General features: G+C 36.2%; 4 protein-coding genes, 2 long non-coding RNA genes, 1 other non-coding gene and 1 pseudogene across 17 annotated transcripts in view; 5 read left to right on the forward strand and 3 right to left on the reverse strand.

The window, feature by feature from the left end:
• Positions 1-4,377: 4,377 nt before the first annotated feature.
• LOC113313101 lies at positions 4,378-9,970 on the reverse strand (annotated as a pseudogene).
• Positions 9,971-9,973: 3 nt separating this feature from the next.
• LOC113310516 lies at positions 9,974-11,655 on the reverse strand. Its single transcript, XR_003341181.1, has 3 exons — positions 11,219-11,655; positions 11,033-11,112; positions 9,974-10,440 (listed from the first exon to the last, which is right to left on the reverse strand). It is a non-coding gene; the product is annotated as an uncharacterized LOC113310516 (long non-coding RNA).
• A 1,364-nt stretch (positions 11,656-13,019) lies between these two features.
• Positions 13,020-16,071, reverse strand: LOC113310515 (pectinesterase-like). Its single transcript, XM_026559209.1, has 4 exons — positions 16,048-16,071; positions 15,542-15,612; positions 14,922-15,450; positions 13,020-13,840 (listed from the first exon to the last, which is right to left on the reverse strand). The coding sequence occupies exons 3-4, from the start codon at positions 15,283-15,285 to the stop codon at positions 13,146-13,148; spliced, it is 1,059 nt and encodes a 352-aa protein (XP_026414994.1). The 5' UTR covers positions 15,286-15,450; positions 15,542-15,612; positions 16,048-16,071; the 3' UTR covers positions 13,020-13,145.
• Positions 16,072-35,153: 19,082 nt separating this feature from the next.
• LOC113311121 lies at positions 35,154-41,129 on the forward strand. Of its 5 annotated transcripts, XR_003341561.1 has the most exons (7): positions 35,154-35,373; positions 35,792-35,902; positions 38,142-38,193; positions 38,310-38,762; positions 38,851-38,935; positions 40,123-40,257; positions 40,789-41,129. It is a non-coding gene; the product is annotated as an uncharacterized LOC113311121 (long non-coding RNA). The 5 variants fall into 5 exon arrangements; XR_003341560.1 differs by having other exon boundaries at positions 40,123-41,129; XR_003341562.1 differs by having other exon boundaries at positions 38,851-38,898; positions 40,123-41,129.
• A 17,290-nt stretch (positions 41,130-58,419) lies between these two features.
• LOC113310518 lies at positions 58,420-64,421 on the forward strand. 7 transcript variants are annotated; one of them, XM_026559216.1, is made up of 7 exons: positions 58,420-58,667; positions 59,474-59,625; positions 60,478-60,610; positions 60,731-60,935; positions 61,237-62,104; positions 62,414-63,949; positions 64,034-64,349. In XM_026559216.1, exons 6-7 carry the CDS (start codon positions 62,561-62,563, stop codon positions 64,319-64,321), a joined length of 1,677 nt encoding a protein of 558 aa, XP_026415001.1. In that variant the 5' UTR covers positions 58,420-58,667; positions 59,474-59,625; positions 60,478-60,610; positions 60,731-60,935; positions 61,237-62,104; positions 62,414-62,560; the 3' UTR covers positions 64,322-64,349. The 7 variants fall into 7 exon arrangements, with proteins under 7 accessions (XP_026415001.1, XP_026414998.1, XP_026414996.1 ...); XM_026559213.1 differs by adding an exon at positions 60,365-60,422 and having other exon boundaries at positions 58,426-58,667; positions 60,531-60,610; positions 62,414-64,421; XM_026559211.1 differs by having other exon boundaries at positions 58,426-58,671; positions 62,414-64,421.
• On the forward strand, positions 64,322-68,285 carry LOC113310520. Its single transcript, XM_026559217.1, has 5 exons — positions 64,322-65,475; positions 65,584-65,632; positions 65,731-65,978; positions 66,414-66,527; positions 67,463-68,285. The coding sequence occupies exons 1-5, from the start codon at positions 64,805-64,807 to the stop codon at positions 67,668-67,670; spliced, it is 1,290 nt and encodes a 429-aa protein (XP_026415002.1). The 5' UTR covers positions 64,322-64,804; the 3' UTR covers positions 67,671-68,285.
• On the forward strand, positions 68,066-68,139 carry TRNAN-GUU. Its single transcript has one exon. It is a non-coding gene; the product is annotated as a tRNA-Asn (tRNA).
• Positions 68,286-70,305: 2,020 nt separating the features above from the next.
• LOC113314099 (protein BUD31 homolog 2-like) overlaps positions 70,306-72,089 on the forward strand; it is a 2,093-nt gene continuing 309 nt past the window's right edge. The window contains exons 1-4 of the mRNA XM_026562864.1: positions 70,306-70,438; positions 71,282-71,383; positions 71,509-71,659; positions 71,947-72,089. The exon at positions 71,947-72,089 is cut by the window's right edge and continues 309 nt beyond it. Of these exons, the coding sequence (XP_026418649.1) occupies positions 71,290-71,383; positions 71,509-71,659; positions 71,947-72,040 (339 nt within the window). The 5' untranslated portion in view covers positions 70,306-70,438; positions 71,282-71,289 and the 3' untranslated portion in view covers positions 72,041-72,089. The remainder of the gene's footprint in view (positions 70,439-71,281; positions 71,384-71,508; positions 71,660-71,946) is intronic.

Below are 72,089 nucleotides of genomic sequence, written 5' to 3' on the forward strand. Positions count from 1 at the left end.
AGAACAAAAATTCGTTGTACTTTGTTGAATGGATTTGTGATATTCCACCAACAGGGTTAAAAATGGTATCTACGTTCAGAAACTCAACTGCTGACATGGAAGAAGAGTACTGAGGAAGAGAAGGAACCTCAAGAGGAGTGAAGTAAAAGAAGCGGTACAAGTAGTTTAGGAAATTCTTGCTTTCCTTCAGCTCCTTCAGCTCCTTCCTCTACCACCATATGTCCTAGTATCCACTTGATGTTTGTGTCTCACACTGTCTTTCAAGTTCAGACGAGTACTTTTCATAGGGCAGGCGTAGTGGCTTATATACCATTCCGTTGCCAAGAGTCGTTCAAAGTAGTTTAGGAAATTCTTGCTTGTTTCCTTCAGCTCCACCTCCTTCCTCTACCACCATCTGTCCTAGTATCCACTTGATGTTTGTGTCTCACATTGTCTTTCAAGTTCAGACGAGTACAAGAGATACTTCAATTGTCATTACGCCTCCAGTTTTCATAGGGCAGGCGTAGTGGCATATATACCATTCCTAAAACATGTTATTGCAATTCATTTCCCTAATTTTCTTGTGAGATACTGTACATTCCTTATAATTTGCATACATCTTTTTGGTTGTGGATGGTTTATCTTCAGTGAAGTGGTTTATCTTCAATCTTCGAACGGTAATGCAACTGTTGTATTTGTATATATGAAGGTTAATCTGCAGGATTTTAAGCATTCCATTCTCAAGGCTATTAGCTTCTGTGAGGCCGCCTGTTCATGCGTTATCTACTGATCCGAGAATTAAGAAATTTCCAAATAATTCATTCTTGATCTAGATTTGTGGGTTTTGGATTGTTACTCGGACTTCATTTGTACTTGCGGAAAATCCCACAACTACACCCGTTAAGATGACAAGTAATGAGCATGTGCGTTGCATGTCGACGCTGTTATTTTTCTACTTTGCAAATAATTTGGTATTGATTCGACACCATTTTTTTTTTGAAAATTAGTCGTTTTTTTGTACTTAAGAATCAATCAATCATTTGTTTTATTTTTTTTGTTTTCTTTGTCAATTTTTTCTATTTATTTTGAAGTTATGTCTAACTTTAAGATATGTCTAACTTTCAAGGAGAAAACATATAAAAATTTGGAGAAATAAAAAAAAAATTGAAAAACAAAAATTTGATATCATTATTTGCGCTCATTGCGTAGCTGATTTAAAGGGATTTCCAAATCTATATAATTTACAAAAATCCAACGTGTAGTTTAAAAGATATGAGGTTTTTAAATATATAAAAAGTGCATTTACTCTTATGTCCATGTAAATATTCTTTATACCACTTCTTTAAAATCTAACGGTTGATAAGAAAGAGAAAGTCTAATGATCTAAGAAAGAGGAAGTCTAATGGTGTTGGCTCCTTTATCTGATGCACAGGTTCTCCTTCCTTCTCATGGACTTCACTTGGAATTCCTCTGCCTTCAGTCCAAGTGAAGTCCCTAAGAAGGAATTCCAAGTGAGGGCGACTGAAGGCAGAGGAATTCCAAGTAAAGTCCCTGAGAAGGGAGGAGAACATGTGCATCAGATAAAGGAGCCAAAAACACAAGGAGAATCCATGCCAAATTTCACAGCCGAAGAACCTACGAAAGATGTCAATCTGGGAACAGAAGCTGAATCAAAGATGGTAAAGATAGGAACCACGATGGGAGAAGAAGAAGAAAAGAACCTCGTCCAACTACTAAAAGGCTACCATGATATATTTACATGGAGTATGGGAGAATTGCCAGGAATAGATCATTCCCTTGCGTTCCATAGGCTAGCCATCAATCCAACCGCAAAACCGGTATGACATAGGATACGAAAGATAGCGGGAGTATACCATGAACAAATTGAAGTAGAGTTTCAAAAGATGATTGACTCGGGAATCATAAGGCCAGCGAAGTATGCAAAATGGGTCGCAAACATGGTGGTAGTCCTCAAAAAGAATAAGAAGATCCGCATTTGCATCGACTTTACTGATCTAAACAAAGCTTGCCCGAAGTACAGTTATCCACTTTCGAACATCCTTCAAAATGTAGAGTCCGTCACCGGGTGCGAAAGGATATCACTAATGGACGGTTACTCAGGGTACAACCAAATACCCTTAGCAGAGGAGGATCAGAAAAACACGACATTTTTCGCACCCAGAGGTCTATATTGTTACACCAAAATGTCATTCGGATTGCGAACCACTGGGGCCACCTATTAGCGAATAGTGGAAGAAGTATTCAAACCATGGATACCCACCACTTTGGCGGTCTTGTCGACGATATGCTAGTGAAGAGCAAAAACTCCAGTAATCACGCAAAGGACCTAAAAGATATATTCGAGCAAATTCGAAAGATGAAAGTGAAAATACATACAGCGAAGTGTATTTTTGGGTTCGCATCCGGGAAGTTCCTGGGCTACATCGTTTCCAAAGAAGGAATTCAAGTTGATCCTATTAAAGTACAGGCTATACGCGAAATGTCCTCACCAACCATCATCAAAGATGTGCAAATACTAAATGGCATGATCGCGTCACTAGGAAGATTCATATCGCGTTCATCCGACAAATGCAAGAATTTCTTTAACATTCTAAAGAAAGAAAGTAAATTCGTGTGGACGCAGGAGTGCGAGATTGCTCTACAAAACATAAAGGACTACCTGGCTAACTTGTCAATCTTGCAAAAACCAGAGCCAAATGAGAAATTATTAATATACCTCGCCACAAACCCGTATGCTCTCAGCATTTTATTACTGCAATCAGATCAAGGAATGAAAAATCCAATCTATTACAGCGATCAAATCAATGTTCACTCGTAAGACCTCAATAGGGGACAGTAAGTCACTATTTAAAAACCTCTAACTAGGAGGTTGGGACTACGATTGTGGCGTGCTAACTTAGTTCGCGTCGTCGCGTGGTCGTGCGACGACGTTTTAGCACGATCATGTAAGAGGCGACCATAAGCCCTAACGCGCTTCATAATTGGGGAATTTCGGTGAAGTCACTATATGGGCGAAATAAAAGCCTATATCCGCGGAAGGCCACCGAGAACAAACCTCTCAGCGAAAAGTTCTCCGGCAAGGAGTGCAGAAACATAGCCAATGGAGTTAGTAGAAGGCCTGACTTGTTTCCTCATTTGGTCCAAAAAAACCTCACTTAGGGTGTGATCTCGCGCCCTGGGCCACATAGGCCAAAGGAAAGAGGTCACGATAACACTGGTCGTTGAATAATTCGATGGGAGGAGCCCAACTGAAATGGTTAGGGGTGACCTCCCTTAAAGGGCGATTCAGGTGGAATATAAATGGACGACGCCCTCCATTAGGGAGCTTAATAGTACCAAAGACGGCAATATGCTGGGGCTTTCCAACTCACGGGAGTACCTAACAGCTGGTATATTGTCGCATAAGTAACCTGTGGAGGTAAAAATACTAATACATATAAGGCGAGATCGATGGCCAATGACTCGCAAGAGCACGTGAGACTGAGATTTCGTTGCCCAATGTTGAAGACCCTACCCAAGGCGAACATAAGTCCTTTAAGTTCTCTATGTGGGGAGACAATAAGACCTTACTTAGGAGGCAAATAAGACCTATAAGTCTGTGCAAATACAAGGAGCGTAAAGGAGCAGAGGCAATGGGAAAGTCGCGCGGGAACACGAAGGAAACACTACCTTTGCGAGTTAAGTATTTTTCAGACTACGAACTGAGGAATTTACTCATCATAACGCATATAAGATAGATATCATAATGCCACACATAGCATACCTAATTATAATATCATAAAGATTGGCTTCATGCATACATCAAAACCCAAAAAGATGGCATAACCTCGCATGCAACAGCGGTATGATAAGAAACAAACACGATTTAACCTGGCACTATAATGACTTTCGCATGAACCTAGATCGTAACTATTCCTCACCACGACATCATATGGTCAGCACACACAAAAACTCATATTATTACATAGGAAAAATATCTTCATGCGAAGGTGGGAAACAGAGGAAAGTATGGGAATAATGATATTCGCATGCTTCCCACCTCCCCAATCAGATACCCAAAGAAACATTTCGCGTTTAAAATACAAAAGAAAAATAAATAGCATCGATTTCAAATATATGTATATTTCCAAAGTTGAATACAGGAAGGCGTTATAACCGCGAGGTAATGACACACCCCAAAGAAAGAAGACATGGAGGAATTTTAACAGAAAGGGAAAATCACACAAACACATCTATATGAACCGTCATCCAAACTCTCCTACTATGAAGAAGACTCATCATCGACGGCGCACAAGAAGCTAGGACGAGATCCCAAACAGCAAAGTAATCAACATCACCACCAAGTAATCAGCATCATCGCGACAAGGTGACTCCAAACTAAAATGCACGTAACGACAAAGCAGACCCTTCCAATAGGATCGGTGGATAGCCCTTTCCGAAGAGTGACCCGAGGATAAAATTTGGTATCAAACAAGTGAGAGGAAATACCGTCATGCTGAAAACAAACAAGAACAAAAATATACCATTGGAAGGCCCCCAATCATGATGAAAACCCCTTACGGAATTCTTGACTAACCTGTTAGAACAAGATTTAGATCTACAGAAAAACGATAAAGTGAGAAACAAAACAGGACCTAGGAAAACACAAAGACGGAAAAAGTTGAGGCAAGGACACACCGAAAAGACGATGCAACAACAACAGAAAGAAGCCTGCTACAGTCCGCCATGGAAGCTATAAAACTCAAGAAAAGAAAAAGAAACTAGGACATAAGAGAAAGAGAGAGATAAAAAAAAAATTCTCCTCCCCTCGGGGTATTTATTTGAGAAAAAGCAATAAAGACGCACCGCCGGAAAAAGAGGAAACAACAACACGTGTAATAACGTACGGGGAATACGGAAACGAGTTGAACAAGACAAATGAAGAGACAAAGACCAAACATGAAGCACTGACTAAGGATTCTCGAATTATTCCACTTGCAGAAGAACAACGCGACAAGAGGGAAAATATAGGGGCAAAATATCGCACACAGGAAATCCACAACTTCGCCTTAGCTAAGAAAACCACCAACACGAAGAAGAGAAATTTAGGCGAAGAGAAATTATGCGACAACAAGAAAGAAGCGCGAGGACCAGTTACACGATGACCACCACACGACATTCATCGAGAAGAACACGAAGTAGCAGCGTGAGAGACAATGACATCTCCCCAAAGCCTGGCGAATAAGACAAACTGAAATAAGATCAGCCAACATAGATTTTACATGTGATCCTCAATTGTCTTCTACTGATATATTTGCCTATATAAGGATTCAAATGGTAGAGAAAAATAGGAGAATTCAGTCAAGTAAGAGAGCTAAGAAACACTCATAGAGAAAAGAGAGAAGCCATTTAAGTTCACTTCAAGCTTTACTTCTTCCATTTTTGTGTATCAAATACCTTTGTAATCGTTGTGAACATCATACATTCAATACAAAGTGTTTGAGAAAGATCATACTATTGTCAAAGTGGTGTATAATATCATTAATGTTTGAGTTAACTTCCATGACTTGGGCTTTGTGTTATTATCTCTCCCCTTTTAATGGCAACAAGGGGATTACAAAACTCGAATAGATATAACCGTTGGATCTCCAAACTTTAAAATTCCACCGTTAGATCTCACAAATAGAATTCCGTCCGAACTATTGTTATTATCCGTTAGATCATTAGACTTCCTCTTTCTTATCAGCCGTTAGATTTTAAAGAAGTGGTATTTCAGGGAAATAAGAGTAAATGCATTTTTTATATATTTAAAAACCTCATATCTTTTAAACTACGGGTAGAATTTTTGTAAATCTTATAGATTCGGAAAGCCGTTTAAACTAGCTACGCAATGAGCACAAATAATGATATCAAATTTTTATTTTTCAATTTTTTTTATATTTCTCCAAATTTTTATATGTATTCTTCTTGAAAGTTAGACATATCTTAAAATTAGACGTAACTTCAAAATAAATTGAAAAAATTGACAAAAAGAAAATAAAAAACAAACAAATAAATGATTTATTGATTCTTAAGTAGAAATAAACGACTAATTTTGGGGGGGGGGGGGAATGCGGTGTCGAATCACCACCAAATTATTTACAAAGTAGAAAAATAACATCGCCTACGTGCTCACTACTTGTCATCTTAACGGGTGTAGTTGTGGGATTTTCCGCAAGTACAAATAAAGTCCGAGCAACAATCCAAAACCCACAAATCCAGCTCAAGAATGAATTATTTGGAAATTTCTTAATTCTCGGATCAGTAGATAACGCATGAACATGCGGCCTCACAGAAGCGAATAGCCTTGAGAATGGAATGCTTAAAATCTTGTAGATTAACCTTCATATATACAAATACAACAGTTGCATTCCGAGGATTGAAGATAAACCACTTCATTGAAGATAACCCATCCACAACCAAAGAGATGTATGCAAATTATAAGGAATGTACAGTATCTCACAAGAAAATTAGGGAAATGAATTGCAATAACATGTTTTAGGAATGGTATATATGCCACTACGCCTGACCTATGAAAACTGGAGGCGTAATGACAATTGAAGTATCTCTTGCATGCCAAGATACCAGTACTCGTCTGAACTTGAAAGACAACGTGAGACACAAACATCAAGTGGATACTAGGACAGATGGTGGTAGAGGAAGGAGGTGGAGCTGAAGGAAACAAGCAAGAATTTCCTAAACTACTTCGAACGACTCTTGGCAACGGGTATCTCGGCTCTCGCATTGATGAAGAACGTATTGAATTTCCTAAACTACTTGTACCGCTTCTTTTACTTCACTCCTCTCGAGGTTCCTTCTCTTCCTCAATACTCATTCTTCCTTGTCAGCAGTTGTGTCCTGAATGTACAACAAATTTTTGTTCTGAACGTTAATCATCTGTTCACCAACTTCCTTAATGCTCATCTTTCCGCGGAACATAGATGAAGCAGTTAGATACAGACCATGGCGAGGATCAGCAGCACACATTATGTTCTTAGCTTTGTTGAGTAAGTTCAGACACTGTTAGGGTTCTGTACTGCTGCGACCCCAGAGGTAAGAGGTGCAAACCCAACCATAAAGAGATGTAAAGACGAGGGAAGGGAATCGGGTTGACAGCTAGCTTGCGAAGATCAGAGTTAAGTTGACCAGGGAATCGAAGACAGCATGTTACCCCACTCATGGTAGTAGAAATGAATGGTTCAAGTCTCCAACTGATCATATCCAAACCAACCTAAAAAAAAAAATAGCTCATGCATCAGTTCCCAGAGAGCAAAATGTTTATAAAAGTTGTTGCAAAAATCAGGTGGGTAAGCATCCCCAGAAGAACTTCAAGTCATAATCATAGAGTTGAGTACATTTGAATTCACAATTAGGATGTTAAAAGTGGTTTTACAGATACAAGCTGCCCTAGGTCTCAAATGAACATTCTAACCAAAAACAAAAAGTCTCAAATGAACATAACTAAAACCATTACGCAGCAATGAAATGTAAAAAAAAAAATGTTCAGAGGTTGAGAAGTTCATGTCTCATTGTCTCCACAGAAATAAATCGAAAAATGCCGAGTACACTACAATCACAATTATAGGGTTTAGAAGGTATGTGCAAATACAAAGGTGGTTCAAGTTTCAAATAAAGACCAAAACAAAGACTACAAAAGTGATTTGTACAAAAACAATGGTCAAGAGCAGTTACAAGGAGGTTAATATTGTTCAGGAGTCCTAATAATGGAACATGGGTATTGCCAACTTCGATTCTGATAGAACTTAGTTCATTTCAAGTGTAAAATTGATCCCAGAGTACTCCAAGTCATGTGGTATTATACCCCACAACTAGGAGAGGCCCAATGGTAATCGCCAACTTAAAAGTTCCAACACGAAACTTAGTACAATCTCAGTGTGAAAACAAAGTTGGTCAGAACCAAATGATGCAAGTGCGGTATAAGCCAGCTAAAACGATGCAGCAATTCTAGTTATCTCAAACAATGACTACAAACTGTTGGTTAAGATGATCATTGATGAACTGCCATCTATGGATCAAAACACGGGTTGAGATGTTTATCCAAGAATATATAGGACCAGTTAAAGCTAAAACTAGTTGTAGCGAAAACATATTGGGTGAAATAGGTGGGTCAATAATTTCACACTGATTATCTGCCTAAAATTTAAATTCAGGTAGTTGTTTAGTTCTTTATATAGTAAATTCAGTTGTAGATCACATTTGGTTCTCAGGTTTGCATACTATGTCTATCACTAGAATGCACATTCCAATATCAGCGTCCTGAATATCTGTTAAAGATGGATTCTAATATCATAACCAGATACAAAAAGCATAATTAGGTTGGACCCAAGAGAGGACACATTTATCAAAAGACAAAATTGCAATAGGCAATTGCGGGTAAAAGATTACTATATTTGAAGAGGAAAGTAATTGAGGCAAAAAGTACAGTATAATTAGGTGAGCCCGTGAAAGAGAAAATAAAGAGAATTCTCAATGAGCAAAGCATTATGTTTCACTATCTTTTAGAAACATACCCTTATCCAGTTGACGAATTAATGGGGATGAGGAGAGTGTGAAAATTCGGTATAGGCTAGATGACTCTAATTTTTTGAGTTAAGGTTGATAGACAGATGCTCTTCCCAAATCAGTGACCACAAGGACATTGCAAAACGACAGCTAGATACCACCTGACCGCCAAAGTGGACCAGGTTCATACTTATACAACTCACAGAAAGGCATTGAACTAGTTATTACTTATTAGCAATTTGGCAAGCATAAAACAGAAGTATTCCACAGCACCCTTGATATCAGTCAGGTTCATACACACATGATCAAGGTCCAATCTAGAAAAAAGGATAATATCTTAAAACTATTAGCTACTGAACTTCTGTCTTTTGCTTAAAGTCTATAAATTAGTGGATTAAACAAATGTTTATTCCTAAAAAAGGCAATAATTTCAGACAAATTTTTGCAAACAATCAATTCCTTGCTAAAACACAAAAAGTACATTCACAACAATCATCTTTCGGAAATCCCCTCGAAATCAATACCACTTAATCCGACAGATTCACAAGCAACTAAAGACTAAAGATCACATATAAGCACCAAATAGTAATACCAACTGATGAAACTAAAGGGCATGCATTAATGTCATTTTCCTAATCTCCATTTCAAAGTGACAGTAATAATGTAAAGCAGCTTTAGCCAAGCAATTTGAAACCACCGTTAGAGAAATGATACTTACAGCTTGTGGTAGTTAGTTTGAGTGTTCTGAGGCAAATATCATAGAAAGCTTCAGTATCTCAAACCATAGACTCAGCTGCATTCTCAACAAGTTGATGAACAGAAAGAGTAGTGTTATATGGTTCCACAACAGTATCTGAAACCTTGGGTTCCGTAAACACCAAGAATGTAAAGCATCATTCTATCTGGATATTCTTCACTAATCTTTGATATAAGTAAAGTTTTCATTCCTGATCCTGTTCCTCCTCTCAAAAAATGACATTTGAAGCCCTACAAAAGTCCAAAAAAAAAATAATCATGAATCAAGATCAGTTTTGAGTATTTCCAATCGATATAAGATGAAAATGAATTATACCTTGTAAGCAATCACAACTCTGAGCCTCTTGACAAACAACATCCAGAACAGAATAGCACCTTCAGTACAATGACCTTCAGCCGTCCCAGTTATCCCAGGTCTAAGATTTTACCATAAGGACCAGATCTAAGTAAATCCATATATAATACCAGGTTCAACATCCATTAACACAGCTCTTGGTACATATCTACCACAACTAGCTTCATCATTATAATAAACATTAAATCTTTCTAATTGAAGATCTGAAACTCCTTGATACCATCTTCATGTTTCATCATCTATACCATGTTCTGCACAATTACTTTCCAGAATTCCAATAAATGTAGATGATATCTACATTCCTTGTGAATTGCTCATTAACTCTACAGAACATCTCTTGGATAGATGTGGAATTCGAATTTCCAATAAATGTAGATGCCATTTTAAACCCTGTTGGTGGAATATCACAAACAGTAGACTTCATATTGTTGGGTGAATCCATTCAACAATGTACAGCGAAATTTTGTTCTGAACATTGTTAATCTGCTTACCAACTTCCTTACTGCTCATCTTTCCGCGGAACATAGCTGAAGCAGTTAGACACCGACCATGGCGAGGATCAGCAGCACACCTTATGTTCTTGGCATCACAGATTTGCTGAGTAAGGTACTGTTGGGGTTCTGCACTGCTGCGACCCCAGAGAGGTAAGAGGTGCAAAAGCAACCATAAAGTAGTAGAGACGAGGGAAGGGAACCAGGTCAACAGTTAGCTTGTGAAGATCAGAGTTAAGTTGATCAGGTATCGAAGACAGCATGTTACTCCACAAATGAGATGGTTCAAGCCTCCAACTGATCACATCCAAACCAACCAAAAAACAGCTCAGGCATCAGTTCCCTGAAAGTAAAATGTTTGTAAAAGTTGTTGAAAAATCAGGTGGTTGAGCAGTTTTTTTCTTCTCAGGTAAAATTCAAGTCATAATCATAGAGTAGAGTACATTCGATTTATAGTTACGATATTAAAAGTGTTTTAAAAGATATAAGGTGGCTTAAGTCTCAAATGGAGATTCCAATCAAACAGAAAAAGTCTCAGATTCACATAACTAAAACCATTACAGCAATGAATTGTACAAGAAAAAGTGTTCAGAGGGTGAGAAGTTCATGTCTCATCGTCTCCACAGAAATAAATCGAACATAATAGCTAGTACATTACAATTCATTGTTATAGTTATAGGGTTTAAACGGTTTGTGCAAATAGAAGGTGGTCCAAGTTTCAAATGACCAAAACAGAGACCATTATATAATTACAACGCTGTTCTGTACAAATAAAATGGTCAAGAGCAGTTACAAGAAGGTTAAAATTGTTAAGAGAATCTTAATAATGGAGCATGGGTATTGCCAACTTTGATTCTGATAGAACTAGTTTTAGGTGCAGAATATGTACCAGAATACTCCAAGTTATGTGGTCATGTGGTATCAATCCTGATCCTGCATCTCCTCCCAACGAATGACAAACTTGAAACCCTACAAAAATCGAAAAAAAATAATCATGAATCAAGCTAATTTTGAGGGTTTCCAATCGGATTCTTGATGAGAGAGATTTCATGCACATGCAGATATTTTTTCTTACAAGATATCTTTCTTCTAGTATAGGTTTGTTCCTTAAAACCATCCTTAGCAGCAACATTATCCAACACCTCTTCACCACCATTCACTTGTCAACTCAATTTGCCAATTTTGCTGGACACATTGCAAGTCAAGAGGATCCTCCACATTCTCATTTGGCGAAGTGTCATTACCACCATTCCTCGACACTTACAGAACTCTCTTGCATAAGAAAATGTCAATTACAACTTCATTACAAAATTTTAAGCTTAAAAAGAAATGAGATACAGCTCAAAGAGCCCTGCTTTCACTCGTCAGTTTTACAGGCAAGGCATCTTGACAGTAGATTGATGGTGTTTACCGTCAGTCAGTCAGGACATATATATTAAAATGTTAAACCCTATATATAATGGTTAACAGCAAATATTATTTGATAGCTGTAAATGAAAAACGAGGTGGAGGAAACTTACTTCCTTAAAAGTGAAATCAACGCATGCATCAATATGCTGGGCCATCAGATACATGCCGAGCGCATGCTTCCTGGGAGGAACAGATAGACCATCATGATATTTTAGTTACTCAAGCTAACCAACCAGAAATTTAATCAAACACGAGGCAGACTATAATTCAAAAAGAGGGTACTAATTCTTCGTACTGATGATTTGTGCCTCCTTACTAGTGATAGAGTACCACCCATCCTTGGCTCAATAGTGCCAAAACGAAAGAAAGGAAGGAGCACCCCCTGCAGACCAAAGTATGAAATCAACTGGCACTCGGAGGAGGTCGACTAATCCAAAAGATCATTCACAACACATCTGATATATAATACACAGTAATTACAAAAGAACATGAAATAAAAAGGCTCTGTAATTCATATCATCAAAGTCAACAAACATAACACAAAAAACCCAACGAATGCCCTTTTGAATCTGTTTTTCCCTTCTGCACCAAATCTGCACACTTTTAATAATTATCGTAGAAGCAAAATATTCCAATTAGTGTTGTTTTCAATAATAAACCAACAGGCGGCTATGTTGGCAATGCGCATATATGCGAAATTCCAGCATAGCAATCATGTTAACGAAGGGGCAATGCATAAATAAACAAAATGAGCTAGAAAAAAGAAACTTGCACAGAACACCATATACATATCAGCACAAAAAGCTAAAACAAGTCACTAAGTCAGCCAATCTGCAGAAGGAGAAACCAACACAGATAGACCAACAACCACCCTGAAATATTGAAAACTGGAACCCAGTATTTCACTTTCCAATTAGCTAGCTACATAGAGTCTTATACTCCTGGGATTATAACACAAAACAAATTGAAAGCAAAAGAAAACAAGATCAGACCTCGAAGCTGCCAACCTCACTGCAACCAAATAATAATCTTACTGGCATACAATGACTTGTGGTGAATCCTGCATATATAGCAAAACCATCTTTATCGCAAAACAGACCTTGCTCGATAATATAGAATAGTTGCCGACCTTCCAGAAACTATACATACATATCCACCATTTAACAAATCCCTAAGTAGAGAAAGTTTTATAATACTTGGGGTCCAGTCCCCGCCCTACAAATAATTAGCAAGAACGATAACACAACCTCTTGAAGACTAGAATCCATAATAAAGACCTAAGTTTTCCCCTAAATTTTTGCCCTAAACCTGAATAGAAGCATTGTAGCAAGTCACTGCAAGATCTACAGGGCATACTTGCACAGTAAAATCAAGAATGCAAGAGGAATCAATGGTGACAGAGAAATTATTAAAAAATGTATATATTGAATTTCCTTGTTAAGACACGTAAAATTACCAGCACACCATTAAACTGAGGAAATATGAACTACATCAATAGTGAAATATGAAATTTCAAAGTAGCAAAGTGAAAGAGTAAACTTCGATCATCGAATCCACTAGTCCTAAGCTATAGGGACTACCTATACCGAAACCTAAATCCCGGTTTGATATGGAAATCCAGTGGAATCCAACCATTCGTTTCCAGCTATGAACTCTGAGACAGTAAAGGAAAAAGCTTCATCAATACTCATCACCTTGTGATAATTCTTCCACTCAACCCGGCTATCATTCTTAGCCCCCGGTCCCGTATTCCTATACTCACCATACCACAATGAATCTACAGAACTTGAATTATGTTCCCATTCAATCCAACCCTTGGGATGAACTAAATTATCCAAGTAGGATTTCATTATTACAGTTCTTGCACATGCCTTCCATGGCCTTCCTAAGTAGGTCTCCACGGTATAATTGCTCTGCTTCAAATCTTCCGAGGCTAAAATCGAGCAGTTCTGTATTACAATTCCACCCTTACCATCAGGATTTACCCTACCAGATGCAGTTATCGCATTATACTGTCCTTGACTCGGTAACCTTGTTATAATATTACATTGTTGAAAGACTACAGCAGAATCTCCAAAGATAAAATCTATGGTTCCTGAAATATTGCACTCTCTAAAGTACTGTCGAAAGGATTGAACGAACAACGTGTCTTGGTATCCGTTGATGTTGCAACGGTAAACCGCTGATGCATCCGCGTTAATCCTCAATGCAACGGCTTGAAAATTTGCTGGTCCGGCAGTGTTTTCAAACGTTATGTCTCGAGCTAAAAATCCATCACCCTCTACCCCTGAAATCAATCAAAAATAGAGGTTATCCGAGTGATATCTCTGTTGGAATTTCAGCTCCTAAACCTTCATAAGATAAGATTAACAGAAACAAACATAACACTCAAGCTTTCATGACTTATTATCAACTTCTATTTCCTCATGTTACTTAATGATGGATGACAACAGATTTTTCTTACTAACAAGTTGATACTAACTGGATTAAACAAATGTTGGAACACTAAAAGCAAATTTACCCTAGACTTGTTCCAAAATACCCTTGAAAATGTCCACACATATCCATCGGATGCAGTAAAGAGTCTAAACAAAATGATACTAAACAAGACACGCATTCCAGGCAGATCTTCAAACAGACAACTCCCTAAAAGAACTGTTCAAACACTACAAGCAAATTTACCCTAGACATGTTCCACAATACCCTTGAAAATGTCCATACATAGCCAACGGATACAATAAAGAGTCCAAAAACTAATGATCATACTAAAGACAGCAAGTAATTGATACCAACTAATGAACAAAGAGGGCAATACAATAGAGAAAATATTTTTCACGATCATGTGATGGGATCAGTGAATAAAAGAAGCATAAAGATACCCCCGTGATAAAAGTATTCCACAGCACCCTTGATATCAATCAGGTTCATAACTATATTACTCACACATGATCTATTAAAAAAGAAAAGGGAAACATCCATTAGACTATTTGCTACTGAACTTTCTCTGTCTTTTGTTTTAAAGTTTATAAATTTGTGGATTAAATGAATGTTTAGGAAGGTAATCATATCAGACAGATTTTCACAAACAAACAATCCCCTGCTAAAATACTAAAAAGTGAATTCATGATAATCATCTTCCAAAAGTACCCTCGAAACGACGAAATTCCACTTAATCCTACATATCTCACAAGTAACTAAAGACTAAAGATCACATCAGTATGCACCAAACAGTGATACCAATTAATGAAACCAAAGGGCATGCATTTAATGTCATATTCCTAATCTCCTTCACAAAGTGACAGTAATAACGGAAAAAAGCTTTAGCCTAAAAAGCAATTTGAAACTGCCATTAGAGAGATGATACTTACCAACTGTTGCAGAAGTCATTATAGTATACCCATGAACCTGATTTCTGTTCCCTGATATGATTGTAACATCTCTCCCGTCTCCTACGAAATAAAGATTAATTTTCTCTTTCGGGATGACGATATTTTCAACATAAACACCTTGTCTGATGCGAATTACGGTTCTTTTAAAGCTTCTTGTCGGAGAATGGTCTACAGCCTCTTGTATACTACTGAAATTACCAGATCCGTCCTTGGCAACCAAGAAATCATATTCTGCAGGATTGGAGATAATTGACAGAGGATTTCTAATGAGATTACTAGCATCTTCCACGGAATCTATAGCAGCTGATGCCGGGCCAACTTGTTTCTTCGAGTATTCAACCATACCTCCTGCTAATCTTGGACCCTTGTAGTCCGTTATCTTCTTTCGTCTACTTCTTACAATCTTAAATTCATTAGCTAGTGCCTTGTTGAATTCTTGATTGGCATCTACCTTGGCCAGAACAATTTGAGGATCGTGACTGCTCAATAAAGCTGCAGCTTTCTCGTACTGTAAAAACATAAAATCAGTAATCCAGAAGATCAGTAACAAAACATCTGCAAAATAATACATAGTAATAACAAAACAAGAAGAAGATTACCTCTGGAGCAAGACTTTCATCTTCTTCGATAGAAGATATAAATGATGCTGGTGAGATGCATAGGGATAACCCTAAAAGCAAACAGAGAAAGTTTGAGAATTTCATCATTACTAATATGCTATGCTATGTCCAGTTGCAAGTGACAAACAATTTCATGAGATGGTAGAAAAAACTGTCTGAAAATATAAGCTTTGAAGTGATAATGTAAAACTAATGAGATGCTAGTTACAATGAATGAATATTGTTTACAAGTGAGATATTATTTGACTCACATTCTGTTTATGAAATAGTGGTTTATCATTTTTGTAGAATTGAAATTAAGAGTAGTTGCCTTGATGTCCAATTGGGGAAAGTTGAAATTAAGGGTTTTCCTTTTCAATTTAATGAGAGATGTGTGAATCCATTACAGAGAACCCATTTTAGTTAACACTATTCAATTAGGGTGACCTAGAAGTCCTAAAAATGTATTTATTCTCAAAATTCCAAATCAAAAAGCAGAAATTTACCTTGATTTTTCTTCAGTTCCTCTAGGGGAAAGGTTGAAATTAAGGGTTTTCCATTTCAATTTAATGAAAGATGTGTGATTCATTACAGAGAACCCATTTTAGTTGCACTATTCAATTAGGGTGACCTAGAAGTCCTAAAAATGTATTTATTCTCAAAATTCCAAATCAAAAAGCAGAAATTACTAAGAAGGGGATACCTTGATTTGTCTTCAGTTCCTATTGGGGAAAAGGTTGAAATTAAGGGTTTTCCATTTCAATATGATGAGAGATGTGTGAATCCATTACAGATAACCCATTACCTTGAATTTTCAAAAGGGGTTTCCTTCCATCTGCAGTGAATGAAGGAGTTACAATTTGATTTCATCCATATCCAGTGAATTTGGCTTTGCATCTTCCATTTTCTCGATTCTTCGCCTTAATTTGTTTCATCTCTCTCTTGCTTTGAAGTCTCAGCTCTCAAGGGTTTTATTTATAGACGGCTATAAATACTAACAAAACGAGTAGTAATATTTAGATAAAATTTATTAATATTTATATATTTCTTTTCTTTTATTAATATTTAAGTATTGGGACCTACTACTAGATGAAAAAAAAATATTATTAAAAATAATTTTCACACAATCCTTTATCCAATAATTACCTAATATTTATCTTATTTCTAATTAATTAATATTAATAAATTATATTAATTGTTAATTATGTGTTAGATATGAGATCATTAAAGAGTTCTTCAAAACATCAAACAACTTAAATTTTTTGAAATTTTTTTCGTAAACAGTAACTAGAATTGGTTTACGTTCATGCGCTTGTAAATCGATTTTGGATTTGTGTTTCCAAAATTAACGTAGACTTCCATAATCGGTTGACTTTGACATATGTGTAATACGATTGTCATAATCGGGATTTTATGTGACATATATAAACCGATTTTTGTCTTTTTATATGAATCTTTTTTGAGGATTTTAATAAAGTGCCACACTTCCAATTTGCAGTTCAAGAAAATGTCACCGTTTTTTTAAGAGTTTATTAAATGCCATACATTTGACCTTTTCCATCAAAAAAAAAAATTGTTGCCATCAGTTAGTGCATAGGTGGTAGTTATCCAACTTAGTAAAAGACATATACACCCTCAAATCTGTCACCAACTCACCAATCTGCTAGTAACTGTGAAAATCTTTCGTTGGGCATACTTATGAAATCCAACACGATTACCAACTGAACTTGAAACTCGAATCACTTGAGTAGATAATACAGTTGCTTGCATATAGGCTTCATTACACAGTGGCTCAAGACCAACACCCACTGACAAAAAATGAAGAATTGAAATCCCAGCTAGCCACCTACTACTATGATGTAGTTGAGTAAATAATTCCTTTGCAGTACCAGCTACGTTAACCCTTGTCGTTGGAAGTATTAACCTAGACCAGGGAGGTTTACTAGGATGCCACATTGTCTCACACAACTTGCAACCGTCCAACGTTAACTTAAACAGTAAAGCAATATTGTCTATATCCCATGAATTGTAGCATACATTGAGTACCAATGAACAAAAACTACCAACACAAAATTCGGAATTATCTACATAATGAGTAGTTCCCCGAATAAGATCAATTTGCTTGCCACGATCAAATACAGAACAAGTGTAAACAAAACAAGGATAGAAACAAAAACCACCATCATTTCATATCCACAAAACACTATCAGGCAGTGTACCCAAGAAATCCTGCACCATTTCAGGTTCATATACCCTAGTCTATATGAGAATCAAAATTTTATTTCTCTTAGCTATATGAACAAACAGCTTCCTCTCATTATAAACTTAGGGATCATTAACACAAAAAAATTGAAATGATTGCACAGATGAAAAATCTGATTTATGCCCAAAGCTAAGAAGTAATTGAAGAATCAATCTACCAAAACATTTATCTCGATCGGATAAAAAACGAGAATCATAAAGTTTGAAGTGAAAACAAGTTGTACCTAGAAATTTGCTGAGGACATCAATAACATCAGTTTTCACCATTTTCTCGTACTGTAAACTCTCATCAACCGACAGATTATTTTTCTCATGAAGAAAGTATGTGGAAATCAACCTTAAACTGAGAGAACCTTCTTCATCATCGACAGCGAAAGGAGTTGAAGTAACGACATGTGAAAATTCTTCAAAGAAATAAGAAGGAATCAACTTCGATTATGAAAATTCATCAACAGCTGTAGAAACGGTTCTCATTCTGCAATGAGATGGATATGAGGAAGAAGTATTCCTAAAAATCAAGTGAGGTCACCCTATCACAGACCCATGTTCTAATTCTTTACAAGCTCTTCAAACCCTTTTTCTTCATCTCTGAACCCATCTGATTTCGAGAACCCACTCATACTCAAGTTCCACTTCGCCCTGAAATTCTCCACCGTCTTCTCTCAAGAACATCACAAACCCGTTTCTCTATTGTTTCTTCTCATCTCAAGAACATCACTAGTATAATAGGGTTTTCAAGGGTAAATATGTAAATCGCGACAGATTATTTTGACCGAGTCAGCGAAAAATACCAAGTCTGTAGGTCCTTACGGAAAAACTAACGGTTGTGGCATTTAATAAACTCTGAAAAAAACGGTGGCATTTTCTTGAATCGGGATTTGCAAGTGTGGCAGTTTGTTAAAAATCTCATCTTTTTTCCATTCATTTCATTATTGTACGATGCATTTAGCACATGCATCAAGCCTTTAAACCCCTAGGCGACCCTAGTGGACGAGTTATAGTCTCATGAGGGTTTACATAGAGATATACCCACAAAATCTACACAAAAACCTCTAAAACAATCAATCTTCGTTAAAGGATTCCAAATCCGATCCACCCTCCATGAAGTCCGAGGTATACTCCGGGATTTTGGAGACCATGAATTGATAGCTGCATCAAATGCGAATGCTTCCTCCTTTTCCTCCAAGTAACGCGTTTTGACGACTTCATGCTACAAAAACAAAACACAAATTTACTTCGTTAGTGGTGCTTAGTAGGAAAATCAAACAACATGGATCGCGTAAAATAAACCACAAAAATACTTACAAATTGTTTAATGGAGTATCTAAAGTGGGTAGCATTTAAAATAGGTTTTTGGATAGCTAAATAAGAAAGTATCACATTTTCGATGACTTGGTGCCAATCATGAATTTGTTGAACACTTATTCCATTAGGACTCCCAAACTCTTGCCTATGTTTGTTGTATACCCTTGCCCAAAAGGTTACGGCATCCACCTTTGCAGAGGACTGCCTTCTAACTCGAGTTTTTGTATACCATTTCGTTAAAGCACTGCTCGGTCGAACTCGCAAGTGCTGCTATACCAAGCTTGTTTGTCAAGTTTAGTTGCCAAAACTATAAGTCTTGATTTCTAGTCTACTAATAGCCAAGTCTCATACTAGGATAGAAAGTGTAGTTGAGCTCTAGACTCCACGGCGTTCATCATGCAAAGACGGAGAACTACTCAAGGAACTGGTGGAACTTCATTAACAAAAATGTATGTGGAGACTTGAACTTATATGTCACTCAAAAGTCTACTTTATATCATATCTTGAGACAAAAGTCGTATTGCTATATAAACTATGATTATACACATGTACTATTTCGAGTTGAGTTTATCTCGCTTATCCATTTCTCGAAATATGTGTTGGTAAGCTTTCGCTTTTGCCAACTTCATCTCTACAAGTGATGAAAATCATATTTCTTTCAGTTACTTGAAAATCGTTTTGACGAAAAATAGTTTGTGAAGAACAACTATATAACGTCCTTTAAGAATGTTTCAATGATTGAAATGAGAGTTAAGAATATATAATCATGATTGTATATAATCATTGTGTGATAACTCATACTTGTATAAGTCCAAAATCCATGAACCAAAGTATGCATACTTTTATGCTCATGATAACCGGAACGAAAGAGTTCACATCCCATGAATTTCTGCTGGAGTTTGTGAACTAAAAAAAAAACTTAATTCGGGTACTTAAGTATGCGTACCAAGTATGCGTACTTAAGAAGGTTATTTTCTAAAAACAGTTTAATTCGTGAACTAAGATATTTATATATTAAGGAATGCAATCTTTCCAAACCGTGGCTATAATGTTGAATCAATACTTATTTTGTTTTGATTGTTTCTTGTATACTTCTATGAGATCTAAGTAATTGAACAACTATGTAACTAGTTTATTTGAGTCATTTGAACTAGTTTTGATAAAGAATAATAAGGTTGATATAAAAGTGCTCATATGGCTAACCTATGGTTAACTACTGTTGAACCAACGGCTTGTACACATTTAGGTACGGTTACTCAAACCTAAATGAAGTTACATTTCATGTGTATATAACAAGCTAAGTTCGATCTAACGGTTGAAAGATATTAGCTTGAATCTAATCATGTTTTCATCTAACGGTGAATATTGAATGCTTTGTTACCAAGGTAACTTAGATTGCAAACCCTGATTTGAAGACTATATAAAGGAGAACTCTAACAACTGGGAAACCTAATCCATGTGCCTCATGTGTTATACTAGTTGTACGCTAGAGTCGATTCTCCTTTAACCTTAGGTTTCTATCGAGACCCTGTAGGTTAACGAATTGAAGACTTCATTGGGATTATGAAGCCATGCCTGACTATCTTCTATATAGTTGTGTGATATGATCTTGTTGTTTCTATCGTATTTGAGTACAATCATAAGGATTGGCTTGAGATTAATTTTTCCGACAGGCAAGATAGAAAAGTAGTCACAAACATCTTCGTCTCATCGTTTGTGATTCCACAATATCTTGTTTCGCTAGTCGATTAAGATTATTGTGAGTTTATTGATATTTCTAGGATGTTCTTCGGGAATATAAGTCTGGTATATCAATTGGTTCATGTACACCTTGATTTATCAAAAGACGAAAAAAAATCGTAGGTATTTCTGTGGGAGACAGATTTATCTATTCCTGTAGACTTTTCTGTGTGATACAGATTTGTGTGTTAAAGTCTTCGACTTTGGGTCGTAGCAACTCTTAGTTGTGAGTGAGATCAACTAAGGGAATCAAGTACGTAGTATCCTTCTGGGATCAGAAACGTAGGGAGCACAAATGTACCTTGGATCAGTGTGAGATTGATTGGGGTTCAACTACAGTCCAGACCGAAGTTAGTTTGTAGTAGGCTAGTGTCTGTAACGTCTTAGTATAGTGTATATTCAATCTGGACTAGGTCCCGGTATTTTTCTGAATTTGCGGTTTCCTCGTTAAAAAAATTTCTGGTGTTTGTGTTATTTATTTTCCGCATTATATTTTGTTATATAATTGAAATATCATAGGTTGTGCATTAAATCAATCAATTGGGAAATCCAACCTTTGGTTTTTGATTGAAATTGATTGATCCTTGAACATTGGTCTTTGGTACCGTTCAAGTGATTTATCTTGTGTTCAATTAGACTCGCAGATTTCTATTTGCTCGAGTAAGTATTGAATCGGGAAATTGAGATATAACTCTTTGATATACTAACAAAACGAGTATTAATATTTAGATATTGACAATTTTTTTCTAGCTAAGTTGGGTCATATTACTAGATGACAAAAAAATGTTATTAGAAATAATTTTCACACCACCCCTTATCCAACAATTACCTAAGTATCTATTTTATCCCTGATTAATTAGCATTAATAAATCGTATTAGTTGTTAATATGTTTTTGATCTGAGATCAACTATTGTTAAAGAGTTCTTCGAAACATCAAACAACTTAAATTTTTTGATTTTTTTTCTCGTAAACAGTACCTAGAATCGGTTTATGTTCATGCACTTGTAAATCGATTTTGGATTTGTGTTTCCAAAATTAACATACACTTCCATAATCGGTTGACTTTGGCATATATATAATACGATTGTCATAATCGGGATTTTATGTGACATATATAAAACGATTTTTGTCTTTTTATATGAATTTCTTTTTCATTCATTTCATTATTGTAGGATGCATTTAGCACATGCTTCAAGCCTTTAAACCCCTAGGCGACCCTAGTGGACGAGTTATAGTCTCGTGAGGGTTTACATAGAGATATACCCACAAAACCTACACAAAAACCTTTAAAACCATCAATCTTCGTCGAAGGAATCCAAGTCCGATCCACCCTCCATGAAGTCCGAGGCATACTCCGGGATTTTGGAGACCATGAATTGATAGCTTGTATTGAATGCGAATGTTTCCCCATTTTCCTCCAAGTAGCGCGTTTTCACGACTTCATGCTACAAAAACAAAACACAAACTTACTTCGTTAGTGGTGTTTAGTAGGAAGATCAAACAACATGGATCACGTAAAATAAACCACAAAAATACTTACAATTTTTTTAATCGAGTATCTAAAGTGGGTAGCATTAAAAATCGGTTTCTGGATAGCTAAATAAGAAAGTATCGCATTTTCGATGACTTGGTTCCTATCATGAATTTTTTGAACACTTCTTTCATTATAATTCTCAAACTCTTGCCTATATTTGTTGTATACCCTTGCCCAAAAGGTTACGACATCCACCTTTACGGAGGACTGCCTTCTAACTCGATTTTCTGCACACCATGTCGTTAAAGCACTGCTCGGTCGAACTCACAAGCGCTGTTATATCAAGCTTGTTTGTCAAGTTTAGTTGCCAAAAATATAAGTCTTGATTTCTAGTCTACTAATAGCTAAGTCTCAGACCAGGATAGAAAGTGTAGTTGAGCTCTAGACTCCACGGCGTTCATCATGCAAAGACGAAGAACTACTCAAAGAACTGGTGGAACTTCATCGAAAAAAAGGTATGTGGAGACTTGAACTTATCTGTCACTCAAAAGTCTACTTTGTCTCCTATCTTGAGACAAAAGTCGTATTGTTATATAGACTATGATTATACACATATACTATTTCGAGCTGAGTTTATCTCGCTTATCTATTTTTTGAAATATGTGTTGGTAAGCTTTCCTTTGGCCAAGTTCATCTTTACTAGTGATGAAAGTCATATTTGTTTCAGTTACTTGAAAATCTCTTTAACGAAAAATAGTTTGTGAACAACAATTATATAACGTCCTTTAAGAATGCTTTAATGATTGAAATAGGAGTTTAGAATATATAACCATGATTGGATATAAGCATTGTGTGATAACTCATACTTGTATAAGTCCAAAATCCATGAACCAAAGTATGCATACTTTGCTGCTCAGGATAATCGGAACTAAAGAGTTCACATCCCGTGAATTTCTGCTGGAGTTTGTGAACTGAAAAAAACTTAATCCGGGTACTTAAGTATGCGTACCAGGTATGCGTACTTAAGAAGGTTATTTTCTAAAAACAGTTTAATTCGTGAACTAAGATATTTATATATTAAGGAATGCAATCTTTGCAAACCGTGGCTATAATGTTCATGAATCGATTTGAGTGAATCAATATTGATTTTGTTTCGATTGTTTCTTGTATACTTCTATGAGATCTAAGTAATTGAACAACTCTCTAACTAGTTTATTTCAGTCATTTGAACTAGTTGTGGTAAGAAGAATAAGGTTGATATGAAATTGCTCATATGGCTAACCTATAGTTAACTATTGTTGAACCAATAGCTTGTACATATTTAGGTACGGTTACTCAAACCTAAATGAAGTTGCATTTCATGTGTGTATAACAAGCTAAGTTCGATCTAATGGTTGAAATATATTAGCTTGAATCTAATCAGGTTTTCATCTAACGGTGAATATTGAATGCTTTGTTACCAAGGTAACTTAGATTGCAAACCCTGATTTGAAGACTATATAAAGGAAAAGTCTAACAACTGGGAAACCTAATCCCCATACCTCATTTGTTATACTATTTGTATGATAGAGTCGATTCACCTTTAACCTTAGGTTTCTATCGATACCCTGTAGGTTAACGACTTGAAGACTTCATTGGGATTATGAAGCCAGGCCTGACTATCTTCTATATAGTTGTGTGATCTGATCTTGTTGTTTCTATCGTATTTGAGTACAATCGTAAGGATTGGATTGAGATTAATGTTTCCGTCAAGCAAGATAGGAAATTAGTCACAAACATTTTCGTCTCATCGTTTGTGATTCCACAATATCTTGTTTCGCTAGTCGATTAAGATTATTGTGAGTTGATTGATATTTCTAGGATGTTTCTTCAGTTCCAATTGGGGAAAGGTTGAAATTAAGGGTTTTCCATCTCACTTTAATGAGAGGTGTGTGATTCATTACAAAGAACCCATTTTAGTTACAGTATTCAATTAGGGTGACCTAGAAGTCCTAAAAATCTGTTTATTCTCAAAACTCCAAATCAAAAAGCAGCAATTTACTAATGGGAAAAGGTTGAAATTAAGGGTTTTCCATTTCAATTTGATGAGAGATGTGTGAATCCATTACAAGTAACCCATTACCTTGATTGTTCCATGATTCAATTGGGGAAAGGTTGAATTTTCAAAAGGGGTTTCCTTCCATCTGTAGTGAATGAAGGAGTTCCAATTGGATTTCATCCGTATCCAGTGAATTTGGCTTTCCATATTCAATTTTCTCAATTCTTCGCCTTTATTTGTTTCATCTCTCTCTTGCTTTGAAGTCTCAGCTCTCAAGGGTTTTATTTATAAACGGCTATAAATACTAACAAGACGAATAATATTTAGATAAAATTATTAATACTTAAATATTTCTTTTCTTTTATTAATATTTAAGAAACCTATTATAGGGGCTCCTGAAAAAAGTTTCAAGGGCTCATAAAATGAAAAAACATGGGTTTCCAAATAGTAACCAGTAAAACCCCCTATCCAACTATTTTATGTATTGGCTAAAATGTTCTCTATGAATATTTTGATTTATACTTAGTTTTTAAAAATCCCAATATCAGGATTAGTGAAGAAAGAAGAAAAAGTTTGAGAAAAATCTAGAAATTTAGGTTTTCTCAATCCAAATAAGTGGCTCTAGTAAGATTAGTGAGGTAGGTGAATCCTCATCTACCAAATCAAACAAAAATTCTTCAACTCATATAGATAATCAAGAATTTGTAGCCCACCCACAAGCTCAACCTATACATGAAGAATATGAAAACTATTTTGAATTTGAAGAACCCAAAGATGATGAATATCAAGAAACAAATGCTCAATAGAGTGAGGTATACCTCTAAATTAACTCCAATAACAATTATTTTTCTTTCTTTTAGTCGCATAAAGTACGTAGAAGGTTGGCTTTTATTTTGTTTTTTGAAAACCCCCAAATCTGAATCGTAAGCAACATACGGTTTGGAAATACTATCGACCAAACCGTTGGTAGAGTTTATGGTTTGGAAAATTCATCTTTCCAAACCGTAGATTGTCTTACGGTATGGAATCTTCATAATTCCAAACCGTAGAAGATTTTGATTCAAGAACCTACGGTTTGGGAAATATGAACTCCAAACTGTAGGCTACCTACGGTGATGTTTCACACAATAGATGCATGAATAACATTTAATGATATTTATGATTTTACGGTTTAGAAATCGAACCGTATGTTATCCCAGAAAAGCCTACGGCTTGGAAAAACTACCTTAGTGAATCACAGGGTGATTTACGGTTTGGAGTTCCCAACTGTATGTTTGTCTACGGTTTGGTTTCTAAACCGAATATTTATGTTTTCAGATACATATTTTTCTAATCCTTTGCAATATTTTTTAAATTTATAGCTCGATCTTTAACCTGAACCAATGGAATATCAACCTGCAGATATGGATATTTTGTCCGAAGATACAAGTGCTCACTATGCCAACAACTTTGAATGGGAATATATAAAGGATGCAAAGAAGTGGGCTCGAGAAAAAGGGTTGAAGAAGAAGTGTATCATAGTCCAAAATAAATAAGTTAAAAAATACAATTTTCAAATGGTTTGCGAGTCTAGTGGGAAATATGAGATTCATCAAAGAAAAGTTTATGAGTATCAACCAAAGACCTCGAGGAAAAAGAAAGTTATTCATACAAAGAAGACCGGGTGTCCTTTTAAACTTCAATTTGATTTCAACCAAGAAAATAAAGTGTGGTATATGAGTGAAGTTAAATCGGGTTATCATAACCATCTTATCCCAAAGAGTTTGCTTAATCATCCTTATCCGGCAAGGCTCAACCCCGAAGAAAATAAGCTAGTAAAAGTGTTGACTAAAAAACGAACAAGGCCTAATGATATTCTAGCTAGCGTGAAGGTATTAAATAAAAATAAAACATCTATCTTGTTTATAATTTACAATAAAAGAAAAAAAAAATTAGGAGTGAGGAATGGGAAGGTAGACTACTTATGCAACAATTATTGTACTTGACGGAAAAGGCGAACGATAGCCTATGACGTAAATGAGAAAAAGGAGGTGATACATCTTTTCATTGCTCATCCGGAATTCGTAAGGTTGGCGAGATGTTTCCATCAAATACTTTTCATGGATTGCACCTATAAAACGAATAAGTACAATATGCCGATGTTGAACTTCGTGGGGCAAACATCTACAAAGGCGCCATTTAGTGTCGGTTTTTGTTTATTGAGAGACGATATGAAGGAGAGTTATTTGTGGGCATTAGGAAAGGTAAAGTTTTTGTAACAAGAAGGTTATACTCCTAAGGTATTAATCACCGATAAGGAGAAATCATTGATGTGGGCGATAGAACGTGTTTTTCCTGACGCACATCATGATCTTTGCACGTTTCATTTATGGAACAATGTGCAAACTAATTGCAAGAATATGATTCAACCACTAAGGAAAAACGTTATGAAGATGATTAAGAAACTCCCGGTGGATAAACAACAAGAAGCCAAAGAAAAATTTGTTGAAGATGACAAAGTAGCCGCGGTAAAATGGGCTAGCTTCCAAGAAGAGTGGGACAAGTTGACATGGTCGACCATGGAAGGAATGTATTTTGTAAAGGAGCGTATTCTATTTGACAATTGGGAAAGCTTCCCGGAGATGATAGCGTATTTGAAGAATGAAATATTGGATCCTCACAAGGAAAAATTCGTCAGTGCATGGGTAAACAAGCATAAACATTATGAAAACCATGCCACAAGCACGGTGGAGTCATCTCACTTTCGATTTAAGAGGAGGCTAAATGGGTGCGATGATGGTTTTGTTGTGATTTTTCAAGCTATGGATGAGTACTTTAAGCGTGATCTTGATAGATTTAATGGGGATTTTGAATTTAATCGATCTAGAAAGGATACTACTTATTTGGATATCCATTTTCTCTGAGGAGTTAATCTCTATGCATCGCATTGGGCGATTAAGAAGATTATGAAGGAAGTGAACGCTTTGAAGAAATTTATTCCAAGGGATCGTATTTGTCCCAACAATGTCATCATTGGGCCTTCCATGTAAGCATGTTAGCTAAGTACTCACCAAAGGTTATCCCAATCCAAGACATTGATCCTTTTTGGAGACAACTTAGCTTCGATGATCCGTTATCCAATGAAGGTTTTGGAAAAGTGTTTTCCGACACCGAGACGCACAAAGAACTATTTGAAAAGGATGCTTCATTATATCCGGCTCAAAGACAACTTTGGTTGTATGAGTTGCGAAAATTCAACCGCCCTCACACGTCAAATTATATTCTTGAACCAACCAAGGGGAATGGTAAGGGTAGGCCTACATCTCAACAAAAAAAGAAAGAACGGACAGAAGAAGCCAAGAGAGTGGTTCAAGAAGGTCCACAATTACCAGTTTCAATCCGAAGAGATCTTTCGGGTTTTGCGCGCTTGAACTCCTTGTATGAGGAGGAGGTCATTAAAGGAAAAGGTAAGGCTACAAACAAACATAAATTAAATGAAATGGAAGAAGGCGGACCAAGTCGAGATAATGAAGTGAAGGTTAAAGGCCCTAAGAAGACGGTTATTCCATCCCAAGAAGGCTCAACAACAGAAGTTGTTTGTGGAGTTCAAATCAAAGAGACGATTGTTCCATCCCAAGAAGGCTCAACAACAAAAGTTGTTTGTGGAGTTAAATCAAAGAGGCGGTTGTACCATCCCAAGATGCACTACACCAAATTCAGGATATAGCAACTCAGATTTGCAACAAAAATGTAACTGCTGCGAATTTTTAGTTGCTAAAAATTCGCAACAGCCAGCTATAGTTGCTAATCGCAACTGATTTTTCTTCACGCATGCCAGTTACCCGTGTGACCAAAAACACCTGCAAACACTTTTCTTCCTAGCATGCGAATTTCACATGCGCACACTCCTCTTATCCTAAGAAAATATCCTCTTCGTTCGTTTCAACAACTCGTACTCTCTCTCTCTCTCTCTCACACACACACACACACTCTCTTAGACAATCAAATCCTCCCGCAATTGAATCCTCCATTGAATCTCTGCCGGCATTGAAACCAGAGGAATCTAAGTAAGGATGATGATCAGAGTTTGGTATTTAGGTTTAAATCGATTGATAATGTTTTTTCTTTTAGGGTTTGATAGATTGATAGTTAGGGTTTTGTGTTTTTCTGTTTAAATCGATTAGTGATGTATTTTTTTTTGTGTGTTTTCTTGTAGATTGATACTTAGGGTTGTATGTATTTTGTTTAAATCAATTAGTGATGTGTTTTGTTTGTTTATTTTTGATAGATTGATACTTAGGTTTTTTTTATATTTTGTTTAAAATGGTGAACGACGTGTTTAATTTGTTTGTGTATTTTGGTAGATTGATAGTTAGGGTTTCGTTTTTATGTTTGTTATTCCGGAAAATTGGTGTAGTGAGGTGATGGAGGAGTTGGAGAGGCAATGGAGAGGAGATGAATAGAAACTGATCTTGGTTTAGGTTTTGGTATTTAAGGGGTGAAGGATATTTTGGTATTTTTGAAAATGGTTTAGGTCTCCCTTTATCATCTTTTAGGACACTAAAATCCTTATGAGCCCTCAAAACTTTTTCTTTAGAGCCCCTTTAATAAGTTTCATATTTAAATATTGATAAAAAAATTTGGGTACAATATTAATTTAAAAGAGAAAAAATCAAAACGAAAAAATATTGTTAAATAAAATAATTTACTTTAAAATCGTATGTATACCCGAAATGGGGGAGGTGATTATTCTTTCATGTGAAAACCATACGTCCCACCGAAAAGTTGTAAGATCCTGAAAAACTCTGTGTGCGGTTTTGAGACGTTGTGTTGATTCTTTTGATTTATCATTTATTCACAAAATTGAGATGATTTGTAATAAAAGAAAAAAAAAGAATTGGGATGGTTTTAGTTTGAAACTTCGGCCTACTTATTGGTATTAACAAGAATGTTATACTAATGCCCACAAATCAGAAGTAGGTTTGGATAATTACTAATCAAGTGATGAAGTTCCGTCAATTACAGTTTTCTCAATTTGGGCACTTGGATTACTAATGTGGAATCACATCCTTAGTGTTGATTTTTCCAGTCTTGTTTTCTTCGTCAATAATATATACCCATCGTTTTCTTGTATTTTTCTGAAAGTACTAGAACTGTGAGGCGTTACTTCTTGGGTTTTTGCAGAAAACATTTAAGGCTAATTAACCATTGGAAATGGTCTCAAAATAAAAAGAGCAGTATTACGATAAAGAAGATTCGAGTGATATTGTTTGGTGGAATATATAGAATGAGCACAACAGCAGACTGTATAGACATTACTTACGCAACAATGAGGCAGAGATGCTAAAATTTCGCAAGAAAAAACCAGCAACTGGTCACCAACTTTTTAGCGCTCATCTTTCTGAGGAACATAGCTGAAGAAGTTAGATACAGACTGTAATACCCCGATACTCGGCAGTGGTTGGCCGAATGGAATATAAGTAATGATTTATCCTTCCCTAACACCGAGGTCTTTTCAGCATAATTGGTTCCAGAGTTGGAAGAAAACTCTGAAATTAAGCGTGCTCGGGCGGGAGTAATCCAGGTATGGGTGACCATCCGGGAAGTTTCTGTTGGATTACCACAGCGATGCCCGTTGAAAACCCCACACTGTCGGATAACCGCAATGGCTAAGTGGGGACGGTATCGGTGGAGGGACGGGTCATTACAAATGGTATCAGAGCCGACGACGGTTCACCTGCTGAGGGTGGGAAGATACGTTGGACGGGGATAGTCCAGGTGCTTCTCATGAGGGGCAGGGAACTTCGAAGATCTGGGATTGTATATATATTTTGGAGCCGAGGACGGGCTCCAATTTAACGTGGTGATATTGTAATACCCTGATATTCGGCAGTGGTTGTACGAATGGAATATAAGTAATGGTTTTTCCTTCCCTAACACCGAGGCCTTTTCAGCACAATTGGTTCCAGAATTGGCAGAAAACTCTGAATTTAAGCGTGCTCGGGCGGGAGTAATCCAGGGATGGGTGACCATCCGGGAAGTTTCTGCTGGATTACCGCAGCGATGCCCGTTGAAAACCCCACACTGCCGGATAACCGCAATGGCTAAGTGCGGACAGTATCGGTGGAGGGACGGGTCATTACACAGACTATGACGAGGATTGACAACACACTATATGTTCTTGGCATCACCTATTTGTTGAGTAAGTTCAGGTACTGCTAGGGTTATGTACTGCTGCCACCCCATAGAGGTAAGCGGTGCAAAACCAACAACAAAGAAATAGAGACGAAGGAAGAGAATCAGACTGACAACTAGCTTGCAAAGACCAGAGTTAATTTGACCAGCATTTTACCCCACTCATGGTAGTAGAAATGAGATGGTTCAAGTCTCAAACTGATCAATATCCAAACCAACCCCAAAAAAAACAAATTCATGCATCAGTTCCCAAAGAGAAAAATGTTTATAAAAGTTGTTGTAAAAATCAGGTGGGTAAGCAGTTTATTTTTCCCCAAAAGAACTTCAAGTCATAATCATAGAGTTGAGTACATTTGAATTTACAAGTAGGATGTTAAAAGTGGTTTTACAGATACAAGCTGCCCTAGGTCTCAAATGAACATTCCAACCAAAAACAAAAAGTCTCAAATGAACATAACTAAAACCATTACGCAGCAATGAAATGTAAAAACAAAATGTTCAGAAGTTGAGAAGTTCATGTCTCATTGTCTCCACATAAATAAATCGAATAATGCCGAGTACACTACGATCACAATTATAGGGTTTAGAAGGTATGTGCAAATAAAAAGGTGGTTCAAGTTTCAATATAAAGACCAAAACAGAGACTACAACAATGATTTGTACAAAAACAATGGTCAAAAGAAGTTACAAGGAGATTAATATTGTTCAGGAGTCCTAATAATGGAACATGGGTATTGCCAACTTCGATTCTGATAGAACTTAGTTCATTTCAAGTGTAAAATTGTGGTATTATACCTTACAATTAGGAGAGGCCCGATGGTAATCGCCAAATTAAAAGTTACAACACTAAAATTAGTACATATTTAATGTGAAAACAAAATTGGTTACTGATAGACACATTTTTTGTGTCTAATTTGTCCCGATTTTATATATTGACAGTGCCCATTTTTGTACTTATTATGGTGTTTTATGTGTGTGTAGGTATTTTTGGCCAATAAACATTTCTGGAAAAATCGGCTCGAAAAGTTGATAAAGGCACCCAAAGGAAGCGATTTTGGCACCCACACTTTGGATAAGGGCCACCTATGACATCCCAAGTCAGTTGATAAAGGCACCCGTATTCTGGATAGGGGCACCCCTTCTTCCAAATTCAAATCAAGAAAAAAGGTGGGAAAATGGCAGCAGCGAGGAACAGTTTTGAAGGGGAATTTGAGTGAGTTTTGAGGAGATTCAATGGATGTATTTGGTACGTATGGACTCTGGAAGACATAACAGGCATGTTGCAAGCAATTAGACCCAGCAAATTGGGCTGGATAAAACGGAGGAAGCGATCAAAGTCCCAATAGGACATGGTTGTTCTGTTTAGGGTTCAAATATTTGTGAGAGATTTGTGGAAGACTTTTACGCTGGAGAAAACTGTACTTAGTCGAGTTCAAGTCAGAGTGAGAGTTTTGTGACAAGAAAAATAGCTAACAACAACACGTGAAGCAACAGAAAAGAAATTTCTCTCCCAACTGCACGAGAAGAATAAAGGAATTATTCTCGAATTTAATCGAGATTTTTGGGAGTTTGATAGTTATAAATAGATGGGTTTACGTCAGAGAAGGGGAGAGAGAGTTAGAGGAGAGAGTTTGGAGGTCAGGAGAGATGAGAAGAAGAAGTTACAGGAGCCATTGCTGCTGCTGCTCGAGGAGGAAGAAGAAGAGGAAGAACAGACGCTCCAGAAGCGTCTATCTTCAACGTGCTTACAACAGTCAGGTTGTGTCGTTCTTTTACAACAGTACATTTTTATCGTTTATAAACAACATTGATTTTTGTAACAGTGACGCTGTAACACCATTACAACGTTACAAACTTCATCTTTACATCATTTTCATCAATAAAAACACATATTAAGCCATGAACACATCTTTTGATTATGTTTTTGAGATGAGGAGCTAAACCCATTAGCCAAGGCGACGGAGGAAGCCATTGTTCCGTATTGATTGGTATAATTCTAATTTTATTATTTATTTGCAAAATTTTCATATGATTATTCGCATGGAATTGATATAGAAATATTAATTTTTATTGAGTAGTTGTGAATTATTTTGATGAAGCATGCTAGGTTTTAAAAACTTTTGATGTTTCATGCTTTGTGATTACAATTATTACTTCAAAAATTTATTAGAGGCAAATACTATAATCATTTTAAAAGATAGAATTGCATGAATATTAGTTAGAATTTATCATTTAATTGGTCAATGATGAAATCCAAGTCTTGGTGTTTTTTTCTCTATAACTTTGAAAAACTTTATTTACTTTCCTGTTTAATTTATATATGAAAATTGTTTTCTTCACAAGTCTTAAAAGAACCTTTTTACCACTACAACTACAATCATTATTGAAAGACCAACAGTTACAACCAAATGATGCAAGTGAGGCATAAGCCAGCTAATACGATGCAACAATTCTAGTTACTCAAACAATGACTACAAACTGTTGGTTAAGATGATCATTGATGAACTGCCATCTATGGATAAAAAAATAGGTTGAGATGTCAATTCAAGAATATATAGGTCCAGTTAAAGCTAAAACTAGTTATAGTGAAAACATATCGGGGGAAATAGGTGGATCAATAATTTCACACTGATTATCTGTGTAACATTTAAATTCAGGTAGTTGTTTAGTTCTTTATATAGTAAATTCAGTTGTAGATCACATTTGCTCTCAGATTTGCATACTATGTCTTTCACCAGAATTTGGATTCCAATTTGAACGTCCTAAATATCCGTTGAAGATGGATTCTAATATCATAACAGTTTTTTTCTCTATAACTTTGAAAAACTTTATTTACTTTCCTGTTTAATTTATATATGAAAATTGTTTTCTTCACAAGTCTTAAAAGAACCTTTTTACCACTACAACTACAATCATTATTGAAAGACCAACAGTTACAACCAAATGATGCAAGTGAGGCATAAGCCAGCTAATACGATGCAACAATTCTAGTTACTCAAACAATGACTACAAACTGTTGGTTAAGATGATCATTGATGAACTGCCATCTATGGATAAAAAAATAGGTTGAGATGTCAATTCAAGAATATATAGGTCCAGTTAAAGCTAAAACTAGTTATAGTGAAAACATATCGGGGGAAATACGTGGATCAATAATTTCACACTGATTATCTGTGTAACATTTAAATTCAGGTAGTTGTTTAGTTCTTTATATAGTAAATTCAGTTGTAGATCACATTTGCTCTCAGATTTGCATACTATGTCTTTCACCAGAATTTGGATTCCAATTTGAACGTCCTAAATATCCGTTGAAGATGGATTCTAATATCATAACAGTATACAAAAAGCCTAATTAGGTTTGACTCTAGGTAGGACACATTTATCAATAGACAAAATTGCAATGGACAATTGCCAAATACAAACTAATAAATTATAAGTTGATACTCGGAGAGTTTGTGTTTAAAAATAAGCAAAGGGTAGAGACATTACAACAAACTTAAATTTGTAAGTTTTTAATTTAGTTATTAACATAAGAAACAACTGAGTGATCTTTTACCTGGCGAGATTAGGTATACCTGGGTTAATTGGGGTATACCTAATAAGACAAAACCTGAGTCATTATGAAGTAAAACACAAAAACCCCTTAACCCCTTAACCAATTATTTTTAAAATGCCTAATTTACCCTTGCTTAATTAACACTAATAGTGTGTTTAGGTTAATTAATTTAGTTAGTTAATTAGTTGAATTAAAATTCTCAAATTATGTATTATTTGGATTGAACTCATGGATTATGTGTTATGATTTTTGAGGATTTTTTTTATAACGGAAATGAAACCACACTATCCCAATAGGATTGCAAAGCTGCTGAGTGATTTTATACTCAAAATTACAGAAGGAATCAACACTTTCAATTCTGAAAGTATGAGAACGGCAAGGTCGACAAAAAGAAATACCCTGCCGATTGTATGATTTTTGACATACAGAGAAAGGTGTTTAGAAATGCATGATTAGCCGACAAGGTATTAACTTCATAATCTGCCGACTAAACTTTAGTCGACAAGGTATTAATTTCATAACCAGACGACTAAGTAAACTATAGTCGACAAGGTATAAGGATGGGTACCGTGACGACCCTGTAAATGCTAATTTCAGAGATGAAAAGTCGTCACAATATTCAACCTAGGAAGATAACGACTAATACTCTGACGACTTTTAATTCATTTTGATTATTCATTTTTTTTTGATTTAATCGTGTATAGTTAGAGTTTAGAAGAAAGATTTTGAAAACTTTTTGAATATGTTCTGGTCAGCGTGGTTATTTTATTGTATTAATAGTATGGGAAATTTGGTATTTTCACATCTTTGACACACTTTTTGGCCCACTAGTTTGGATGAGTTTAAATTTTGTATACCCAATTAATTCGGGTTTACTCCTGATTAGTGAACAATAGAAGATCCTCTACGGATTAGGAATGATCGAGTTGATTCTCAATGATTCACAAGCCGGATATCTAAAATCCTGGCCCTCAATCTCATTGGTACATATCTCGAGAATGCCAATCAGTGAGTAGTAAACAATAGAAGAAAGAGGAAATCTAATTTTTATCTCTATCTTCTTCGCTCCTCTTTCCTGATTTTTGTTCCCGTGGACGAGAAAAAACCCTAACTTCATAATTCTTCTCAATTTCCTCAAAAGATAGGAGACATACACCACTGAATCTTGGATGAAAGTAGCAGAAAACTAATTCTTATTCTCTTCCGCTGCTGCAGAAATCGAGATCTGGAAGAAAAAGGATTGAGAAACTTACTGAACCCGTCTTCAACAAGGTAATTGAAGGTATGATTATTGTTACTAGCAGGTAGTTCTTCACCGTTAGATCCAAGTCTTTGGTTCTAGAAACCCTAAAATGAGTTTTCAGAAAACTTTTCTTCTGGAGCTGTGTGGTAATGATGTGAGCTATTTGGTAAATCACGACTAGAACAAAGATTTAGATGGAAACGTATTTTGTTTCATTGATTTGGTAATGATGTGAGTTTCATTTTCTTTGTTAGTTTTGTAGTGGAAACTCTATTCTCTGTGTTTAATTTTACTTTAGATGTAACTAAAGTATTGTGATTTGTAGGCTAAAGGATTCTGTCACTTGTCTCTTGCAATAGGGATGTTGATTTTGTTAATATATCTATCTACATTTGGTTTGGTTCAAGATGATAACTCTGATTCTTCCGCATAATGTATTGTGTTTTGTGATTTGTAGGTTAAGGGAATCTGTTTCTTGCACTGTTGGCTGCCTAGGGTTTCTTTCAGTTTCTCTCCAGAATCCGGATTCCGGTACCACACTTTCAGGAATTTCTCTTCTTTTAATCAGGTTAGTTAGTAATTTCTTTAATGTAGGTCATTCCTGATTCCACTTTTACCATTCACATTAACTTGCATCTACCCATCCTTAAGATTAACTTTGGTTGATGAAAAATGATTGTGATATTTGATTACATACCCATCGTCAGTTGGAAGAATTTTTTATGATTCTGTCTTAAGTAATGTTTCTTTTTCATGATAGGTGTCTCTAATATGCTTATGCTAATCATAATCTGTTCGTAGAAATCCTATGTTGAGAGATGCATCTATGTTAACTGTATGCAACTTTTGGATGTTTGTGCGTATACAAATGGTTTTTTCTGGAGAGTCGTTGTGATAGTTACGTTTGTGGCAATGATTGCCAGTCAAGCCATGATATCTGCAACATTTTCGTGTGTCAAACAATCTGTGGCTCTGGGATGCTTCCCTAGAGTGAAGATAGTTCACACCTCTAGAAAATTCATGGGTCAGATCTACATCCCTGTCATCAATTGGTTTCTGATGATCATGTGTTAAGTACTATTATTCTCATTAATGATGAAACTTTACATCCACCATTTGAATGAAATGCAATATGGACCCCATTATTTGGAAACGAGCTAACAGTGGATTATTGCCATGTCAGCTAATGTCGCTCACTCGTTCTGTAGCCTATTTTCTATGGTTATTCTTAAATGCACAGTTGGTGAGTCTTAAACTTTTTGTATCAGTAAAATAGGATGTGGATGAGTTTTGACCTTAATTTGTGGGTGTTATTACCCGACTGATTTTACCACCCTACTATAGAGCCATTTCACATGAGGCTTAAATGCTCAGTTTACACCTACCACTGCAGCTGACCAGATCACCTGGTAGGCAACTACGCCAGTGTAGGTGGGTAGATGACTCTAGTGTAGTGGTGAAGTTGTTGGATGGTAAAACCCACAACGTGTAAACTTGTCTAAATCCTAATTTACCGGTCAAGCAAATAAAACGCAGACATGTCACAACTAAAATAGCACATAACTCGAGTCTCACAGAATAACTAGCAATAACATAGCTGACGTGACATGCATACTCATGTGATCACATAATTCTGGTAAACTAGTCTCCCACTTGCTTTTGCTGCTTGTTTCCTCTGTGTGATGTACATTTGGAACTATGGAAGTGTTCTCAAATATCGTAGTGAGGTAAGTAAAAAGATGTCCATGAATATTATGCTTGAACTTTCCACTCTTGGAACTGTTAGAACACCAGGGATTGGACTATTATACAATGAGTTTTGGGCAGTTCCTACTAAGTCTTCCAGCAATCGATTCAGTAATTATATTCACAAAAAGTTGATGCTCAACTGTTTCAGTATCTTGCCTAACCTGGAGTCTTGCTGAATTTGTGAACTTTGCACTGTTAATGCCGGAATACAATTTACTTTTAATTGTTTCTTATTCGTCCAATGGGGAGGCATCTATTAAGGCAATATTTTGTTCACTTGTGGATTATATGGGCTGAGTAGGGCATTTCATCTGAGATGTAGCCTATATAAACTTTAAGGGAGCTTATTTAGATAAGAAAAGCTGGCATTAGGAATCTGTAACTGGCATAAAATACGTATCACCAATAGTTTATTTTGTATTAGGGGTGGCATTTTTTCTTTTGTATTTTATAGACATTTCAGTGCATTTTATACATATCCCCTGTCTTTGTCGCGCAATTGATTATTTGGTGATTTTTTTTTGTCATTAAAGTAAGTTATCGTCTAATCATCAAATGATAGCCTGACTGTTACCTATGGAATATCGGTACTGTACAGTCCTAGTGCAATGTCACTGCATTTGCTAATACGATATAATTTTATGTTTACTTATTTTAGTGCAATGTCACTGTTACCTATGGATAGGCTGGAAGAATTGCATCTGTAGTTGCTAGCTAAGTTTAGTTTCTTAGGATCAATTGCTTTATTTTCTTTATTGGTAATTAGTAATACTACTGGTGGAGATAAAAATTTAAATTTGGACTTCTGGACAGAAGCGCGCATGGCCATGAAATATTTGGAGCTGTATTTTATTTTAGTACTTTGATTAGCATTCAGTAACAAGAAAGAATAGAGCCGTAATTACTCTTTTTGTTTGTGTGAGCTTTGATTCAACTCAACCTACGTTCCTGTTGCTTATATAATTTGCATGGAGTTTGGGGATTCTTGTAAAGTTGTTAGTACGGTACCACATTTCCTTATAGTTTACCTCCTAATTCCCTTTCTTGTTGCTTTTCAGGTAGTTTTCCATGATGCTAGACAGAGTTGAATCCTTGTTTACTTCTGTTGAGGTTAGTTTTCATAATCACCCCCTGTTCATTTACTCTATTATTCACGGAGGATAAATTATCAGTTTAAAGAGTTTGTTCATTATTTAAAGTGTCGGCATTATTTTTTCTACAACTAGCATTCCCAGGAAGAGTACACAATAAAGCAACTTTTCCACGAGGACCTCCCCATTCTGCCCTTTAAGGACCACCAACGTATGTCGAGGAACTAGTACACTTCTCATCTGAACGATCTAGACCTTCTCCACCAAGCAAACCAGGGATCATGCCTTGCCGCTTGGCTATACACCCTTTCCTTGTGACTCCTCTCGCATACGCTCGAGTCTCTAAAGAGCCTCTCCCCCTCCTTGGCAGTCGAGTCTCTAAAGAGCCTGGACTTCACTTAGCTCTTCTAACCTTAACGTCAGCTCTTAAAACTCAGATGCGGTCAACCTTTCGCACCAAAGATCAGTCCAATCGTGAAGAGAGAGTACGGCGATTGCTCCTACATAAACTACCTTCTAAACGAGAATAGCACCGGTCATAGCTTCCGTCCTATCTATCTAGGGTTCGGCTTCATTCTCTTCCAAAAGGTCGTTCAACACTACATTTCATGGTCTCAGTTTCACCTGTTTGGATGAATACTGCAACCATCCTAATCTCTATAACGTTTTGTTTCAGGTGTTTGCAGTGTGGATGGATGAACTATCCAAGTCAAGGACGCATCCAGTAATGGAAGCTATACTTTTCTCTCTAATTTCTGTTTGTATGTTTCCTATTCTTGTTAAATGCACACTGAATAACGATGGTAATGAAATGAAGCAGTGATGGTTCCTATAAAATAAAATTCATACAGGGATAAATCTTTCTTTATTAATCATGGCATGGTTAACTCCTGGATGTTCTTTCTACAGTCGAATACGCTTTTTTTTTTTTGCGATTTCTTATCCTTCTTTCATTTTAGTGATCGATTTGCCGCCATGTTGGTGGAGATACCTATCCCTGTGTGACTACAGCTTTAACAGACCTTCCTTTTTCAGACCTCCTTCTCTACCTTGATTTCTAACTTCGATTTTTCTTTGGTTAAGTCATAATTCCCTTGATGCTCTTTCAGGTAGTTCTTGATGATGCTAAACAGAGTTGAATGCTTGATTAGTACTATTGAAGTTGGTTTTCATAGTCATCCCCTGTTCATTTACTTTCTTATTCACTTAGGATAAATCATCAGTGTAAATGAGTTCCTTCATTATTTAAGCTGTAGTTTTTTATAGTTTAAAGAATGCATTTAGCGATAATTTGTTATGTCAATTATTGTAGGTTCTATAATACATTTAGTTATAACTTACGTCAACGGATGAGTGACCACTTGTCGTTATTGTAGGTTCTATAATACATTTAGGTATAACTTATGTCAACAAATGAGTGACCACTTGTCGTTAGAAACACAAAAACTTCAGAGACGAAAAAGGAAGACCCTCATACGGTAAACTAGTGAGTCAAAGATTTAGAATTGCAATTTTATATTTTGACTAGAAAGTGTGGATCTAGTTCAAGGAAACGGAATATGATTTTGCTGCACTTTTTTCTCTGTTATAGTTATTGCTCATAAATGAAGATATTTAAAACCTGTTCTTGTAAGTCTGACTAGAGGGAAATGAGTGAGTCAGAGATTTAGAATTGCAATTTTATATTTTGAGTAGAAAGTGGTAAAACCTGTTGTTCAGTCTGACTAGATGTGGTATATCTTGAAATGCCCGAAATATTTCCGAGCTGTCTGCTAATCCAATTAGTTGTTGCAGTCTGTGCTATTTGATTATGTAACTATTCACCTTGTAGGTGTTATAACATTTTTCCCTCGTAAAAGTTTTTCTTATGTTTGTTCTCTCTCGAAAAGTATATACCATTTGTTACATATTCTGATCAATTATAGGTACATTTATTCTTTTGATATAGGTATCCCGTGATAACTTTGTAGCTGGTATCTGTACTGGATTGGCATAGACCGAGTGTTCTCACATATTTGATGGGTCTATTACAGAGTTGGCACCTCCTTCTAAAGTTTCTGAATATCCATTTCTTGAGAATGAGGTAATTGTATATTTTAGCTTTTAACGTTTTTCCTTCCCTATCAGAATTCTACTTAGTGGAGCTGTTCCTTCGTAAGTGTTTTTGTCCGTATGGTTCAGTGAATATTGTGATTTAGTTAAAAGCTGAAGTGAACAAGGAAATCTAGACAAGGTAATATTCCTAGAAAGAGAAATATACCTAGAAAAGGAATTATTCCTAGAAGGTTTGAGAAACCAATCCAAAATCTATAAATAGAGATGTTTAGCTCATTGCTAAGACATATCTAGAGAGTGTAGTTTGACACCTAGAAAAGGAGGTTTAATACACATACCTAGAGAGAAGTTTGTGAGGCAATTAATTATTGTAAAAGCAAACTTAGCAAATAGTTTAAGGTCATTTACCTAGAGAGATGGTGAGCGTAACAAAGAGATAATTTTAATAGTTTTCTTGTTCATAATCCAGAGAAGATATTTTTCTTCGAATCACTGTCTTGCGTGTCTTCTGTTTTCTAAATCTTTTCGCCTATTATTATTCTGAATTCCGCCTCTATAGTGATAATCACCAAGGTACAAAGATCAATACGTATCAGTGGTGGCGATGTTAAGGAAGATAATGACGATGGAGAACTGGAATATGATGAAATATTTTTATCTTATTGATATGCTTGTTTTTCATTACTGAGTTTCTTTCTTATCTATATAGCAAATCTAATCACTGAGAACTTGTTGAAAATTAATTATCAGTAGTTGTCATCGTATTCATCTCATATATGTCGAAGAAGAAGTTTCAATTGTCATGCTCCTGAAATTAGAATCTTATTGGCAGACGGGAAACATTATTATTTATTTTTTTTGGACAGTCAAAATCATGAAAAGTATAAAAAAGGTTCGATACATTTTAGACTGTTGTATATGCAATTAATTGAGATGCAAGTGCTGATTAGGTTTGTGTTCTAGGTACAGATCATGTGAGAGTGAGAAGAATTAACTCGAATAATCGGTGGTTAATACACAGTTTACACCTACATGTCCAAAAGTCAATTGCATTAAAAACTAAAAGTCAGTTTTCCCGTAGATATCTTAGTTTTCCCTAGAACAATAATCCTTGGAAAAGAAAATCACAATCGAAATTCGTTCATATATCTTTGGGAAATTAAAATCTCCTTTGACGTATAAAGATTTGATATTTTCATTAATTTCTTAATTATTTATTACTTTAACCAAAAATTCATCCTGTATAAGAATATTTTTAGGAAATTAAAATCTCCATTAATGTATAAAGATTCTTGTATTAACAATTATTACCTTAATGAAAACTTTATTACTGCCCATATATACCCATAAAAGAGAAGTATAAAAACACTGACATTCATCCAGAAACTTATTATATAGAATATATATCACATCATGGTTGTATCTTCATATACAAACTCTTTGATGGGTCTTTTGATTCTCTTATTCGCTATAACCGCATCAACTGCAACAAGAGATGTCATAACTTCCGATTCCAACGACGAAGCACATTTTGATGCTAATCAAATCTGTCCTCGGGTCAAAGATAAGGAGTTCTGTAATATGGTAATGGAGAGCTATGTTGGTATCTTTGGGTTTGATGTTAAAGAAGTGGGGACTATTTTTCTCGATGTGTCAAAGAACATGGCGGGATTCGCAAACAGCAAAATATTGGAATTGATTCCGAAGGCTCCGGATGCTCAAAAAGCTCGCCTTGAGCATTGTAATCAGTTTTATACATCATTTCCACAAAAAGAGAAGGGAATCCTAACTCAGTTACTAGAGCAGAAGGATTATGTTGGATTAAATAAAGAAGCAGGAATTCTTGCAAAACACACAACTGATTGTGAAGACTCCTTCAAACCGTCACCATCTCCCTTGACAAGGGAAAATAATAATTTCTTTAATATAATCGATATGATATCAGTATTCTCATGTCTTCTTATTCACTAATGAAGGAAATAATTATTTTCTTTTAGATTTAAATGTTGGAAAAAGATATTATTTTAGATTTTCTACATTAATAAATAAATACTGTGTACTAGCCATTATGGCTGTACTCTATTATCTGATTGGATCTCAAGTGGTTTCGTGGGATCAACTAAAGCAGGGCAAAATGATAGTTGTGATAATTTTAATGGTTCTTTTGCTGTATCAAATACTGTATCATGGTTTTCAAATCAATCGACTACGATCAACGTACAGACACATTTCCACGGGATGTACTGTGGATAGTGTTATTATAGTTGTTTTAAAAAAAAATTGTCTTTCACAATTAAATGGTTTTCATGAGAAGAAGAAAGAAGTCTTTCATATGTATATTTCTGCGGTAAACGGTTTGAATCAATATTTGATTGAACAAACAAAGATAAACATTACAAAGCCAGAAGTGAGTATATATACTCAACTGAATTGAGCTCTCTAACAGTCACACGTGCATCAGGTCGGCTGAAAGATAACCTGAGATTGCACAGCACTCGGCAAGATAATGGATGCAGAAATAGGACTAGCTAGCTGATGGTATAGGAGGCACAAGAAAATGGAACTCATTTGTAGTAGCATGATGATAACCAGGTGAAGTCGCAGGATACACAAAACAGGGTGCAGCAGCAATAATTGGTGCAAATAGAAGTAGTAGCTGCAGTGGAACCATAATGCTGATAGAAGAAATTGGCGCAGTCGGTAGGTGTTGTGGCAATACTATAGAGAATAGCTCATACCCTGGTGGATTACCAAAATTAGCAGGCGCAATGAAAATAGCTCAGCAGCAGAAGGCAAACCAGAAATAGTTGAGTATGAAAGCTAAGAGATGACAACAACACTAATTGATGTAGAGGAAACGTGGCAGGAGCAGCAGCAGCAGCAGATACGGCAAAAAATAGCTGAAGTGGATGAGGATAAGCACCAAAGTCTGCAATGGAAAGAAATCCCGTGGAGAAGAGAACCCCCAGCAAAGATTGCAGCGATGCACAATATTGAGAAGAATCCACATAAAACCAGCAGGTAAAGCACATGAGGAAACACCAGCGCTCTCATAGCAAGATAACCTAGAACACCAACATAAAGCAGCAATAAGCTTGTAAAACATAGAACACCAACCGACAGCAATAGAAACACAATTTCCAAGTTCTGTGGTTTCTTTCACTCTAACATCACCAACACTATCAACAGAAATAATTGAATGGGCATATGCAGCAGTAACCAACACTCTCACAAAAGCACCAACAAAATCAGCAGACGTAAATAGAGGTGATTGCATATGGAACCACCAGGAAGCAAAATGAATTTCAAAATCTGCCTTTAAATCTGATGTTAGTTGTTGTTGCATACCACCAACACCATAGCATCATCCATATCCACATGAATGCAGTATCTGGCAGCAGCTAAGATTTATTGCGCAACAACTTCAACTGATTTCCAGCATTTAACATTCAGCACTTGTATAACTTAGTACTCTTGAAGAAAAAGTAGTGACAGCAAAATCCATTGAAAACACAACACTGGCACTCCTTTGCTTATTCATGTACCAACAATTTTAATACTCGGCACAAGTGAAATCCATCGAAACATACTCACATAATAGGAACAGATTCAAGAATTAAATCCTTTTATTTTCCAACAAACACAAAGCCCTAACTAAGATACAAATTAAACAAAGGAAAAATATAAGGAATAACAGCCACACTCACAATTGAAAGCAATGCTAGTATTGAAAACTATAGTGAGATTGATACTTAGCTCCTTTATAATGGAAGTGGTCGATTCGATTAAACGGACGAGCTCCCCAAATCTCCGCAACAGCAACAAGGAAAAACTTTGGAAAAACAGAGTGAATCACGTGTTCAACGCGCTTTCCTTAAGACATTAGCGCCCAACGCACTGTTGGAGAAAATGAGTTATTTAATAAATGGATTTTTTGGTCTTGGTGTGGTTTGATCTCATGACCTAAGGGTCTAAAGATACTCACTCATTTATTAGCGAATGAAATAGAACCTTTAGTCTCACAATGTGGAAAACTAAAGAGGTGCTCCACTATATAACCATGTGCTCATGGATATATTGTAAAACAATGTGGGTGCAACGGGTGGGGCAAAAAAAATACATGTTTCGACCCATGCCCATGCGCGTATACCATGCACCAAGTTCTTCTTCTACTCGGTTTTATTTTTAGCGAATTTTTCTTTAGGAAATTAATTCCAAAATATTTTCTTAAGAGTTTTATTTGTGGGAAATTTCTTTTACGAGTTTTACTTGTTTTTGAAGAAAACAAAAACCTAACTTGATTTGCAAGTATTTCATCCTATAAATATGACTTGAAATTCTGTTTTCAAAACACACAAAAAGCGAATATCTCTAGGTCTACTTTTCTTCTTCTTCTTATATTTTTTGCGGCGTTTTACTTCCATCCATGTTGCTGAGTTCAAGAGTGGGTAACTTGCGTTGTGTTAACTCAAGTTATATAGGGCAGTCTTATCCTGGACACATCTTCGCACATTGGGGTTTAACATTACTTCAGAGTATACCCGCGAACTAATGTGTTAAGGACAGCTTGTTGAACCTGTGATTCTTCCCTCATCAATTTATTCGTGATAAAGTTGTTTGATACGGTTCTTTTTATTTATTTTTTGATACATCTGACGTTTCTTCTATTGTTGCAAGATTCCAACACGCACAACGCTTTTGAAAAGGTACATACTAAAACTCCCTTGCTTATGATGTTCTTATGCTTTACATTTAGATTGTTTCCATGAAGTACATGAAAACTCATTCCAAAACTTTTAGGCCTACAAAGTTGTAGGATTGGCTAGTAGGCCTACAAAGTTGTAGGATTGGCTAGTGCACAGAAACATACTCTTTCCTGTAACACTTGAATTCTATCTCAGAACTGCATTAGATTGGATAACGTTTCTGCATACTATTTATAGCTCCTGAGATTTTTGGAGGTGATCATTGCCCAAACATTATGAAAAATCCCTCAGTTGATTCGTGATAAGTTTTGGAGGACATCAAATAAACTAAAGGCGTCAACAATTCGAGGTTTCTTAAAATAGTTTGTTGGAGTTCTGTCAGAACATTCGTTAGGTGTAAAGTTGCCGCTAGCGGAGCCTGGTCTATTTATTCAACCTAGAAACGGCTAATCTACATAGATTTGTTACATCATTGACCCTTTTCGTGATGTCTCCGAGTCTTTGATTACTTTGTATGTATATGATTGCTGTTAAAAATATTCTTACTCTACCATTTAGAATTGGAGATATGATGGTTCATTTCCTTGATGTGGTTATAGAAACTTAAATTTCTGATCAAGGCCTTCTATCAAGGTAACTCAACATGTTCACTACGTGGTGATATGCCAGTAAAAACAAGACAATAAAGCCTTCATGTGCTCCGACATCCATTATCTTGCGAGTGTTGTGCTATCTCACGTTGTCTTTCAGCTGACCTGAGATTGAGGTAAGGTAATAGCACAAAGTGCTGGTGATTGTGTTGGCTGTGGGTATGCACGTCATATGAGTCATGTTTATGTTATGCACGTGTAAGGTGTGTGAGGTTCAAGAGTGTTACTGACTTGGAGAGAATTCAGTTCATATACCGAGTAGAAACGTACATAACAAAAACTTGATTCTTCTTCTTGTGAAAACCATTTCATCAAATGTGGAAGAATAGACTTTCCTGTGGTGGTGGTGATTGCAGGAGCATGACAGACTTCTCAATTCAAAAAAAATGAAAACTAAATCATCTCTAAATATTTTTTTGGTGATTGAAAACATTATTATTATATGATTATAATTTTTTTGTCTCTACAAATCTCTCATAGAATTTCAATCTTCAAACTATGATCATCTTCACCAACTAGAACAGAAAAGATTTCAAAAAGCAGTAAAATTACATGATGAATTGAGAAACAACTCATGCACTTACCTATCCAACAAGATATGTTTAAGCCTCAATAAATAACACTAAAAAAGTTAACAAGATTATAATATCTCTATGTATGATTGTATTTCTTCATATTTATACATCTGTCCTACTTATTAAACTTCATTCCGCAAACTGTTATAGTTCAAATGACATTAAAATGGCTGTAGACTAGTAGCTAGTAATTGCAATTAGACAATTATAAACAGCCTGAACCAAGAAAACCTGACAATACAATCCATATATATACCAAAGTGTTTTTTGAATAACCATTATAACTAGTACTGACTCTTTGTAAATCTGTGGATAGTAGAAGCTAAGATCAGCTTCTCCGCTAGCAATATTATTCACATTTCACAAATTAAAGCACCCAAAAAATTAAGATTCTGAGTCTTTGATATTTCTTACCCCCACTTGGTCAGCTGTAAGCTTTGTGGGAAATTCCTTTTACGAGTTTAGCTTGTTTTTGAAGAAAACAAAAACCTAACTTGATTTGTAAGTATTTCATTCTATAAATATGACTCGAAATTCTGTTTTAAAAATACACAAGAAGCGACTATCTCTAGGACTACTTTTCTTCTTCTTCTTCTTCTTATATTTTTTGCGGCGTTTTACTTCCATCCCTGTTGCTGAGTTCAAGAGTGGGTAACTTGCGTTGTGCTAACTCAAGTTATATTGGGCAGTCTTATCCTGGACACATCTTCGCACGTTGGGGTTTAGCATTAATTCAGAGTATACCCGCGAACTAATGTGTTAAGGACAGCTTGTTGAACCTGTGATTCTTCCCTCATCAATTTATTCGTGGTAGAGTTGTTTGATACAGTTCTTTTTATTTATTTTTTGATACATCTGACGTTTCTTCTATTGTTGCAAGATTCCAACAAGTTGTCACATAATCATGTCATTACTCTCTCATTTGAAGATATAACAACATGCCTCCTTCAGTAGCTGCCACAAGATTATCGTTTCGTCCCACGTAATCAACCAACTGAAGATCCATACGGTAACCACCTCTTCATGCAAGTTCAGATAAACCAAATGAGAATCACAAGATGAAAACTTTTGAGTTTACCCAGTACAACAACAGTGGTACCCAGTGATTTACATATCTAAGACATTTTTTTTGATACGAAAAAGGAATTCATTAGTAAACTGGAGGATCCATGGTATTGCCAGCTTGAGGGGTATTCCTTGCCTCAAGACATTGGGCCTTTTGAGTGTCAGAATTTAAAAAATTAAACATAGTGGTTTTCCAAGATAGTTATCAGATATTGAGATCTTCTGCACCTTGAGAATTCTCAATATCATTTTCCCCAATTTGTTTGGAAAATTCTTATCGAAGAAGATGACAGACTTTTGGAAGTTTTCCATTTAGCCCGAGGCCTCTGTAAAGGAGTTAAGAGAGTGAAGAAGAAGATTCCTAGCGTTTAATGAGGTTGCATTTGCAAGATTAAGTAATCATCTGCAAACAAGAGGTGAGTAATTGATATACTGTTTTTAGCTACTTTAATTGCACTCACCTTCCCGGATATTTCAGCAACTTTGAGAAGTCTGGAAAGACCATCCATGCAAGTCAGAAAGAGATATGGGGAGAGAGGATCCCCTTATCTCAATCCGAAGGAATCTTAGTTGTATTAATACGTTGTAGTATCAGATCACACCAATGTTCTGAAAAACCTATTTTCTTCATAACTTACATCAGATAAGACTAGCTAACCCTACCGTAGGCCTTACTCATATCTAGTTTGAGGCTCATTGCCCGTGGCTTTCCTTTCTTTCTCTTGTTTATAGTATGGATAACCTCTTGAGCTAGAGAAATATTATCCGTGATTTCCCTATCTGGCATGAAAGCCGATTGGATGGGAGCTAGGATTTTAGATAAAACAAGTCTTAACCTATTGGCCGGAATTTTAGAGATAATTTTATAGGAGGAATTGCACAGGCTTATAAGTTTACACTCACTAGCCTGGAATGAAGAGTGCTTATCTAGTCCAGTTTATTTTTTATGTTATGTTGAATACCCCAAACACTTCCTTGTTCCATCTAGTGAGGTGTTTTTTAACCAATTTGAGTGTGCAAGTGACTCTAAAGGCTGAGGAGTCATCAACTTTGGTTTTCCAACATGCCTCAGGGATGTCAAGCCAGAGATTAAAGAACCTATATGGAGTGGCTAGATGTAATTCTCCAGTAGTGGTAGAGAGAGGAATGGGGCTGTGGTCGGATCCTATTGCTGGTAGGTGGTCTAAAGCTGCTAAAGGAAATAAGACGATCCACTCCGAAGTCGCTAAACTTCTATCTAGCGCAGCTTGGTTAAGTTTCCCTTTAGTCTGTTTATTGCTCCAAGCCTCCAAGTGAAAGGCGGCCCCTTGAATCCAAGATCCAATAATCCCACATCCACCAACATGTTTTATATGTTTTGAACTGGTTTCTCTGAAGCCTCTTGGGTAAAATTAAGATCCCCTATCATGAACCAAGGCTTGTTCATTTCCTTGGCCATTTCCTCAATGAAATACCAATCTTTAATTCTTTTTGGTTTTTTTGGGATGGCCATACAGAAAGACTTACTGGGATAGAAGTGGAGCCGTTATTGAAGCCACATGCAAGCATTACAGTTTCTATTTTAGAATCTCGTGCCTTAGTAGAGATAGAAAGAGAATACCCGGCTTGTGGGCAAGACAAAGCTTATTAAGATGAGATTCTGTAGTCTTAGAACCAATGCCTTGACAGTTCAAGAAGAATTATCATCTTAGATTAGTCAAATAAGAAATAGGCTATTGAAGATACTATACCAAGATTCGAAGCATATATGCTAAAGCACAAACCAGCAGGGAAAAAAACAAAGATAGAAAGCAAATATGGTATCTAAACTAAATCCAAATACTAGAGAGACAAAGAGAATACCAATTGACAGACTACTAATTATGATTAAGTCGCACTGGAAATTAAGCAGAGAAATTCAAGTCACCATTTAACAAGCTCATAAAACTAATCACCCCACAGATCTGGTGAGATAAGTTAATTGTCAAGAGTTGGAGGTTAACAAGGGGAAATGATAGAACTAGTTGAGGTAAGCACTGTTAAAGGGTAACTTAAGAGAAAGTAACCAAACCTAATGTTTAAATAATTGCGGCAACCAATTCAGAGTTGTCAGGAAAGAGCAAGTTTTATATACCAAGATGCATCAGCAAATTCAGCAAAATTTAAGGTATATGGAGACCAGATTTAAATTTATCAGTTTAAAGAATGAACCTATCTTAAAACAGCTTCCTGAAGTTTGAATGTTTATCCTATGAGGAATTACAATCAAAATTATAAGTTAGGGTATTACAGTTAGGGATGAGTTCCTAGTTTAGATTATTAATCAGAGCAACAGATTCAAATTTGTGAATCAACCTAAGTTCCAATGTAAAAGATGATCGAAGGCACTGATCTAATTTGAAAATTTTCTAGATTCAACAAGCTTAGATCATATACTTGAGTGATTAAGAAAAATTTTCTACCCTCATTAGCATCCCTGCTATCACAACTAAGGTTGCACCGGCACCACAGCCACTAAATCAATATCTTGCAAGTGAGGGGCTTTCAGTTTTGTTAGAACGGCAGTTAAAAAATCAACCTCAGTGAAATCCTTTGAGGTGTCCAACTCTTACTTGTCGATACAAATGTTGCATAAATTATAAGAGGTTCTAAGTTGGTTGGGTTGGTCTTTCGTGGATTATCTAAGAGAACGACTAATCCAGAATATGTAGCTCACTTCCTTGATCGAAATGAAACCTGTTTTGCCTAGGTTCGGCTGATAAGTATGCTTCAAAACAGGTTTCATCGAAATAAGTTAGTTCAATATTAATGTCATTGCTTTCTAATTTAAAGCGAAGACATAGAAAACTGAATCAAACAAATAATTTATATTCTTTGAGTCATAAACCAGCAGCAAATCAAAAGACCAATAAGATCATCGCAAGATACATGTCATTAACCTTTGGTTTTTTAGGTGGGCATGCATGCTTTCTTAACTATAGTACTGAAGATCATTTTCCATCAAGAAAATGGTAGCGTATACAGGTCTAATCACCTGTTGCTACGTCCACTCTCTTTGGCTACCCTACTATACTCTATCCTTACAAAGGGCTATTAGTACCACCTACTACTTATTCCCACGGTCAAATTCTCTAAAGTACTACCCCTAGAAATTATTGCAGGGACCGACTCAAGATTTTAATGATAGAGGCCACCTAACTACCATTGGTAATTTTTCCGGGATAATATTTATTTATCAATTCTGAAAAACCATACAAGCAAATAAAAATAATTAAACATGAACCAAAAATGTTGTGAAAAATATTTTCCTCACTGATGAATAAGAAGACGTGAAAATGCCGATATCATATCTAATATATTAAAGAAACTACTATTTTCCCTTGTCAAGGGAGATGGTGCCGGTTTGAAGGAGTCTTCACAATCAGCTGTGCGTTTTGCAAGAATACCTGCTTCTCTATTTAATCCAACATAATCCTTCTGCTCTAGTAGCTCAGTTGGGATTCCCTTATCTTTTTGTGGAAATGATGTATAAAGCTGATTGCAATGCTCAAGGCGAGCTTTTTGAGCCTTCGGAATCAATTCCAATATTTTGCTGTTTGCGAATGCGGCCGTGTTCGTTGAGACATCAATAAAAATAGTCCCCACTCAAACCCAAAGATACCAGCATAGCTCTCCATTATCATATCACAGAAATCCTTATCTTTGACCCGAGGACAGATTTGGTGAGCATCAAAGTGTGCTTCGTCCTTGGAATTTGAAGTTATGACATTTCTTATTGCATTTGATGCGGTTACAACGAATGAGAGAAGAAAAAGACCCATCAAACAGTTTGTGTATGCCATGATGTTATATATATATATATATTCTATAAGTTTCTTAGTGAATGTGTGTTTTTATACTTCTCTTCTACGGGTAAATATGGGCAGTAATAAAGCTTTCATTAAGGTAATAAACAATGAAATTGTTACAAGAATCTTTATATATTAAAGGAGATTTTAATTTCCTAAAGATATTCTTATGCGGGATGAATTTTTGGTTAAAGTAATAAATAATTAAGAAATTAATGAAAATATTAAGAGGAGATTTTAATTTTCCAAAGATATGTGAACGAATTTCTCTATGAAATCTTCATTTTAACTCATACAAGAAGATTGTGATTTTCTTTTCCAAGGATTATTGTTTGAGGGAAAGCTAAAATATTGTATAATAAGTTTCTGGATGAATGTGTGTGTTTTTATAATACTCTTTTATGGGTAAATATGGGCGGTAATAAAGTTTTATTAAGGTAATAATTATTAATACAAGAATCTTTATATATTAAAGGAGATTTTAATTCCCTAAAAATATTCTTATAGAGGATGGATTTTTGGTTAAAGTAATAAATGATTAAGAGATTAATAAAAATATTAAATCTTTATATGTCAAAGGAAATTTTAATTTCCCAAAGATATATGAACGATATCTTCATTTTAATTAATACATGATTTTCTTTTCCACGGATTATTATTTTAGGAAAAACTAAGATATCTACGCGAAAACTGACTTTTAGTTTTTAATGCAATTGACTTTTGGACATGTAGGCGTAAAACTGTGTATTAACCGCCGATTCTTCGAGTTAATTCTTCTCACTCTCACATGAGTCGTGCCTAGAACACAAACCTAATCGGCACTTATATCTCAATTAATCGCATATACAACAGTCTAAAATGTATCGAACCTTTTTTATACTTTTCACGATTTTAACTGTCCAAAAAAAAAATAAATAATAATTTTTCACGTCTGCGAATAAGATTCTAATTTAAAAAAGATTTTAATACATTAAGGGAGATTTTAATTTCCTAAAGATATTCTTTTACGGTACTCTTCTTTTATGGGTAAATTTGGACGGTGATTAATTTTTGGTTAAAGTAATAAATAATTAACAAATTAATACAAGAATTTTTATACGTTAAAGGAGATTTTAATTTCCTAAAGATATGAATGAATGAATTTCCCTACAAAATCTTCATTTCATTTAATAGAGTTATTGTGTGAAAAGGTCGTGTGTTAAGTGCCAAACTAGAGTCCAAATTTGTGTACCCCTCTAAAACCGAGGTGCACATTTCGGATGCTGTTATTGGTATAGATTTCCTTTGGTGGTTTTTAATTTTTCTTTTGCTTTTTATTTTTTCCTCATATTTCGTTCAAAGTAAAAATGTAAGTTATTGATGGAAATAGAACAGAAGACCACCGCTCATAACAATCAAAATTCACAAACATTGCGATATGAACTTATACATTTTCACTCAGAAATTCAGTGAATGCTTGAAAGATCCAATTTAAAAGGTGTAACTCTCCATCGAACTTGTTAGAAAGATATGTTCAATTAAAAAAAAACCTGTTGTAGCCAACCATTATATATATATATATATCGGTGATGTAAAAATTCCATTGACATACTCACGCAAACTCAATAAATCGGTGGGACAATAATAATTAGTTTTTTTTTAAAAGCATGCATTTTATTAATAAAAGATTAGGTTATAATTTGAGTGGGTATGTGGTACCCACAGAGTCGTGGAAGATAACTTGACTAATACAAATCGGGATTGCCTGGTCCCAAATTTTGGTTGAAAAGTTTACCATTTGACTTCCGTCCGTCACATGGTTGGCCAAGCCATCTGCTGCTTGATTTCCTTATCCGTAGTTGTGTTGGATAATGGCTTGTAGAATATGTCGTATTATATATTTTATTTCTTCAATCATCCCTGAAATGTGCCAAGAGGGTTCAGTAGAGGATGTGACGAAGAGCAGAAGGTTTTCTGAATCCGTTTCGAAGAGAACGTTTGGCCATTACCTTTCTGTTGCCGTTCTTGATGCCAAAACAGAGCCCAAGTTTCTGTGAAACCCGGATGCCAGATACAATTATCACGATCTGTTACAACATTCACGATCTGTGAATAATGAGGTGTACTTGTTTTATTCTCTTTAAACCCAAACTATAGGTTTATAATGCAAACCAGATACAATTATCCATGAATGCCCCACAATGTGAGAGGGATTTGATTTGTTGTACTATAGAGTTTAAATTTGGAATAATATCATTTACACTTTGGAAGACTTACTTCACTAGTTTATTATGATTTGGTTTTTGCTTCTGATTCTCCGAAATTTTCAAGTTCCTTTTATAAATTAGATAATGGATTGGCAAAACTGTGATCTTTAGGGGGGGGAATAAATCAAGATTTGAGTAATATTTCTTCTGATTTACGCTGATGACACGAGCGGAGATCATCCTATTTTACAGAGTAGATGGGAACAATGTTTTTTCCTTATTACCTTGATTTCCAAAAATAAAAATAAAAAAAAAAGATACAGAAGTAAAGTAAAACTGAAAGTGGTTTTGCTGATTTTGTCAACCAATAAGATAAGCTGGAATATGCAACCCGGTTTATAGGGGTGCACAAATTTGGATTCCCAAATTAGGGTCTAGGTCGTAGAATATGCAGTTGATGCAAAAGGGTAGTAAACTAACCCAAAACTGTTAAGAAAGTGTCTACTTGCATTTTTATTCTGTCAAACACCATGACCATCAGATGGCGGACGTTGACTGTTAGATTAATCTCAAAAATCTACCTGCTTCGCCTTCTTCGTCTTTTTATATCTTCCTAAACAGCATCAACATTTTCAAGCACTCTCATATTCATATCAAGAATAAATCAAATAGCAAAATCATATTGCCATCAATTCAATAAGGAAAACCGACAACTCCCCCAAATCACCAACATTAACAATTATCAATTCTAAACAGAAAGAGATTGAAGACTTAAATTAAATTACCCAATTTTGGTTCCTGAAATTTGAGAAGAAAATAATTGAGAATATGAATATAATACAAGAGATCTATAACAGATGAGATCCAACTTCGATGTATGGTTGATGATTGACGAGATTGAAAACACGAGACTCATCAACCAAATAAATCAAGAATACTCGTTGGTTATAATTAGAAATTAAACCCATTGCTCAAGAGATAATGATTTACACGAAGATTTTGTAATCGACGGGATACTGCTGCAACAACTTAGACATGTTTTACCTGATTGATTGCTTTTTGTTTGATTTGGGGTTACTTTTCAGGGTTTAACAAGATTGATTAAAAGAATTTAGACAATCTATTTAGTTAGTGATTATGACTATAATCATAATGAAGGAAAATAACCATCTTATAGGTGATTACTGTCTATGGAGTAGATATGGTGGTGGTGGTGGAGACAGGAGTGGATATGGTTGTGCCGGGGGAAACTACGGAGATGGAAGAAAAAGAAAATCTCCAACCTTCGATAGAACTATCCGGTTAAGAGTTTTGACAGGGTTAGGAAACAGTGAGGATATAACGTCATTTGAATGTTTCATAAGGGTATTTCGCTATAATAAACTGACGGTCAAAATCAGTCTACGACCCTAATACATCAATTGCATCTTTCACGAACCAGGCCCTTTTTAGATAAAAAACTTACAACCCTTATACAAAATACCTCTAATTAATAAGAAGATTGTGATTTTCGTTTCCAAGGATTATTGTTATAGGGAAAGCTAAAACATCTACAGGGAAAATGAGTTTTAGTTTTTAATGCAATTGACTTTTGGATATGTAGGCGTAAAATTGTGTATTAACCAACGATTCTTCGAGCTAATTCTTCTCACTCTCACATGATTTGTACCTAGAACACAAACCTAATTAGCACTTACATGTCAATAAATTTTTGGGTGCAATAATCAAAAACAAGAAAAATCAAATAAGCAAAAGTTATTGATACTTAGCTCCTGTATAATGAAGTGATTGATTTGACGAAATAGACAAGCTCCCCAGATCTCTGCAACATCAACAAGGAAAAACTTTGAAAATAGAGTGATTCACGTATTCAACACGTTGTCTGTGTTGAAATCAACAACCCAACCTCACAACCCTGCCTGACTGAACATACATACAGACCGTCTGACTAGTTTGAAAACATAGTGATCAACACAGTAAACATGAAAAACACGAATAGATTGATAAATCAACAACCCAACCTCACGACCCTGCATGATCGAACAGACATATAGACTGTCTATGTGTTGAAATCACACTAGTCAATTCTACGTCCTCTCCCTCACAAAAAAGTATGTTGACATGATATCCGATGGATTATCGCTATGATAACGGTCTCGAGAATAAACCTAAGGTTAAAGGAGAATTGACTCTAGCTTATACAACTAATATCACACAGGAGGTGTGGGGATTAGGTTTCCCAGTTGCTAGAGTTCTCCCTTATATAGTCTTTCAAACCAGGGTTTGCAATCAATGTTATCTTAGTAACAAAGCATTCAACATTCACCGTTAGATGAAAACCTGATTATATCCAAGCTAATATCTTTCAACCATTATATCAAAAACTTATCTTGTTACACACAAATGAAATGCACGATTTTAGGTTTGTGTAACCGTAACCAAACATGTACATTCGTTGGTTCAACAGTAGTTAACCAAATGCTTAGCCATATGAGCACTTTCATATCAACAATATTCTTCTTTACCATAACTAGTTCAAATGACTCAAATGAACTAGTTAGAGAGTTGTTCAATTGCTTAGATCTTATATAAGTATACAAGACACAATCGAAGCAAAAACGATTTGATTCACTCAAATCGTTTCATGAACTTTATAGCCACGGTTTGCAAATTTGCATTCCTTAGTTTATATAAGTATAAGTTCATGAATAATCGTTTTTAGAAAATAAACAACCTAAGTACGCGGAATTAAGTAATCGGAATAAGTTTACAAACTCCAGCAGATTTTCTCAGGAAGAGAACCTCCGAAAGTTCACAAACTGGGTTCAGAATATATTATAAAGCGAGTTTATAGACTATTAAACAAAAACCAACACATAAAACACTGGTTAAACAACTACCAATAGAAAATTTTAACTGAATAATTGTATTTGATTTTGTATTTAAATACAAAATCAAACAAAAACCAATCAACAGAACTCTGGTCAGAGAGTTACTTATGGGAGAGTGAGGTTGGGCGTTCGACTAGGTTCCGAGTTCTAGTTCAGAAATATCATTCGGATTCAGTTAATTCAGATACGTTAGTGAATCATTCGTGAGGTCCATATAATCCGCGAACTAGGTTCCGAGTTCAAGTAGTTCGAATGTATTATTCGGATTCGTTACTTCGGATACATTCGCGAATCATTCGGATAATTACTAACTAGGGTAGAGAGTTTGTGAAAAGAGTTTCTCATTATTGTTACTAAACAAACACACAGACAAGAATTCTTTAAATACAGACTCATGACTGAAAATACAGCTCATTACAGCTGTGCCAGAAACAGACAGACCTACTGTAACTAAATGTTAAAGATAACATAATCTAAACAAGTCAAACTAACTGTCGTCAGTAGCGGTAATGTTATTAGTAAGATGTGTATATACTGATATATAGTAGAGACATACAAGATGAAACAAGAGTCTTGATGCAAATTGAGAGTAGTTAGATGGATCAAGTAATCTCAAAAATTTGAGCCTCAAAAAACCAAAGAGAGAATACATCCAGATTGGATCATGAATGGGGTACTTTGATAAATGGAAAAAAAAACTGGATGAGGAAATTGGTTCACATACATAATAAAATTATGAAGAAATTGGGAGAGTAGAAATGATTAAACTAGCAAATCAATTCATGTGCTCCTGAGACCTGATATAGACGATCCTGATGTCTTATCCACAAATCTTCCAAGCCCAAAAAACGTTAAGTGATTGTAAGAAACAAGAAAAAAAAAGCGGCTGCTCTAAAGAAGAAAACTAAAAAGGATAATTCCATAATGGACACAAATTTATCACTTTGAGAGGAGAAATCGTTATGCAAAAAACTGCTTGTTTTTATGGTTGTGTCGTATCTATTGAACCGCCTCCGAATCTCATGATTTTGTTGTAGGATGGAGCTACTGCTGCTTGTACCTAAGGTTTATGATCCACTTTATTTGTCCTTAGCAGATAAAAGATGGAGGCGCACCAGTTTGGATCCATTAGGTATAATCTTATGCTACTTATAAGGGATATAAGAGCAGAGTCTGTCCTGAGGTAGTGCAGGGTATGCGACCGCACAAGGCCAACACTGCCTATGGCCTTTTCATGCCACGAACACACCCCTAATACAAATAGCAAAGCCCAGCCCAATCACACTTGTTTTTCATTTACATTTTTGTTACGGTTCGTGAATTATAATCCCAAAGGTGTCACTATCCATCCACAAAAAATCCATCAAAACAAAAGTAACACAAAAACCTCAAAAAACAAAAGTAACACAAAAATCCCAAAGAATTTGATGAAACCAATTTTGGTCTCATAATAAAATTTGATGAAACCAATTTTGAAATTCTGGGTTTTTGTATCAATTTTTAAAATTTTGGGGGGGTTTTGTATCAATTTCTTTTTAAGATGGAGTTTTAATGTGTCCCAACATTTGAATGGGGTTTTTGTACCACAAGTTTGGTCACCTTGGGTTTTTATGACTAGTTACGTTTTTGTTAAGAAAAACATAAACACATTTTTGCTAAGACAAGACTCAAACCTAGCATCGCATCTTATATGTGTTCGACACATGTTCATCTCAATTAAACTAACAATTTTTTTTGTTTTTTTTAAGAATGTTTAATCTGAAATTTTTTTTATTAAAAAAGAAAAAACAGACGTGGAGGTGTTTCCAAAAGTGTAGTTAACACTTTCCTGAAGACCTTCATATTTATTTTGGCATACTTCCTATTTTATAAGACCTGCTGCTGCTGGAGATGAATATTTTATAAATGAGGATGTAAAATCCTGCGTGTCATAGGAAAAAAATAGTTACAAATAGTTAAAATCCTGAAATTGTATATTTAGCATTTATATCATAATTAGTTTTTACTATTCTTGAAATGAATTTCTTGTTGGATTTTTGATGATGAGACATATTAAATACGAACCGCACATCTGACTCAATAACAATTACTGGACTTTCATGTGATGTTAGTGTAAATAGCTACATATTAAAAGTTTTGCTTATAATGTGGTTGGATACAAATTTTATTTGTCCAAAGCAGAAATCAGATATTTTACTTCATAAAAAATCAATTTTTCTGTTTTTAAATTTCTTGTATATCCAAACTAATTTCTTGTTTTTTAATTTTAAAGATCAAAAAAATTACTTTAGAATGTACTTCTATTTTTTTTTTGGTTCTGATAATAAGATGGGAAACAAAAAAAAAATCTCGAAGTCAAAAAGTTACTACTATTTCACATCTAATGCTCTTTCTCTTCTCTCGGAAACGCCGCTCCTCTTTCTTTTTTTTCTTTTTCACAATCCGATAGAAATTTAGGATCGAAATTCAGTGGTAGCACCAAAGAATTGAAGGAGGAGGAAGATGATGATGATGTTTCTGGATTCAAATTTAATCCAAGTGAGTAAGTCTGCCGTCTGTCTCCATTTCAACCCTAATTATATCTTTTGTCGATTTGGATTGGGTTTATTTCTTTAATTTTTGTTTGTGCCGAATTCTGTATTGGAATGTGTATCAATCTGATCTCGTTTCAATTGCTTGTTTGTTTGATTGAATTGAACTTTTAGTTTTGTGATTTCAATTTTGAGTGTGATGATCACATGAATTGGGAAGTACTGTGTGTATCATGATGGTGAGATCTTCCAATAGGACAAATTAAAGCATACTATGATGAGCTGACTCATTTAGATCACTCACTTTATTGATTAAAATGTTATCATCCTGCCGGGGAAGATATTGATTTGTGGTTCAGTCTTGTTTCTACCCTAACTTTTATCTCATTCATTCTTTCGTGGATTCCATTCTAACACAATTGAAAATCTGTATGTCGCATCTCTTCTCTAAAAGCACTTGATAGTTGTAGCTTAGAATTTACTCCACAATCAGCTGTAACTATTTCCATGCATGCTGCCGAAGCTCAACAACGATTCATCATTTCTGCCTTTGTAAGAGCTTATTTCCATCGGTTTTGCTCTGTGTTCCTTATATTGGAATTAATCACCCTGGTTGATAGGCAAAATTCATTAAAGGTTTGAGCTTGCAACTTTGCTTTAGTCCTTGTGAAATGGAGGAAATGTGTGCATAGATGGTTAAACATTATAAAGTTGCTGGATTCTCTCCTCTTAACTGAGGAATATGTGTTACTCAGTTGATTTCAGTAATCGGTGTTTCATCCGGCTTAATTTCTGTTCTTTACTTATGGACAGGGACCAGCGTTCCAGATACTGGAGGATTTATTCTGTTAACTTTTCATCATACAACCTCATGAAGAAGAAGCTTATCCCCAAACCCCCCAGGGGTGAGATCTACTTCTATTACGTGTTAGTCTGAGTTGGTAATCATCTTACATTTTATACAAGTAAGTATGTTCAAGACTCAAGTGTTAGACTAAATGATTGTATATTAACCCTTTGATGCTTGCATGCGGATGTTGTTGTTGCATAATGTTTTTAGCTCATTGGTCATATCATGAGGTGGTATCCATTGGAGCTAAACTAAACATAATTCAATGAAAAACAAAGCATTCAACTTTAGATTATAAAGGAATCTAGTGGCATAACCTAGGTAGCGACAATCCTTACATTTATGTATCTGTTCATGGAGGGTATAAACCTTGATCCATACTCCATAGATAGTTGTTCAGCTATTAATAATACATAGTGTCAAATTAGATATATGGTTTATTTATAGTAATCAGATTCTTCACTTATATATGTCCGTATACAGTTTGTGTATAACATATGTTGTTCACTAATAAAAAGGATATTATACGTTTTCCTGTCCGCACTAGCACACATTCCCAGCTCATAATTAGCACATTATAACGTTAATATTTGTATAAATTGTGTGTACTCCACATGCTTATGATCACGTTAGATCATAATATTATATTTTTTGTGTTTATTGTGTAAAATCATTGATGTAAAAGTAGAATATCGAAGCGCTAAACACTATCTTCTATTCAGCAAGAGGCCTTGATCACGTGTTGTCTTTTTCCAACCCATCTGTCAACACTCTAGCAGTTTCTACCTTAATTCTTATCAATGTAATTGGCATTTGTCACGTTTTGGTTTTTCTTGAAATCACGTACGTAGCAGGGTCTGGCACCTTGTGTCGGTGTGGTGAGATCAGGATACCCATATCATTCTTACACAGGTATTTGTTATCATAACTATATTTATGCTGCCTCACGAATCACGATCTTATGCAGGTTAACACTTTGGAGATTCGAATTGTTAAATTTGGAAACACTTTGATTTACAGAAACAGAGTTTGCAGCAACATATGCTTGGAGAAAACTAGTGATACGAGTTTTGGTTTGAGCTTCAGTTTCATGTTCTCTGGTACAGTTGTTGCGTACTATATTTTGAATCATAGTAACAACAAAGAAGTTTTGAATGTTGAACTTTTTGTATCTTGAATGTCTCTTATCTAAGAAAGGATCAGCTGCTGCATATTTGCAGGTTGAGTTATCTGTGCTTGGTAATGAAGTGGACGACAAGGTCCACAATTTCTTCGAGCAGGGCAACTTGTCCAAGGGGCAGCATTAGCCACAAGTTGCTCGTGGAAATTGGCCTTTTTTTGACACCAATACACGGGCTCGAAACCAAAGACAGATTGAGATCCCTTCCATTTCCGATTTGAAGAATTACAATCCCCTGATATCAGGTTAGATCTTCAATCTGTAGATGTGTTTCATATTCAATTATGTACTTGCTTTTGAAGGATTATGTTTTGGATTGTAGTACGAAGCACATATATAGGCAGATGGTTCTAACTTGAACTAAATGAAAGAGATATTTTGAAAGTTAGTTCTGATTAAAGTGTAATATTAAGAAGTGCTGAGTGAAGGATGGGGAAATGTCAGAAGATATGGCACAAGATAGTGTTGAATATAATCACTATTTATCTGATTTCATTCCGTTCTCCTCGGTAAATAGTTTCCTGCATTAAATTTTGGTCTCTGCAGATTTTGTGGTAAGCAATGGGTGGCACTTTTCAGAAATGCGACCTGGCTTAGGTATTGCATGAGTGTCACTACACCTGAGTTAAGTGTTAGGCATTCTGGAAATCAGCATCTGAGTTCGAATGGGTCGTTTTTGCTTGAGCAACAAGGTCATACAGGACAGTATCGGGGTGAGTTTCGCGGAGGGTGTGCAAAATTGGGTACATAATCTTGCATCGAGAGGCTTATCATTTCGTGAACCTTGGCTAAGGAATGCTCCAGAACTCAGTCCTGCCTTGTCAAGAACTTAGAACAGTCAGAAATTGGTCATATGAGTTTTAATTTCCTCGATGGTCAACAACAGATCACGAGGGCCCCGCAACCAGGGATGCCGCTACATGGCCCAAGGCTGCAAATGGGGGTTACTGACATACAGGCATGGCAACAGCAAATTATGTATAACCAGTTGCAAGACATTCAGAGGCAGCGGCAACTAGACCAAGAATCAAGAGAACTGAACCGGATGAACCAGCTATCCGCTACCTCAAATCAGTCAATTGGTGATCTGTTACCAAGACTTGGTAATGGGTTACATATTCACAATGCATCTAGTAATTTCTGGCCAGCCGAGCACATGGGAGGTGATTCTAAAGTACCGACTACCTCAGAAATGCCTATGGTTAGTAGCACAAACTGGTCCCAGGATGGTGGTTCCTCTGCAGCGCAAAGATACCCTGCTGGGCTTATTTCATCGTTTGAGCAGGGTCAGGTACCACATTCAACGGGGTTCGTTCCTGATCAGCTTGATCAGTCTCTATATGGTACTCCAATTGCTAGCATATGGGGTGGTCTCAGTCAATATTCTAATATTCCTGCTGACATGTTAACCAAGGTTAGTGGCAACCAAGTCACCAACCTTCAATAGCCCGTTCGTGGGTGCACTTCAGTTCAAAACCTTAGTTTTTAAGGAAAAGCCTTGTTTAGGCATAGGGTTATAAAATGTTGGCCAGGTTGCCAGGCCCAATTATTTTGTCAGGCCAGGCACGCCAAACCTGATCATCGAGGACCCACAAAATTAGCTACATAGGACAGGCTGGATATTATTTGATAAATATCCAGTTGTGCCAAGCCAATCCAGCCACAAGCTTTAATTTTTTTTAATAAATTATTAAATTAATATCCATAAATAAATTCTTTTCAGGTGAATGCATCAGCTGACGATTTTCATTTGAAGCAGCAGCAAGCAGATTGGCCTGAAAATACACAGTAGAACAATGGTTTGGATGCTTCTTCTGGTGGTAGTAGCAGCGTTACAGGAGGCTATGAACCCTTCGATGGGTTTTCTTCTATGCAGAGTGGAACCTGGAGTGCACTGATGCAGTCCGCTGTGGCAGAAACTTCTAGTAATGACACCGGGATACAGGATGAGTGGAGTGGTTTAAGTTCTCATACAACACAAATGTCAACTGGGGCTCTGGATGCAACTACGGGTGGCAGTTCACAGCGGAAAGATTGGGGTGGTCAAAATAGGCACCATGTCTCTTCTGTGACTTCAAGACCCCTTCAGTTGTTTGATGATTCAACTATGAATCGAAGCAGTGACAGTGCCTCTCGTGAATATGCTGGCCAGCCTCCTGGAGGATCTATCAAATGGTTAAATCATTGCTGTGAACAAATGCCACACACACTTGCTGAAGATAGTTATCAGGTGCAGCCGCACATGCATCCAGAAAATTTTGCTGGAGCAGCTTGGCCTGGTCCAATTTATGAGGAGTCGAAAAATGCTGCTCATTTTGGGGACATAGGGTTAAATGCTCAAAACATGGGTGGCTTTTGGATCCAAGGGCATACATTTCCATCCGATAACACTGAAAACCAAATTCCGAATAGACAGAATGGTTTGAGTACGAGAGAGATACCATTGGCTAATGGATTTGTGTCACTGATAGTGCATGAGAACAATAGCACCATGCAACACAATCAAACAAATGATCTTAACATAGGAATGCATCTGGTGAGGGATCATGATGGCGGGATGTTGAATGGTTGTGATAATCATGATGCCAAGAGAGAATCTTCTTACATGAGGAAGTCTACAGCTGGGCCGAATTCAGACCTGGCCAAGGTCAATCAGCCAGCAAACCTGCAGGTCCAAAATAATAATCATATTAAGTTCGGAATCCATGTGAATTCCATGGTTAACTACAGAGGAGATGATACTACGACAAATTGTCAAAATCAGGGGAACAAGAAAGAAGTCTCTAATATGAGCTACAACTCTAACCGATCACATCAAATTATTCCAGATGGTCCAAGAGAGACTTTGTTGTCAAGTCCTAGTTATTCTCGTTCTTTGGGGAAGGGTAACAAAAAATTCATGAGTCAAGTTGGTCGGAAGGTTTCTGGGGTTCGCAAATTTCAGTATCATCCAATGGGAGATTTGGCTGCAAACATGGAACCTGTTGACAAAAGGGTTCAGAACCTGTCACAGCATGTCAGTGGTGGATCTAGAGGTATTGGGCAAGGTTATTCTGGTTACGGCAATTCTGCTCAAATAGTTACTCAGGGGCAGACATGGTTAAATCCCACTTCTTCTGTGCAGCCTTCTGGCAGAGGCCATTGGTACAGTAAATCTGGTATATCTGGTGAAGCAAATGAAACCTTGCAGCAACAGATGCCTGCTGGAACATATACAGGCACTTTGCCATATCAAAGACATCAGTTGCAGCATCAACAGGTCGGATCTGGTGCAAGTGCAAACATAAACACACATCATACTCCTGGCACGACTATTAAAATTCCGCCTTTTAATCTTTCTCAGGTGCATCATTCTCAGGTGACGGGCAGCGAGTTGAGGGTTCCCATGCCACCTCTCCCAGTGCTAGAGTCTACACCTGTCTCTAGACCTTCTGCCTCGCTGGGAGTTTCACTGGGTTCATTTCCGATGACTCCAAAAAATTCGTCCAGTCCCCAGTGTGGGGTAAGTTCAGCACTTTCCATTAATACTTCAAATAGGAATATGGGAAGAACCTCATGGGTCCAGAAACAAGATTATCAGGGTACCAAGAAAATGGGAGATTCAAAGCACTATGCCAATGGGGAAGAGTAAACTGGGAAGAAAAGCTCCTTGCAAGAGGTTCACCTTGGTCGAGACACGTCAAGTGCGTCCCTAGGGCAAGAATCTTCTGAAAAGCATCTGCTTGATGCAAGCTCCATTGCTTCAGATTCTTTGGCGGTCCCCCCTCATCATCAGGCACTTGATAGAAGATGTGGGAAAGATCCAATCTTAGTCCCACTAACAGAATATGTTTCCCTTCAGAACCAAAGCAGTTCAAACAGCGGGTTTGAAGCCTGTGGCCAATCTCTAAAACAGGCACATGTACCACAGCAAAATTTGTCTCTGCAGCTGCAAGTGCAAAATATTGAGCATACAGAGACAGACCCTGATGTGAGTTCTGCAAAGAGATTCAAAGGATCAGATGCTGGTCATGTTACTCAGCAGATAGCCACCCTTAGGCCTGATCAGCAACCTTTTGATGGGGGTAAAATATCAGTTAAATATTATGGGAACAATGAGGTAATTGTAACTGCCATGCAGAAGTCAGTTTTATCTGAAAATGACAGAGTTCATAATTGTACATCAGAGGTAAGAGAGGATACAAATTCAGCTCAACACTTTCCTGAAGACTTACCATCTCAAGATGTGTCTGCACTCAGTGGTCGTAAAAAATTGCAAGACTGCTCTGATCATCATAATTTTACGTCCGCTAAACCTGGAAATACCCAGATTAGTCCCCAGATGGCACCTTCTTGGTTTGAGCAGTATGGTGCCTATAAAAATGGAAAGATGCTACTAGTCAATAATATAAGGATGCTAGAAGAAAGTAAAGGGCATTTGCTTCCAGCGAATTCTTCTGAGAGTGCAATCACTCGTATTATGATAGAGCCTGCAAATGTTTTTCATACCAGTCAGAGCATAGCCACCACCTCGGTAGCCAGTGAACGTGTTTCTTCTTCTCACTCTCTTCGCACATGCTACACTCCTATTGCGATAGAGCCTGCAAATGTTTCTCATACCAGTCAAAGCATAGCCACCACCTCGGCAGCCAGTGAGCATGTTTCTCCTCCTCGCTCTCTTCCCTCACAGGTGACTGATCAGAGTTTGTCTGTGATGAAGCCAAAGAAGCGCAAAAGTGAAGCTTTGGATCTTTTGCCATGGCATAAAGAAGTAATGCGTGGTTCTCAAAGGCTTCTAAACATCAGGTGTTTGTCACAAGTGACACATGTAGTATCTATCTTTTTGTTTCAATGCTAGTCATGTCATATAAATGAACACTAACAGTAACCATTAAATTGCTTTACTATGTACAGGATGGCAGAAAAAGACTGGGCACATGCTACACATCGGTTGTTAGAGAAGGTGCATTGAGTGACTAGCACTATACTCATTCCAATAACTCCTACCTTTTCTTTAAACTATACAGGATATAAGATGTTAATGCCTGCTTCTTTCTGTAGGTGGAAGATGAAGTTGAAATGGTCGAGGATGGACAGCAAATACTTTTACCGCGAAGAAGGCTTATTTTGACGACAAAGTTAATGCAGCACCTCCTTCGACACCCACCTCCTGCAATTCTTTCTGCAGATGCCACTTCCTCCTATGAGTCGGTGGTGTATGTTATTGCTAAAGTAGCATTAGAGGACGCATGCAGCATGGTTCCTAGCACAGGAAGTGATTTGAGCTCAACAGTGGACAACAGATATCAGTAAGAATATACCTCAGAAATATCGCAATCTGCCCTCAAAAGAATTTTACTAGATAATACCTCAAACGGTGTTATAATTTTGAAGATTGTGTGGGAAAATTGGGTAGGTGACAGTTCTGATTTATTATGTCGCTCCCACATGGTTGGTTGCAACAGAAGTTACAGAACATAATTTGATAAAGGAGACATCCACTTCAAAAGGCTAGCAGAACAATTCATAAGCTTTCTATATGGGCTTAGCATGTCATTCATATTTCTAATTCATTGGTTAGAGGAAAAATTGGCATTCTCAATGAAGGTGTCAAATTGTCAATGGTCTTTCATATTAAGATTGTTACTGGAGTTGGTGTTCCTGTTAGACTATTGAAGGGTTTTTATGTCGCTCTTTCCCGAAACTATGTTTGAATACTAACCTTTTTGTTTATGATTCACCAGGACACCTGGAGAGCTTAAACTTTCTGAGAGACTGGGTGATAAATATTTATCGAAGTCAAATATTATTGAAGACTTCACTGGTAGAGCGAAGAAGCTGGAATCGGATTTGTTGAGGTAAGCACCATATTCAGAAGTTAGGCTTCATCTGTTATTCTTATTTTAGCGTGGATTTAGTTTCCAATCTATCCGTGTTATTACCAATACACTTCGTGATGATTTCATGACTATTTCTGCTCTTCTCATCTCTTTTTTTTGTAACCCAAGTTTTTACTACTTTGTCATCAATGCACTCTTGCTTTTTATGTATCACTGATGTGTATAGCTATTGGGTATTTATCTTTTTTATTAGGACTTCTTGCAAAACATTGGCAAACATAGTATCAATAGTATGGCTGTATGAGTTGGCTAGCAGATTTGGAATATCTGGTTTCTAAAATGCCTAATGTAACTGGAAATAATAAAGTTAGTCTAATGATCTATCTTCCTGAACCTGTGAGTCTTTGAAAGGCCTGAAGCTTGTTCACAACTAGCCGCCACTATTCATAATTAGAAATCATGACTCTGTCGAGGATAGATAAATTTTTGTTTAGCATATCTGATTGTGTCACCAGTTTAGGCTTTGGAGTTCAATGAAGTGCCTTGTTGCTGATCTTGCAGTCAAAGTATAGTCATTTGTACAAAACTCTCAAAATGAGTGCTATGTTTGTGTTATGAATTACCAATTTGTAGTTGGACAAGTAAGTGAATCCTTAGAGCTCAGATCTAATGATGTCAGATATTTAAGACAGTGGTTTATTTGCTTACCCATGGGCTGAACTCGCTCATGTTAATGGGTTGTGGTGTTGTTGGAAGCCAGTCAAGCCACATTCCTAGTTTAGTGCTGTGGTTTTGCTTAATTGCGTTTCCCTGTTGAGTGTAAATTTACGCACCCCCTAAAAACCCCACCTTCTCACTGTCCTTTTTTGTTCATGTAGCCTGTTTCTCAGATATTGCATTATCCTTTTGTAACATCTGTTTGAAGTTTTCTCTGTGATTGTGTTCAAATGCAGATTGGAGAAGACTTGTTCAGTATTGGACATAAGAGTGGAAAGCCAGGAACTTGAAAAGATTTCTGTCATCAACCGTTTTGCTAAGTTCCACACCAGGGCCCAACCAGATAGTGCTGAGAACTCATTTTCCTCCATCCCCCAAAGATATGTTATTTCGCTTTTAATGCCTAGGAACTTACCCCATGGGGTACAGTGTCTTTCACTTTAATCAATGAATAATTAACCGGTTCATTCCCCACCTCCCTTTATCTCTGTCATATCATTTGTTGTACTTGTAAAGCTGTTATGTATGATCACGATGAAGAGCTTCATGGAGAGAACAAGAACAAGAGTAGTCTCGATGTTCTTTGCCTTTTTTTTTCCCCTTGAACACTGGGATGGCCTTCTGGTTTCTACCAAGGAAAATAGTAACAGTTCCTATATGAAGACTGTAGAGAGACAGAATGACAAGAATGAATTATTATTCTCAAGAAAGTGATTACAGGTATATGAATTCATGTGGTTCAGTGATTTGTTGTCTATCAAGTGAGCTGAGCTGGATAAGCGTCACGCAGAGGGAATTTTTAAGGGAGTTGTTTAAATTCCTCATCTTCAGACAACAAAGCTGGAATAGCTCAGCTGGTTAGAGCGTGTGGCTGTTAACCACAAGGTCACAGGTTCAATCCCTGTTTCTAGCGAACATTTTTGTTTAACGCCACGCACTTCTCTTCCTCTTAGGCAAAACCTGACTGCAGGTAGTTATTATACTCTGTAACCTTCTTCGATCAGTTCCCTGCATTTCAGTACAAGCTTTCTTGATTCAGATAATGCTATATATGCTATTCCAGTACAAGCTTTCTTGATTCAGATAATAGTTTTCTGGTGTACCATGATTTTTTTCCCTGCAGGAATATGTATATGTTGCCATATATGCTATTCCAGTACAAGCTTTCTTGATTCGGATAACGCTAATTTTATCATTCTATGGGAATGCACAATGTAGGCAGTTTTTGAAATCTGAGATAACGAAATTCTATCTTTCTATGACTAAAAAGCATTAACTCACGCAATCATTCCAACCAGTAAGAGAAACACCAAAACCATTTACATGTTAACATGAACAGGTGGGCATGGTATACAAGATGGTGACGTAAAGATAGATCCAAACGTTGAATAATTTCGGTTTTACTGGTCATGAGCCTCTCCAATGTTTCTCCACAGGAATCAGACATCTGATCTATCTCATCCGCAGCCATCTGACATTGGTCTGATGCCGGTGGTAGTGCTGCAAAATCATAGTAAGCAGGAGAAAGTGGTTCTTCTGATGGAACTGGTGCTTCTCTTGCAATTACAAGCAGCACATCTCCATGAAAAGAGACGGCGACCAGCATTTGAAATATTGAAGAGTCTTGCCACTGCAATTTTTAAGTTTATCTAACCTTTAACTAGAGATCCAACCTGAAACTGCTGCCTTTTTATATTCTTGTTTTAAGGGGAAACAGGTTAGAAATTTAGTTGTTGGATTTTGTTTGTCATTGTTTGAAGGGAAACAAAGTTGGAAATATTGTGTGGTCATACCACCTTCTCAATCACTCAGGTAGCAGTTAGGTAGGCATGCATGGACTTAGAAAATTATTTCTTGGGTAAGGTTGATTGCCAATGCAAACCAAGGTTGCCGGCAAAAAAAAAATTGGAATCGTCAACTGTCATATCTATCAGTGAAGCGGAGATGTTGTGAGGTTAAGACATGTATTCCGACATCTTAAAGGTTTTTCTTTTGGTTTTGGTTCGATTTATAGAATCGTTTTTTTTTTGGGGACTACTCCAAAATGGAGGGGGACTACTTTTTGATATAAATGTCTACCCTATATTTATAAGGGGTGTTCTAGAGTGTGGAAATGGCTAATCTACCCATCACCACCACCAACCACCACTACCTATACATGTATAGCTTAATTTAAATCATTAATAAAGATATTCTCACAAACCCTTCACTTGTCTTTCGTTTTTGGTTGAAAAATGAGAAGTAATCATCAAAATGAGTTGAAAATAGAAGTTGCTGAGTGAAGTTCGGCTAGGAATTATGTGAAAAACTTTTTCGAACTAGCCGAACTCAACTTTAATGGAGGTTTTTTCTTGTTTTCAAAGAACAGTTCAGGTATGTAGCAAAAAAGATGTCCCAGCCGAACTTTTGGTTGGGTTTCGTCATAAAAAAGTTCGGTTACGTCGCAAAAAATGTCTTAACCGAACATTGTAGTTCCTTTTCGTGGAAAAAAGTTCGATTTCGTCGCAAAAAAGTTCGATTTTGTCACAAAAAGTTCGCTTACGTCGTAAAATATTCAGTTTCGTTGCAGAAAGTTCGTTTACGTCACAAAAAAATCCGATTACGTCGTAAAAAGTTCGGCTACGTCGCAATTTTTTTCTCATAGCCGAACTTTTTTCTGAAAGCAAAAATTCTATTAAAGCTGAGTTCGGCTACCTGTATCTTCAGAACCATTAGCCGAACTATACTTGCAGATGAGTTCGACTACCTGTTCTTCAGATGTGGTAGCCGAACTTCATTTCCATGGTCGAAATCAGTTTGAAATTTTTTCATTTTTCCGAAAGATTTTTGTCAATTCAAGATAACATTAACTAAAGTTACTCAATTGATTAATGTAATCTCACTAATCAATCATTACACTAACATTAATTAATCATTACACTAACTAATTTAATCACCAAAAACAAATTTGATATTAGAAAAAAATTAAGTTAAGGGATGGCTCAAATTTATTTCAAATATCCACACATAATAGTCCCCACAAAAAGGGAGTAGTACCCGAAAAATGATTCTTTATTTGTGTCGCGGTGTTGCAGCCCAGGCCCTTAATACGTATATATATCAGAGAGAACTGAAAATATCGTCTCCTTTTTCCTTCTTCCATCCTGTTCGGTTTCTTGTTTGCTTTACTGAATCTTGGCTGGGAAATTCCTTGAGAGGAGAAGAACCAAAAGGTATGTAGATTTTGCTTTTCTTTATTACTGTCTTTTGTCAGTTTCCAATACCCGAAGAAGATAATAGACGTTCGTAGTTAAATTTGGATTTGTTAAAATTAGTTTGACACCTAAAATATGTTGATTTTGATTTATGACAAGTACATGCAAAATTGTGAGCGATTTAGGGTTTCTGATTCTAGTGTTGGTGTTGCAAATAACTTGAATCCTTGATTGCAATTTACTATGAAAACTTAATTTACGAGCTCAAGTTTAGTGTTGTATATTGCTAGGGAAGGTGATTTTGTTCTCTGCCTTTGGTTTATGGACGTTTATAGTTGGATTATAGGGTTTAGACTGTTGATTAGGATTTGATAATTTTTTTATTGGTTTGATTTGAGAAATAGAGATTCTTTTAATGTTTCTGCAGTCCTTGGAAGTCTGGTCTCTATTGAGTGCCAGGACATATATAACACAGATTGCAGTCATACTAGTTCTGTGAATTTTGTCATTTTATTATGCCAATTCTTTTATGATGATCCAATTCCCGACAAGGTATGATGATAGTTTGTCTGGACGAAGTTGGTATCAATGAGTTTTTAGAAATTTCAATTAGATTAGTTTTTCAATTAGCAAGTTATGCTTTCTAGATTTTTTAGAGGTCAAGAGCCTAATAACTTTAGGCATAAGTTATAGTGTTTAGTTCATCACTGGATTATTGAGTTTTCTTTATTATCTTTTGTCTACTACTTTCTGTCCCTAGGTAAGAATTACCGGTTCTTATAAATTGTTTATCTTTGCAATCAATATTGTTTTAACTTAAAGAGATAATTTTTGGGGCTAAGTTGTTAATTAATATTGCAGCTCAAAAGATGCCTAAGATAAAGACTAACCGTGTTAGATATCCAAATGGCTGGGAGCTGATTGAGCCCACTCTACGTGAACTGGAAGAAAAGATGAGACAAGGTACCACACTTTCTTTCGTAATTCAGTTCGATAGTAGCCTAATCTAATTTTTATCATGTTCTGCTTCGGTGAACTGTTTTATGCTGTTCACATAAACCTGAGACTTTTATATGTTTCTGCAACAGCTGAAAATGACCCACATGATGGGAGGAGAAAGTGTGAAGCATTATGGCCCATTTTTAATATCGCACATCAGAAGAGTCGATATATCTATGATCTTTTCTACAGAAGGAACGAAATCTCCCAGGAGCTGTATGAGTTCTGTTTGGACCAAGGGTATGCTGCTCGCAAACCAAGTTGAAGAAGGTATGTTCTGATAGTTCTCTCTTTCTACTCTAGTACTCAATGAACTACTTAGGTTTGTTTTTTTCTTAGTAATTTGGTTACAAACAGTGGTCGAGCAAACCGTACTATGACTTCCTATCATTTAGTTCATGGGCTTAAATCATATAGTTGAATGCAAGATCTATTTACAGTTAGTTACTCTTAAAAGTTTATATGTAATGGAATCAATTTAAAGTTATTTTGCTTATACTTTCCTTGCGGTGTGTCTTCGGATGCAGTCGGGATATGAACGCCTATGTTGCTTGCAATGCATCCAGCCACGGGACCACAATTTCGGCACCACTTGCGTATGTAGAGTTCCCAAGAACTTGAGGGATGAAAAGGTCATTGAATGTGTACATTGTGGATGCAATGGTTGCGC

Source organism: Papaver somniferum, chromosome 9 (assembly GCF_003573695.1).
Source record: "Papaver somniferum cultivar HN1 chromosome 9, ASM357369v1, whole genome shotgun sequence".
NCBI lineage: Eukaryota > Viridiplantae > Streptophyta > Magnoliopsida > Ranunculales > Papaveraceae > Papaver > Papaver somniferum.

Bases quoted from the DNA above. Each gene is read 5' to 3' on its own strand.
- LOC113310515 (XM_026559209.1), bottom strand. From the start codon at position 15,285: ATGGTTGAATACTCGAAGAAACAAGTTGGCCCGGCATCAGCTGCTATA. The intron at 13,841-14,921 runs GTAAGTATCATC...GATTGATTTCAG, and splicing joins AATGACTTCTGCAACAGTTG to GGGTAGAGGGTGATGGATTT.
- LOC113310518 (XM_026559211.1), top strand. From the start codon at position 62,561: ATGCAGAGTGGAACCTGGAGTGCACTGATGCAGTCCGCTGTGGCAGAA.
- LOC113310520 (XM_026559217.1), top strand. From the start codon at position 64,805: ATGCAGAAGTCAGTTTTATCTGAAAATGACAGAGTTCATAATTGTACA. The intron at 65,633-65,730 runs GTGCATTGAGTG...TTCTTTCTGTAG, and splicing joins CACATCGGTTGTTAGAGAAG to GTGGAAGATGAAGTTGAAAT. The intron at 65,979-66,413 runs GTAAGAATATAC...ATGATTCACCAG, and splicing joins ACAGTGGACAACAGATATCA to GACACCTGGAGAGCTTAAAC.